This window comes from Pieris brassicae (genome assembly GCF_905147105.1).
Source record: "Pieris brassicae chromosome W unlocalized genomic scaffold, ilPieBrab1.1 SUPER_W_unloc_4, whole genome shotgun sequence".
Lineage (NCBI taxonomy): Eukaryota > Metazoa > Arthropoda > Insecta > Lepidoptera > Pieridae > Pieris > Pieris brassicae.
Window position 1 is genome coordinate 30,301 of NW_025575869.1, and position 72,089 is coordinate 102,389.

General features: G+C 39.8%; 3 long non-coding RNA genes across 6 annotated transcripts; 2 read left to right on the forward strand and 1 right to left on the reverse strand.

The window, feature by feature from the left end:
• Positions 1-25,071: 25,071 nt before the first annotated feature.
• Positions 25,072-26,385, forward strand: LOC123719073. Its single transcript, XR_006755133.1, has 3 exons — positions 25,072-25,643; positions 25,955-26,098; positions 26,326-26,385. It is a non-coding gene; the product is annotated as an uncharacterized LOC123719073 (long non-coding RNA).
• Positions 26,386-26,772: 387 nt separating this feature from the next.
• Positions 26,773-29,034, reverse strand: LOC123719072. 2 transcript variants are annotated; one of them, XR_006755132.1, is made up of 2 exons: positions 28,774-29,034; positions 26,773-26,877 (listed from the first exon to the last, which is right to left on the reverse strand). It is a non-coding gene; the product is annotated as an uncharacterized LOC123719072 (long non-coding RNA). The 2 variants fall into 2 exon arrangements; XR_006755131.1 differs by having other exon boundaries at positions 28,748-29,034.
• A 634-nt stretch (positions 29,035-29,668) lies between these two features.
• Positions 29,669-32,561, forward strand: LOC123719071. Of its 3 annotated transcripts, none has more exons than XR_006755129.1 (6): positions 29,669-29,751; positions 29,904-30,138; positions 30,347-30,485; positions 31,080-31,123; positions 31,551-31,733; positions 32,216-32,561. It is a non-coding gene; the product is annotated as an uncharacterized LOC123719071 (long non-coding RNA). The 3 variants fall into 3 exon arrangements; XR_006755128.1 differs by having other exon boundaries at positions 29,671-29,794; XR_006755130.1 differs by lacking the exon at positions 31,080-31,123 and having other exon boundaries at positions 29,671-29,794.
• The last annotated feature ends 39,528 nt before the right edge of the window (positions 32,562-72,089 follow it).

Sequence of the window (72,089 nt, forward strand, 5' to 3'; positions counted from 1 at the left end):
TGATTAACTTAATTACATACTATTGATTTGGTAATGACCTATAGGTAATGTATCGATTTTGTTTCGTAAAATGTACCGCTTAGTGTCATTAAAAGATAAACACACCTTATTTATTTCATGTGTAAAAATTGTATGTTTTAATGATCTAAACCGATACATTTTACAATGCTGTACGTTTTTATTACACAAACACGACTTATAATTATCCAACGTTAATTTTTTAGTGACACATTTGTTAACACCCTTCGCCTTAGTAATAATTTTATCATCTACCTGTAATGCATACATTTTTGATCGCAAACCCACAAATTCTGTAAAGATATTACCACAATTTTCATCTTTAAAATAACCTAATTTTTTCTTATTTACTTGAGGAAAATTAAAAACATTGTTTGGATCATAATCTGATGTATCGAAATGTGTACAAATGTCTGGCTTTATATCATTATAAAAGTTACTAGTAAATATTTGATAAATGAGACTGTCAGTATCTGTATACAGTAGTTTCAGATTTGAAGTAAATTTCTCTTTCATGTAACTATAGTAGAAATCATACATCAGCGTTTTAGATATATCTAATATACAAAATCCGAGATAAATATGGGGATATATTCAATCAAGATAAATTCCTCATTAACGGGGTCGAATTATCTATAAAATTAGTTAGATCGAGAGAAACATTTAACCTCATGTCACAGAATGCAGATAATAAGTACAAAGTATGTATAACAGATGCAACTTTAATAATACGCAGAGCAAAAATTAATCCATCAATACTAATAGCTCATCAAAAGGTTCTTGCCACTACTACGGCTAAATATCCTATAACAAGAGGTGAAGTGAAAGTCCTGACCATACCATCTGGTGTGCAGGGTAAAACACTGGGCAATATATTTTTAGGACAGGTTCCTAAGAGATGTATTATAGGTTTTGTGAATAATACAGCATTCAACGGTAGTTATGGTAAAAATCCTTTCAACTTTGAAAATTTTGGTATTTGCTCATTTAGCCTATATATAGATGGTCAACAGATACCTTCAAAAGCGTTACAACCATCATTTCCAAACGATGTATTTACTAGCGCATACCACACCCTGTACTCAGGCACCGGTATACATTTTCTTAACGAAGGTAATGGAATATCGAAGGAGCAATATTCAAATGGGTACTGTTTACTAGCTTTTGATTTAACACCTGACTTGTTGGCTAACTCTAATGTGCATTGGAATCTTGTACGCCATGGTAGTGTTAGAATGGAAGTAAGATTCGAGAGCGCATTGCCTGAAACAATTAACTGTGTAGTTTACGCAGAGTTTTCAAATATTATAGAAATAGATAAGAACAGAAATGTATGTGTGGATTATAGTAGTTAAGCAATCACTTATGTAATTATTATGATATTAAGAATAATAAAATATAATGTAATCGAATATGACATGGTTTTTATTTACCTTCATTACTTTTTTTACAAAGAGACTCATTACATATGTTGAGATCATATTATGTGTGTTTAAATACATTGGTACAAATATGAATTGATAGTAATAAATGTAGTCAGTAAAAGAGTGAAAGAGTAGGGGAGTAAACGCATATTAAAGTATGAACACACTAGAAGTGCAAATGAGTCTTCGTAGAATACATCCCAGCCTCCAGAGCAACGTATATCCTTCAAATCGATTGCCGATGTATGCTCAGGTGCCAGCACTTATCATATGCAATCTTGACCCTGATTCACAGCCGGGGTCTCATTGGGTGGCTATTCATATAAACGTTGAAAGAGTTGGGGAATACTTTGATTCGTTTGGACGTAAACCTATTGAAGCAATAGAAGGATTTTTAAGAAGGAATTGTTGCATGTGGAGATACAATAGCCTTACGGTTCAGGATTACCTATCGGCGGTGTGCAGAGAGTACTGTTTGGTATACATATATTACAAGTTCAGGGGGATGAGATTAGAAGACTTCCTTAGAAATTTTACGTGTGACTCAGAGATCAATGATACTGTTGAATGCCAACCTCCACGACACCTCAGAGACTCGAGCATGCACGGGATAATACGTTTATGTGTTCGTTTGAAAACACCCGTGCAGTAACCAAAGTTCCTCGGCGCGGCTTTGTATACCGGTGGGGATTGACTTCGTACGTACCGCTATTGTTGCCAATCCCTACGACACCTCAGGTACTCGGGCCTGCATGGGATATTACGTTTAAGTCGTCGTTACGTTTATGTCGTTTGAATACGCCCGTGCAGTAACCAAAGTTCCTCGGCGCGGTTTTGTATACCGGTGGGGATTGACTTCGTACGTTTTGTCAAGACGGTTTGACGTAGTGCTGGCACCGCCTTAACCCACGCACCCCTGCTAGTGCGTAATTGTTTGACGTTGTCTTGAAATGAAACTGCGCCTTCTTGCTTGTTTGCTCTTTGTTGATCTTGTTTCTTGCTTCGCCGATTATTCGTGGGTCCCAGTTCGTAGTCAGAGGAAAGAGGAAAGAGAATTTTGCGTAGATCTCGCCGAGCTTAAGTACTCGAACAGTATACCGCGACGAGAGCTATGCGACCCTTTTGTTCGGCGAAGCATTTATTCGTTTATTTATTAACCATTTTTCATTCTTAAATTATTTACATATTTTAATTAACTTATAACTCATACTTAATTTTTACTTATGAGCTATCAACAATATTCTCATCAAACATAACTCATAGTTAATTTCTACTTATGAGCTGCCAAAAATATTCTTATTTATCTTATAATTATAGAGTCGCTAAAACTAACGTATAATCTATCTCTATTTATATTTACGAGTCGCCAACATTCTCCCCCTCGTGCGTAGCACCGTCGTTCCTGCACGGCAACTTCGCAGGCACCAAGATCACTATCCTCGACGATGGTCTTCGTAGCACTCCACCTTTGGTTGTGACGTCCACGATCCTGGTTCTTCCGTCGGGCCCGGGGTACGTAATTTTGATAATGCCCCTCGGCCACGTGCATCGTGGTAGCGTGCGGTCCACGATAAGAACCACGTCGCCTGGTTGTAGCTGCTCACCTTCCCGTCGTCCTGTCATTTTCCTGGGCAGTAGCGTGGGCAAGTACTCTCGCAGCCATCTCCTCCAAAAGTGATCAGAGAGTCGTTGGACGGTCTTCCAATCTTCTCTGCCCACTAGCTTCGCATCAGGAAAATGCCCTACGCGCGCAGCTCCACTGGATTGTTCAATGAGGAAGTGATTTGGGGTTAGCGCCTCCTCTTCTAAATTGTCAGCGAGGTTAGTTATAGGAATAAATTTCCACTTTATGCCAACCTTCTCCGCTTCCGTGACGATTTCCTCTCTTTTAAGCCCTTCAATGGCGGTTTGGAGTTATTTATTAGCCTTAACGAAATTAGTTCCATTATCGGAATAAATTACTTTTGGCATTCCTCTTCGTGAGGCGAATCTCCTTAACGCCATTGTTGTAGAGTCCGTCGTCAGGCTGGGCGCTATTTCGATGTGTACTGCCCTCGTGGTCAGGCAGGTAAACAAGGCTCCCCATCTCTTCTCTCTTCGTCTGCCAATCGCCACGAGCATTGGACCGAAGTAGTCTACACCTGTTCACGTGAAGGGGGGCTCACCATGTCGGAGTCTTTCTTGAGGTAAGTCGCCCGCCGGATATTCCGCTGGTTTACCTTTTTTTAGCTTACAATGTTGGCAGTTTTGCTATATACTGCGCAGTACTGATCTCAAACCCAACATCCAGTATTTTTGGCGGATTTCGTTCATTACCGTGGCTTGATTACCATGGTTGAACTTTTCATGATAGTGTTTGATAATCAATCGCCTGATAGCGCTCCTGCCATCCAGTACTATGGGCGTTAAATAGTTGTTGTCAACGCCCGCTACGTTCCTTACTCTGCCTTGAAGTCTTATGAATTGGTCTTTCATAGTGACATCTAGCCTGTTCAATTGGCTTCTATTATCTGTCTTGCGCCCTTGTTTAAGGTTTTTGATATCTTGGTCGAAACTGCGTTTCTGACACTGGGCGATTAGAACCTCCTCCGCTCTCAGTAGATGCGTTTCATCTAATGGAAGGAAGTGTCGCCTCATTTTTGCAGTTTTATTGCAGCGTTCGTGGTTCGACGGCCTCTTTTCTTTAGACAGATTGATGAATTGTAGTACCCTGGCAGTGGATCTCCACAATTTCGTCCACGATGAACAGTTTTCAGGAACCGGTGTTACTTCGCTGTGGTGAATTGTATTGACCTGTTCCGTCGTTCTGTCTTCCTCGCATTTTTCCTTTTTAAAGCTTCGTGGAGCTGGCCATTCTGTTTCGCCTTTCGACAGGAAATCTGGACCCTTGAACCATCGATGTTCCGCATTAAACTCTTCGGGTGGACTTCTGGTTGCATCGTCGGCAGGATTCTCCGCTGTTGGCACCCACCTCCAGTCCTGTGCATTCGTCAGATCCTCTATCTCCGCAATTCGATGCGCTACGAATGTCTTAAATGTTCTGGTATCTGCCTTTATCCAGGACAGGACCACACTTGAATCCGACCAAAAGGTTTTCTTTGTAACTTGTAGGTCGAGCTCTCTTGCCACTGAATCTGCTAGTCTACTACCTAACAGAGCTGCCTGTAGTTCAAGTCTCGGCATAGAGACTGGTTTTAAAGGCGTTACTCGCGACTTGGCTGCGACGAGGTTTATTAAGTATTTTCCTTTATCTCCGGTTCGCCAGTATACTGCGGCTGCATACGCTGTCTCGCTCGCGTCAGTGAAAGTATGCAGCTCCCCCTCAGTGCAGAATAGTGACATGCATCGCGGCAGCCGGATGTCTTGTATTCTACTGATATGCTCTAGGTAGCTTTTCCAAGCCTCGGTATCATCTTCAGTTATTTGGTCATCCCATCCAACACCACTGCGCCATATCTTTTGGATGAGCTTCTTCCCTTGGATGAGAATGGGTGACAGCAGTCCGAGTGGGTCGAAGGTAGACATCACAGCTCCCGTGACTTCTCGTTTTGTTGGAGTCTGCATGCCTCGTGCCACCTCGTCAGGGATTCTTCTAAACTGGCTTCTAAATCCAAGACAATCCTCTGACGTCAGCCATCTCAGTCCCAGGGTCTTTTCTTCGTTTTCCCCTAGGTGCACTTCCTGTTTGCCGCCGGCATCTACGATTTATTTTTTATTCGACGCCCATCCTCGTAGCTCGAAGTGCGCCTTCTTGTGAATGAAGTCAACTTGCTGCATTACTCGTTTGCAATCGTCAATACTATGGAAACTTTCCAAATAGTCATCCATATAGTGATATAGTGATATAGTGATAGCAAATAGTGATTCCGCTCTATTGCTTGCGCCGCTTCCGGATATTTATGTATGAAGGCCTTTGCATTCTTGTTTTTTATATAAATCGCGGTGCAAGGCGACGACGCAGCTCCAAAAATCACCGATGACATTCTATATTCCTTCACTGGCGCTTCCTTGTCTTTCCGCCATAGGAACCTGAGACTGTCTCTATCTTCTGCAGATATTTTCACCTGCAGAAACATTTCTTTTATATCGGCCGCTACCGCTACGGGACCTTGACGGAAGCGAAGTAGCACTCCAAATATTGACTGCAGTAAGTCCGGACCAGTCAGCAGAACGTCGTTGAGGCTGACTCCATTGTATTTAGCCGCGGCGTCGAAGACAATTCTCAGCTTCTTTTTAAGGGGGTGAACCACTGGAAAATGAGGCAGGTACCACTTTTTGTTGGATGTGCAGTCATCTGGTGCTTCTTCAGCGTAGTTACTTTTCAACAGATTCTCTATCTGCGCGCTATATTCATTTTTTAATTTAGCGTCCTTACGCAGTTTTTTTTCTATTCCTTGAAATCTGTTGAAAGCTGCTGCGTAATTGTTTGGAAGTTGTATGTCGTCCGTTTTCCACAATAGTCCGACCTCGTATCTGCCATCTTCCAATTGTCGACTGGTTCTATCCAATATTTCAAGCGCTCGCTGTTCTATATCCGTTGAAGGCCTCTTCGGCTGAACCCCCAAGGACTCAATACTAAAATGTTCCCTCACCAGCTGATCTGTTTTATCGACGACGCTTGCGTGTGCACATGTGTTCACATAATTGATCGGTGACACGCCGCTGCTGTCGGAACCGTGAAGAACCCATCCTAACTTTGTTCGTGACGCCACCGGCTGCCCTGGCTTCCCACGTCGTATTTGTAACGAGACAATGTATTCCCAATTGTCTTGGCCAATGAGCAGCTTCGGCGCCTCAGCTTCATAGCACACCTCTTGTAGTAAACCCCGCAAGTGATGATACTTCTTTAGCCGGGATTTATCTATGAGTTGTGGGGTTAATTTGAGCTCCTTGATAGTTCTTGCCCGTTTGAGTATGCACTTCTCGCTTTGCTTGATCCCTTTCACTTCGATATCTAAAATCATGGAATTATGGTTTTGCATTTGCCCTCCGCCGATAGTTTCTATGTTAAGGATTTCGCGAGGGCCTTGGATGCCGATGCTCGAAGCCACGTTTTCGTCAAGCAGTGTAACCGTTGAGCCTTCATCTAGCAGCGCCAGTACTTGTTTGCTCCCAGCCGGTCAATATATCTCTACCTTAAGCATCTTTAGAATAGCTTTCGGTGTGCTTATTGTGTTGACCGTCGCTGTCTCGGGCGCTACCTCATCGTGACATCGTTCGCTTTCCGACGTCACGTGTAATAGGCTATGGTGCCATCTTCGACAAATCTTGCACGGTGGTCTTCGACATGTTTCCTTTCGGTGCTTCCCAGTGAGGCACTTGAAGCAGACCTTAAGCCTCTTAACTGTTTCCCATCTCTCGTTGACTGCCGCCTTCAGGAATCTTTCACAGTCTTTGAGTTTATGGGTGCCTTCACAGTCTGGGCACTTGATTTCTTCTGGTGTACTCCTTTCAGCGACATTATAAGTAGCTTGCTTCACTGGCCTTCTTATCACTGCGCTCGGTCGTACACTTTTGTTGTCTTCGAGTACCGCGAAGGCGCCGCATTTATCCGCTTCTGAATTGAGGAAGTTGCTTATTGTTTGGATATCAGAGAATGATTCCTCTTCCCTCGCAGCCGTGAAATCGTACCACCTGAATCTAAGTATTGGAGGCATCTTCTCTATTATAAGTTTCACGATTTCGGGTGAGTAGAGGTATTGCGGTCTCTTCAATCCCTTTATGGCGGCCACGCTATTGTTGATTTGGCTAGCGAATACGCATATGTCCCTCGGATTTTCCGTCGTTCTAGGAAGCGCCATTAATTTCTCCAGTTCAGCTAACACCAGCGCGTCCGGTCTACCAAATCTTCGGCGTAAAGCGTTAATTACTTCTTCTGGCATTGCCTCTGAGTACAAGAGGCTCTCTGCATGCTTTCTCTCGCCGTGCCTTTAATCGCTTTACGTAGCCGCGCCATATTCTGAATGCCAGTGAACATCGGAGAAGTGTCTTCGTATACGACCCGGAACGCCGTCCATTCGGAGCTGTCCCCTTCAAATATTGGCAGCTCTTGAATGTACTTCGGTTGCGGCGCTACATGTGTCGTCATGGCTTCCTTTATTGCGTCAGCTATTGCTTGAATGTCGCTTTTTGTTTCTAATTCTTCTGGCCTTTGTGCCGATGTGCGCATCCAGTTTTTAACCTTTTCATTATGGTTATCACTGACATCTTCTATAACGGAGTCTTTCTCTTCCGTTGCTGCTTCTAACCGTATTCTGGCCAGGCGTGCTGCTGCCTGCGCTTCCCGGAGCTCGCAGCGAGCCAGCTCTTCTCTGGCCTCGGCTTGTCTTCTTGAGCTGGCTTTGGATACGACTCTCGATGCGGCCCGCCGGGTGGAACCCGCTAGTGCCAGAGTCAATGCTTGATCTGGCTGGCTGGCTGCGCTCGTCGACGTGGACTGCTCTATCGTTATCTCTCCGCTTGTAATCCGAGTGGCTTCGGACGTAGTAGCGGAGGTAGCAGTTAACGTCGATTCCCCTCGCTGCATCCCGTTCTGTGACCTTGTGACTGGCATTTTCTTTTCGCAATATTCACTTCTTGATGACAATCGGTGCAGAATCCGGCTCGAAGGACCACTTGTTGAATGCCAACCTCCACGACGCCTCAGAGACTCAAGCCTGCACGGGATAATACGTTTATGTGTTCGTTTGAAAACACCCGTGCAGTAACCAAAGTTCCTCGGCGCGGCTTTGAATACCGGTGGGGATTGACTTCGTACGTACCGCTATTGTTGCCAATCCCTACGACACCTCAGGTACTCGGGCCTGCACGGGATATTACGTTTAAGTCGTCGTTACGTTTATGTCGTTTGAATACGCCCGTGCAGTAACCAAAGTTCCTCGGCGCGGTTTTGTATACCGGTGGGGATTGACTTCGTACGTTTTGTCAAGACGGTTTGACGTAGTGCTGGCACCGCCTTAACCCACGCACCCCTGCTTCACACTTCGCTTCCGACCGTGTTGCGCGTAGCCATGACCGGCCATCAGCCGATTATTATCGCGTCGGTGTACCTCCCTCCCGCCAAGGACATACTAGAGAGCGATCTCAGAACCCTGTTTGCGATGGGCCCCTCGGTCTTATTAGTCGGGGATCTCAATAGCAAACACGGGGACTGGAATAGCTCAAAACAGAACCCTAATGGGTTAGCCCTCAATAGGCTTATAGACGTGCTCAATTTCAACGTCATTGCCCCCATACAACCGACTCGCCGTGGCATAACAGGCAACGGCCTTCTCTCAACGGACGTCATAGACGTAGCGGTTTTACGTAACGTGGCACTACAGCCGCGAAGCGTAGAGACGTTACACGAGTTAGACTCGGATCACTTCCCGGTTCACTTTGAATTCGGCCCTAACACTCGAGAGAAGAGGTTCAAGTCCATTGTCGACTGGCAGAAGTTAGACGAGGCCCTCAAGCCCGCCGACACCTCTGCCCTCCCAAATGTCCCCGACAATTTAGTCTCGTCCGCTTACGCGTTAGACGCGATCTCCTCGGTCACTAATCACATTCAGACCAAGGTCGCCGAGTCGTAGAACGCGGCGACTCGCGCCTTCGCCAGAGCCCCGACCGACGAAAACCGCAGAGCACTCCGCGCCTCGCAGCGCCGAGTCAAAGAGCGCATGTGGGAAATTAGAAACGAACGCTGGGACCGTCTTACCAGCGCATTGTCACCTTCGCACACGGCCTATTGGTCTCTCGCGCGTTCCCTTAAAACCGACAAGGTGGCGTCCATGCCCCCTCTCAAGCGTCCAAATCTGCCTGACGCATTCGACGACGACGAAAAAGCCGAGTGCTTAGCCGTCAACCTAGTGGAGCAGTGCACTCTTCTTCGACATAGCGAAAGCTTTCGACAAGGTCTGGCACAACGGCTTGGTTTACAAGCTCTACCACCTTAATGTGCCACTAAGACTCGTGCGTATCGTACACGACTTCTTGTCCGACCGCTCAATGCGCTATCGCGTAGAAGGAACGCTATCGTCTCCTCGCCCCATCATGGCCGGAGTCCCTCAGGGCTCGGTCCTCTCGCCCCTTCTGTTCACGCTGTATACCGGCGACATCCCTAGGGCTCCCAATGTGGAGCTAGCCCTCTATGCCGATGACACCGCTCTCTATACCACCCACAAAGATAGAGGTGTCATTGTGGACAGACTCCAGACCGCTACCACGTCGTTAGGCGAATGGTTTCGGAAATGGGGTTTCCAAATAAATCCCGAGAAAAGCGTAGCACTTCTCTTTGCCAGGGGCAACCCCGGTGCTATCGCTAGGGATAAATTTCACCTCAAGACAGAGGTAACCCTATACGGGCAAGCCATCCCTTGGCAAAAGTCCGTCAAATATCTAGGAGTCACGCTCGATAGCGGCATGTCTTTCCGTAAGCACATAGCCGCCGTTCGCAAGAAGGCCTATTTTGTCCTCTCTCGCCTCCATTTCCTCCTAAATAAAAGGAGTCAAATGTCTCTCAGACACAAGGTGATCCTGTACAAGGCATGCATCCGACCGTGCATGACATACGCTAGCGTAGTCTTTGCGCATTGTGCCCCCTCCTATATTCACCGGCTACAGGTGCTTCAGTCGCGATTCATGAGAATCGCGACCGGTGCGCCCTTCTATGTGAGAAACGTCGATCTCCACCACGACCTGGAGCTCCCTACCATAGCCCAATGGATGAAGTTGGCGTCCACACGCCACTTTGACAAGGCTAAACACCATCCCAATCCGCTGGTGCGTAATAGCATCAACTATTACCCCTTCCCGACAAAAAAGGCTCGTAGGAGGCCTCGACACATACTAACGGATCCGGATGATCCAATTACCGTAGCAAACGATAAATTAAAAGCCGCCCGCGCGGCCAAAAATAATAAAAATTGCCAATCACAGATTAGGGTATAAAACCGCCTTCACCGGAAGGCGAGGACCTTTACTTCGCACTTCGCTCACTCCAGTGAGCTTCCGTCCTGCCCTTCAGGCGATTGACCGCCCCGCGACGGCCCAAGCCGAGGTTCGAGTCTCACAGGAGACGCCCTTGCGCTAGTCGCGGGACAAAACGCCATTCTGGCCGAGCTACGCTCGCCAAAACAGCCCGAGCTGAGCTGTAAAGGCCCTTAAGGCCAACAGCGAGATTCCTTCTTCAAAAAAAATAATAATAATAATTGTGCGTAATTGTTTGACGTTGTCTTGAAATGAAACTGCGCCTTGATCTTGTTTCTTGCTTCGCCGATTATTCGTGGGTCCCAGTTCGTAGTCAGAGGAAAGATTAAAGAGAATTTTGCGTAGACCTCGCCGAGCTTAAGTACTCGAACAGTATACCGCGACGAGAGCTGCGCTTACAAACATCTGCGCCGGTATACCGCGACGAGAGCTATGCGACCCTTTTGTTCGGCGAAGCATTTTATTCGTTTATTTATTAACCATTTTTCATTCTTAAATTATTTACATATTTTAATTAACTTATAACTCATACTAAATTTTTACTTATGAGCTATCAACAATATTCTCATCAAACATAACTCATAGTTAATTTCTACTTATTAGCTGCCAAAAATATTCTTATTTATCTTATAATTATAGAGTCGCTAAAATTAACGTATAATCTATCTCTATTTATATTTACGAGTCGCCAACAGATACGGTGCTAGTAAATTTGTATAGAAATATAATGGACATATAAATAAAAGAATAATACCTGGAATAAAAATATTTTATTTAAATATGTAACCCTTACATCTAATTTTATTATAGATAATGGTGTTAATGTAGGTTAGGTATGTTTATTGTTGTTTGCTTAGACCCGTAGATTAGGTTAGGTTAGACATAGTTTATTCTATTTTTCTTTTAGAGCCATAGATCGGGTTAGTGAATGTAGGAAAGTAGATAACGACGCATTCGTAGCTGATAAGGTGGTGATTAGTAAGTAATTAGCAAGGGTTTTGGGAAAGCTATGTCTGGAACGGTTAGAGCTATCACTTCAGGAGTGAGTGCATTCGACTCCACACGGCCTGTTTAGTGTGGGTAGAGTACAACCTTTTTTTTTTAGGTTTGGCCAACCATGATTTTTACGTTTTTGGGGAACTTTGACGTGAGGCAGTCGCCGGGAATCCCTACTACTACCGTTCTTTGTGGTACACAAGTATATTAAGGAAGGAAATTATTTTCGTATTTTAGGTTTTCTCTATACATTTGTTATGCTATTAAAAAGTAGCTTACGGGTATAAAGTTCTGTTCCTTTATTAACGGAAGACTGTGCTATTGCGTAGGAAGCGTGGAACTGTGCTATGTTTTAGGATTTCTAAACCTTTTCCTATTATAACCTCTCGGCCCTGTCTTGTCGTATTAGTTATATCGATAAAAATCAAAGCTTCCCAACTGCAGGCCTTGATGCCTACCTAACAAATATGAAAGAAAAGAAGTCATATACTAGTACAATTTCTTGTTTAATTGTAGATATGATCTTGAATTGTCCGATTTCCTTTTAACGCTAAGAACATTTTACGTTATTTTTTATTTTTAACAGCTGTTAGATATTTTTATACATTATATATTTTTACAATACTTACCATTTGTATGAAGTTGAAATAAATTTAATAAGTATATAGGAAAGTTTATAATCTTTATTTATAAGAGGTTACTAGGGTAGTGAAGCGTTTATTTAGCTAGATATATAGGCTTTATGTGAACTAATATATAGTATTTTTCACGCCTTGGGTGTGAACTGAATGCCATAGTAATTTGGAAAAATATTATTTAGCCCATGTTCATCCGAGATAACGTAGGGTTCTAATTCTAATTGATCCTGTCAATCCATCCAGTTTCGGGGCCTATTCAAAAAGCAAACAATCAAATCTTGTTTTATAGTATTCGTATCTTTTTATAATTTTCACAATTTTTAGAGATTCTAAGGGTGAATTCATTTTTATAAAGTTTTTTTTATTTTTCAGAAATAATGGATTTTAATTTATTATTAATTTTAACCATTATTTTAAAATTTAGCTTAATTAAATCTATAATATTTTTATTATTTTAGAAGTCCTAAGTCAGTTTAATATTATAAAAAGGTTCTTACAGGACTTATTTCTTCTAATTTTTTTTTATAATAATAATTTTTAGAACTTCTTAAGTGAGTTGAATATTTTTATAAAGTTTTTTTTTCTACAGAAATAATTGATTTTAATTTATTAATGTTTTTAACGATTCTTTTAAACTGACTTTAATTAAATGTATAATAATTTTATTATTTTTAGAAGTCCTAAGTCAGTTTAATATTATAATAAGGTTCTTACAGGACTTATTTTTTTAAATAATAATTTTACCATTTTAGAGCCTTTTAGGTGAGTTAAATAAATAAATATATATATATATATATTTAATTTTATAAAGTTTATTTTTTTTACAGAATTAATTTATTATTAATTTTAACCATTATTGTATACTCCACAAAAGCCGCAGTAGATCGAATAATTACGCAGGCGTTGCCTCACGGCACTACCATCACAGGACTACGCAGTCCCAGCATTTAGCCACAAAAGTAAGGCACGCGAACGACGATTGCATGAATAATGCAAGCCGTGAAAATACAGCAAACGGCTGATTCATTTTTTTTTAAATATTACAATTACTTTATTAGACAAAAAAAAACATTACACTTTGTACTTACATTTTAAAGGTTGTAAACATACAATATGCGACGAAACGTTGAGCTACAATATTCATTTTGGTTAACCTTACACATAATATACTTCTATGAGCACTATCGTTTAAACTAGGCCTAGCCTGTATCTTAAACGCTAGTTCCTTCCAGTGTCAAAACAAAATTGGTTAAGTAGTTTGTCATTAGATATTTATTAATTTTATTGTTTATTAAACAAAATGAAGGTAGAATCTATTTAAGTTGTTGCAATGTAGAAAGTGTGAACTTCGATTAAGATTTTTAAGTCTTGTGGATGAGAAATTGTTATTTCGGCAAGTATAGATGGAAACTAATATTTATTGTTAAGATTTTCTATTTAAATTAAATTTTAAACAATATAACAGATTGAAGTTAGAAGTTTTAAAATATGATCTTGGTCCCAGAATTCAATCCGGACAAAATTATGACAATTTGTCAAAGAATGTGAAAGAATTACGACTCTACGACATTATACGACATACGCATATCACGATTATTTTCATACACGCAAAATAGCATCGGTGTACGGTCTAAATTATTGTTTACGTATATCTCACGAAGAGGCTACAAATTTAAATCCGTGGCGAGACAACTAGCAGATCGTTAGTCAAAACGTAAAACATATTTCTTAAAATCGATTGGTCAAATGTAACGTTCCTTTGAAGAAAGATTCCGATCAAAGTTGATGTCTAGAACCTCGAAAGGAAAATGAAAATATTTTAAGTGTCTCAAAGATTTTTCTGGTTTTGAAAGTTAAGAGGAGTTATTTTCATTATTGGCAACCGTTAATAGAACTTGTTATTACACGTCCAATTAAAGATTAACATTAATAAGGAAATGGAATGAAAATATAGATACTTATTTGTAGCTGGGTTCTTCAAATAAGTTTAGCGATTGGTTTTAAAACATGTACAGAAATTAAGATAGAGCTAAGCGACAGGTTTTTACCCGTAATACGGCCTGAAAGAAGATCAAACTGGGAACGGTAAAACAAAAACCAAAAAAAAAATCCAGAACTGATGGCCTGGTAATTTGTGCACTGTCCTACTGTCTTAGGCTGTGCACTTTGCCCTCTACCGCGAATTAATAAGTGGACAATACTTCAGTCAAGGGTGTTGCATTACACTGGACCTTGCAAGAGGGTACTATTAGAAAGCTGATGCTATTTGTGGTTTTAAGTGAGCAAGGGTTGCAAAGGTGATGAATGGGAAATTAGTAAACGAAGTCTAATTTTACATACATATTGCTCCCAGCACTTAAAGTTGGCACTGCTGATAAACAAACTTGATTTACTTCAGATGAATTGGACTCTGCAGTATGTTAACATTCAGCAGAGCCTAGTCGTTCATGGCTTGTTTTTTGTGGGGGTCGTATTTGACTGTAATTCACTTTGGGTTTATTATATTACAAATGACAACAAAATTGCGTTTTGGCACAGCATATACCGGAATCGGAACGGAAAAAAGTCTCAATTTAAGTAACAAATCTAAAACTTTGATGTTATTTCATGTCGACAATTTAGCTTGCTTGTTAAGACTGTTATAATTTTTATATTAAAACTAGTATGTTTATAGTAAAATTACATATGACTTTTCTACATATATATATTCCCTGTGCATAATCAATACTTGACTTACACTAACAATAGTTTTCTTTTTATTATTTGTCTTAGTAGTGGATATGAAATACTTTTATTTGTGTCTGATGATAAAAATATCGTTCAACAGAATTGATAAGATATTGAATGTAAGGAAATTATTGTATCAATTTGATCGGTTACCAATGAGTTTGTATTTGACAAATTATTTGATAAAGTAATGTCAAATTTACGTCATCTCCAGAAGTAATAGTATCCTAATAAAAGCGATGGCTGAATATAATAAGTAAGTTTTGAGTGAATTCAAATATGTTGTTGAAACATAATACTGAGAACAAGTAGGGTTGTAGTAGTAGTTGGTGTTATTCATATAATTAGGTATTTTGTGAGAAATGAAAGTGCTTCAAGTAATTGTTGTGCTTACGATAAGATTTTTTTTATGATTTTGATATATATTTTTGTTAAATTTATGTTTTGAACACGAGACTAGAATATCAATTTTACATGATAAAATCACTTTTGTATAAAGGATCATAAAGGGATCACAATAGATTTAGTTATGTAAACTTTATTGTGAATCTGCTGTGAATATGAAGAGGTTACAGCAGATTTTGTTATTTAAAACTATTGTGAATGTGAAGAGGTCACAATAGATTTGATTATGTAACACTATTGTGACTATGAAGAGGTCACAATAGATTTGGTTATGTAAGACTATTGTGAATGTGAAGAGGTCACAATAGATTTGGTTATGTAAGATTATTGTGAATGTGAAGAGGTCACAATAGATTTGGTTATGTAAGACTATTGTGAATGTGAAGAGGTCACAATAGATTTGGTTATGTAAGACTATTGTGAATGTAAAGAGGTCACAATAGATTTGGTTATGTAAGACTATTGTGAATGTAAAGAGGTCACAATAGATTTGGTTATGTAAAACTATTGTGAATATTAAGAGGTCACAAGAGATTTGGTTATGTAAGACTATTGTGAATGTAAAGAGGTCACAAGAGATTTGGTTATGTAACACTATTGTGAATGTGAAGAGGTCACAATAGATTTGGTTATGTAAAACTATTGTGAATATTAAGAGGTCACAATAGATTTGGTTATGTAAGACTATTGTGAATGTAAAGAGGTCACAAGAGATTTGGTTATGTAACACTATTGTGAATGTGAAGAGGTCACAATAGATTTGGTTATGTAAAACTATTGTGAATATTAAGAGGTCACAAGAGATTTGGTTATGTAACACTATTGTGAATGTGAAGAGGTCACAATAGATTTGGTTATGTAAAACTATTGTGAATATTAAGAGGTCACAATAGATTTAGTTAGTAAGACTATTGTAAATTATTGATAAGATTGATGACTTGATATTTTAAAAGAGTACCGAGAGTTTTTTACGCCGGCTTTTTCTCTCGGCCTACACCCTGTGTCTTCTTTGCCGATGAGTAGGGATGTCTACCGAGACAAATTCATATATTCCTTAATAAATGAACATAAATAATTAGTAACGTCACAATGGATTAAATTTAACTCTCTGTAGTTATAGATGTAATTCAAAAGTTAAAGTTAAAATTTCGTTTCTAATTTGAGTTGTATGTTACAAAGCATTCTTTTTTTTGCGAGACGCAAACATTGTCAGGAAAGGCCGACTGTTAGCTTCTAATATTAATTTAATTAAATTCTAAACATTTTTATAAAACATATTCTTAAGAATCTTGCTACAAGTGCGCATGTGCAATAGTTACTCATTTCATTCGTTCGGTTGTTTACGAGTTGTTACGAATTGACTCGACCATTTTCGCGAAGTGGGATGGTCGCGTCGGAGGAGGGAGTTGTGATGATAAAAGAGGTTGTGACACATGCGCACGGGCCTTTTCTTCGTACAAGTTTGAAGTTATACAGTTCACGTAAAATCAGTGAAGTAAATTATAGTGAATTAGGTCATCATTGAAGTGTTTAATTTCCTACCCTAAGAACTAAATCAACTACCGCTAACACTTGTTAATATTTCAGTTTTCTATAAATTAAATTTTAATTTCAAAAATTCTTAAAAGGCCGGCAACACACTCGCGAACATTGAGTTCTATAAAAAATACTTATAAATAATATTCTTGTTTGTATTTAACTTCAACAAAGTCATAAAAATTCTTAATAGGCCGGCAACGCACTCGCAAAGCTGACATTGAGATTGTCCATGGACAATCTGTTCGTTTACCACCTATTCCATAAAAAACAGTAATTGGTAATAATCTTGTTTGTATTTAAATTTTCTTAAAATTTCAATACATAAGTCATAAAAATTCTTAAAAGGCCGGCAACACACTCGCGAACACTTCGACATTAAGCGTGTACGTTAACGGGGGTATCAGTTAACATCAGATAAGGCTCCTGCCCGTTAACACCTGTTCTATAAGAAATACTAATAAATAATATTCTTGTTTGTATTTAACTTCAAATAAGTCATACAAATTCTTAATAGGCCGGCAACGCACTCGCGAACTTGACATTGAGATTGTCCACGGAAAATCCGTTCGTTAACCACCTGTTCCATGAAAAACAGTAATAATCTTGTCAATATTTCAGTTTTCTATAAATTACAATTTTTAATTTCAAAAATTCTTAAAAGGCCTGCAACACACTCGCGAACATTGAGAGTGTGCATTAACGGCGGTATCAGTTAAAAACATATAAGGCTCGTGTCCGTTACCCCTGTTCCAAAAAAAACAGTAATTGGTATCTTGTTTGTATTTAAATTTTCTTAAAATTTCAATACATAAGTCATAAAAATTCTTAAAAGGCCGGCAACACACTCACGAATACTTCGACATTAAGCGTGTACGTTAACGGGGGTATCAGTTAACATCAGATAAGGCTCCTGCCCGTTAACACCTGTTCTATAAGAAATACTAATAAATAATATTCTTATTTGTATTTATTGTAATAAAACAACGTGACTGAGCGAGTACCGGAAAAGAACTGAACTTTATTTTCTAAAGACAAAAGTAAAGAATCTCATAGACAACATTTGATGACACTCTGGTACAAGATGTCGCTAGTAGTAGGTACATCTATATTTTGCTATTTATAATACTCCCACTCAAAATATAGATACTATATAAACAAAAGAAACAATTACACTTTAACAATACCTAAAGTATTCAAATGTTTATAATGTTTTACAGCAGCGAGACTTTTTGTAAACAAATCTGCAGGCATATTTGATGTACATAGATAATTAACACTTATAATGTTTTCATTAATTAATTCTCTACAATAATGATATCTGACATCAATATGCTTCGTTTTATTATGGAATACAGGGTTTAACAACAATTTCTGTGCGCTCATACTATCATTATATAAAATGATCTTATACATCCTTTTAGTAAGTTCAAATTGTAAATTTCTCAAATAAACTGCCTCTTTGCAGGCTTCTGATATGGATACATATTCAGATTCGGTACTAGAAAGTGTAATACATTTTTGCTTACTACAACTCCAAGATATAACAGACCCAGACAAAGTATAACAAAATCCTGAATATGATTTCCTATCATTAACATCACTGCACCAGTCTGCATCAACATAACCTTCAATGTTTGCATTTTTGCCCTTACTATATTTTAAACCTAAATCTTTTGTCCCTTTCAAATACCTTAAAATTCTTTTGGCATAAACCCATTGTTGTTCAGTATTACAATTATTGAATTGACTTAAATATGACACTGCATAAGCTATATCAGGTCGTGTGAGCACAACCAAATACATTAGGCTCCCGATAAGCTGCTGATAGGGATTTTGATTACTACAATCATTTTCCTTCTTACATTTTAAGTTGACCTCCATTGGAGTATTCACAGTGTTACAATCAACCATATTGAACTTAGTCAACAATCTATCAATATATTTTTCTTGACTTAAAGTCACAGTACAATTATTATTTTGTTTATCAAATACAACTGACATGCCAAGACATTCCTTTACAATTCCCAAGTCTTTTAATACAAAAATCTTATTCAACATATCCTTAAGATTACTAGTTTCATTTCTATCATTTGAGAATACAAAGAAATCATCGACATATAATGTCACGATGGTTTTACTGCTGCCAGCAAATTTTGTATATAAACATGACTCTATTTGGGACTTAATATAACCATTAGCTAACATGCAACCATCCACTTTCTTATGCCATGCACGAGATGCCTGTTTGAGACCATATATAGATTTGGTCAATTTTAAAACTTTATTATTTGGACAGACATAACCTAAAGGCTTTTGCATATATATTGTCTCAGACAGATCTCCATTTAAGAAAGCAGTTTTCACATCAAGATGTGTTACTTCTAGGTTGAACTGCACTGATAATGCGAATAATAACCTAAGTGTTGTATGCCGTACTACTGGAGAAAATGTTTCACTATAGTCCACACCATATTTTTGACTACACCCTTTAGCCACAAGTCTGGCTCGATAGCGGACATTATTTTCACTATGACACTTTTTTTTTAGAACCCACTTGCACTTAACTATATTGCCACTTGCAGGAATATCAACAACTTCCCATGCTTTGTTGTCTTCAAAGCTTTTCAGCTCTTCTTTCACTGCCTGTTCCCATTGCTCCTTCTCTGGTCCCCTTTGTGCTTCTTCTAATGTCAGTTCATCACTAAAATATTCATTACACTGTTCTGTGCACATATATCCAAACCTTTCTGGTTTTTGTCTCACCCGTTGTGACTTTGATGTGGTTTCTGGTTGCTGTTCTTCCTCAGATGTCATGGACTCCTCCTCTGGTACATAGGTTTCATCCATGTCATTCGTTAAAATGAATGAATCCTCTCCATCATGGTCTGACACCTCTCCCACTGAAGATGTATGTGGACTATTTTCTGCTGGTTTGTCTTCTACCACTTCCATTTCAATCATATTTTCTTGATGAGATAACTTTTCATTTATGAAGACAACATCTCGACTGGTTATAATAGCCTTTGTTGAAGGATTGTATAACCTATACCCTTTGACATCCTCAGGGTAACCAACCAGTATGCATTGTTCTGATTTCTTGTCCCACTTACGTCTTCTCTCCTTGGGTATATGTCTCATGACAGTACTACCAAAAATCCTTAAATGACTGAGGTTGGGTTTGCCTCCTGTCCACAACTCGTACGGTGTACAGTGGTTCAATCCACCTTTTACAATTCTATTTTGTAAATAGACTGCTGTGTTAATGGCTTCAGCCCAAAATTCCTTGCCTAATCTTGCATCAAATAAAAGGCATCTTGCTTTCTCGATCAGAGTCCTATTCATACATTCACAAAGCCCGTTTTGCTCAGGAGTATAGGGATTGGTTCTTTGATGAATTATACCCAGTTTCTTCAAATAATTATCAAAATCTCTGTTACAGAACTCTGTGCCATTATCACTTTTTATTTTACAAGTATTTTTATTTTATTTGACGTTGAATTCTCAACTCTTGCTTTATATTCTTTAAAATATTGTAAAGTCTCATTTTTACCTTTTAAAAAATAAACATATGTCATGCTGCTGTGATCATCAACAAAAATGAGAAAGTACCTTGATCCTCCTAGCAATACATTCTCCATTGGGCCACATATATCACTGTGTACTATTTCCAATAGCTTAGTACTCCTGTTCCCTTTATTATCGAAGGGCAACCGACTTTGCTTTCCTTCACAGCACACTATACAGTTGGACTTGTTGATGTCGGCCTTCTCAGTTAATTTGACCCCCTCCACAGCATCCTGCATTTTATTCATGTTATCACTGTTGACATGTCCCAATCTACGATGCCAAACTTCTGGAGACTGCTGTTGCTGCCACCAAACAAGATGAAGTATTTAGTTTATAAACTCCATTTATAAGTGATACAGTCGCTACTAGAGTGTCCTGTTTATTAAATATCTCGCATCCATCGCTTGTAAAATACACCTTGTTACCCTGCCTTATCAGTTGGCTTACTGACAATAAGTTGGTAGATAATTTGGGCACACACAACACTTTTTCAACAGTTATGTTAAAGTCACATCCTTCAGTTGATGTTGTTATGTTTACTTTTCCACAACACAACACTGGGATTTTATTCTGGTTAGCAACCATGATTTCCTTGGTGAACCCAGAATAACATTCGTCGACCATCCAATCTTTATTGCTTGTCAAATGCGAACTTGACCCAGAGTCGACATACCAGTCACTCTTGTCAAATATTCTGCTAAAAAACACGGCACTGAATGCATTACTTGTTTTTGACGATTTATTTTCAGAATTCTTATAAGATTTATCTTTTTTTTTTTTTTTTTTCCCCTTTCTTGGCCTGCACGGTTTGTGCGTCAGCCATGCAAAAAAGTTAGGAAGTGTGTTATTAGATTTATTTTATTGGTTTGGAAATTGGATCGGAATTTTGAAAAGGATCAGATAAATTAGGTATATAATAAGTACATAAATGATTATAATTTTATATTGTTATGAAAAATGAAACTGGCTAAAATTCTATATACATCAATATTTATATTAGATAGAAGGATAGAGATTGAAGTAGGAAAAGGAATTTTAATGGACAAAAGCGAGGAAATAAAAGCGGAACGGTCATGTTGAGGACAGGCAAAAGATTTATCTTTATAAGTGCATTGATTACGGTAGTGGCCATGTTGTTTACAATTATAACATTTGACGTGTTGTTTTTCTTTGACAGATGTCGACATTCGTTCATTCTCACCATCTTTCTTGTACATAGACTGTGTACTCTTTACACTCTTTGATTTTTGATTCTTGCGGAAACAAGCAAACGCATTGTTGGCATCACTGTCTTCCGGTTCAATGTCCATCAATTTCCCTTTAATGGCGTCGGTTGTGATTATCAAGCCCGAATGCTCGATTGCCATTATCATGGGCATATATTTTTCAGATAATCCAGCCAACATGATAGATCCGATCCACTCATCACTTATGCCAAAACCCGTACCTTGTAATTTCTGACCAGCTTCAACAATTTGTGTTACATATGACGTCATCGAAGTGCAATTTTCTAATCGAATAGAAATTAAATTCCTCAGAAGACTTATTTTTCTTGTAAATCCCGAGTCATCGAATAACATCTTCAATTTATCCCACAATTCTTTCGATGTTGCTACATTCTTTATATGAACATAAAGAGCCGGGTCAATTGTTAGAATCAACTTCGCTTTTGTTCTCGCATCGTCTGCAGCTGCTGGAGCAACGTTGGGCTCAGGTTTGATACACCCAACCATTCCCTCTAAGACAAGGAAATTTTCTGCTGCGAAACACCATTCACTGTAATTTTCACGCCCTTTCAGTTTCGGCACACTAATGTGATAGTTCGAACTGGACGCCATTACTGATGCCTGACGCGACACAATAAATCTGCACAACTCAACACACTTAGTCCTATTCTGCCACGAATTATTATTATCGATAATGTCCTGATAATCAATAATTATACTGTCGCGAGAACTAAGTACTTTTTATGAGCCAGGAGCGGCCTGGGCCCATAACCTGTAATAAAACAATGTGACTGAGCGAGTACCGGAAAAGAACTGAACTTTATTTTCTAAATACAAAAGTAAAGAATCTCATAGACAACATTTGATGACACTCTGGTACAAGATGTCGCTAGTAGTAGGTACATCTATATTTTGCTATTTATAATATTTATCTTCAAATAAGTCATACAAATTCTTAATAGGCCGGCAACGCACTCGCGAACTTGACATTAAGATTGTCCACGGACAATCTGTTCGTTTACCACCTGTTCCTAGAAAAACAGTAATAAGTAATAATCTTTTTAATATTTCAGTTTACTATAAATTACAATTTTTAAGTTTAAAAATTCTTAAAAGGCCTGCAACATACTCGCGAACATTGCGAGTGTGCAGTAACGGCGGTATCAGTTAAGATCATATAAGGCTCGTGTCCGTTACCCCTGTTCCATAAAAAATGTAATTGGTTATAATCTTGTTTGTATTTAAATTTTCTTAAAATTTCAATACATAAGTCATAAAAATTCTTAAAAGGCCGGCAACACACTCGCGAACCCTTCGACATTAAGCGTGTACGTTAACGGGGGGTATCGGTTAACATCAGATAAGGCTCCTGCCCGTTAACCCCTGTTCTATAAGAAATACTAATAAATAATATTCTTGTTTGTATTTAACTTCAAATAAGTCATACAAATTCTTAATAGGCCGGCAACGCACTCGCGAACTTGACATTGAGATTGTCCACGGAAAATCCGTTCGTTAACCACCTGTTCCATGAAAAACAGTAATAATCTTGTTAATATTTCAGTTTTCTATAAATTACAATTTTCAATTTCAAAAAATCTTAAAAGGCCTGCAACACACTCGCAAACATTGAGAGTGTGCATTAACGGCGGTATCAGTTAAGAACTGTTGTAATTCTTGTTAGGGCACGATAATTATACACACAGTATCCGTAATAAAGAAATATATTTACTGTTTAACTTGGAAGTGATATGTCTGCTTCCTACCACGATACACATTGGAATGAAACAGAAATGACCTGGAGCAGAGTGAGGTAAAGACAATTTGGCGCCTCGACAAGATGGCGGCTCGATCGCTCATTCAAATGACAGGAAAAAGTCAATACAATGATTAATTTTTGCAATATTACTCAAATAAATCAACATGCCCCCTCAAAAATTAATTCTTGTACAAATCAAATGCCTAAACAGAACTATATAACTTCCAAGCGAGTCTGGGAAAATACAAAAATAATGATCCAACATTTGTTGCTCGGATAAGGGAAAACCCAGAAAAACCTTATCAGATCATTTCATCATCTTAAATTCGATACATTATATACATTACATATAATTATCAGAACACAATGAATATAACAGAATAATTAAATTAATAACAAATAATAGCCAACTCATTAAATATTATAATTGTAAACCCATGTTTCTCCTCATTTCATGAAACGTAACCGCTGGTAATGGTTTTGTTAACGCATCTGCAAGTTGTTGACCTGTGTGAATGTTTTTTAGCTTTATTACATTTTTCTCTATTTGTTCCCTAGAAAAATGATATTTAATATCTATATGTTTTGTCCGCTTATGATTAGTCGGATTATTTGCTATGCTTATACAGCTGTTATTGTCTTCATATATTACAATAGGAGTGGATACATCAATATGAATACTCCTTACCAAAGATTTAAGCCATAAAGGCTTCATATAAGGCCATATACTCAGCCGCTGTGGAGGAGGCTGCTACTGACTATTGTTTCTTTGTTGTCCAGGTTATTGAACAATGTTGAAACAATTTAAATATATACCCGGTTGTACTCTTTCTATCATTTACATCATTACCTCCCCAATCGGAGTCCACATACCCAGTTAAGATGTTATTATATTCACACCTTTTATAACATAATTTAAAATCAGTTGTGCCTTTTAAATATCTAAGCACTTTTTTGAGGCATTGCCACAATTCTTTATTATTTTAATTTGTGTACCTACTTAATATATTAACGCTAGTGCTTAAGTCAGGTCGAGTACATAACATTATATACATTAGACAACCAATTAAATTGCGACATGGAGCAGTGTAATTTTTTTCTGAGTTTAGTGCTTCATAATTGAGTTTACTATCCATAGGAGTAGTTGCAGGTTTTTGTTGCAATCCTGCATGCAAAATTTATTTAAAACTGTTTTAATATAAGCACTTTGATCTAACATTATCATATCATCGCAACGAGTTATTTTAATTCCAAGAAATAATTTAATTTCATGTAAATCTGTCATTTTAAATTTACTCATTAAATATATTTTAAAACTGTTTATTGTATTTACATTAGCACTCACTATTACCAAATCATCAACATAAAGTACCACATATATATTTTTCTGTATATCTCCTTTATTTAGTATATAAATACATCTATCTACTGATGAATTCTGAAAACCCTCCCGCCTAAGAGACTGTTCAAAAATTTCAAACCAGTATCTAGCGGCTTGCTTTAGCCCATATAATGCTTTATTTAATTTACACACATAACCATTTTTGCAAGACACCCCTTCTGGAACTTTCATATATATTTCTTCCTGTAGTACCCCCTTTAGAAATGCAGTTTTTACGTCCATGTGATGTACAAGTAAATTATATTGATTAGCAAAAGCAATAATAAATCTAAAACTAGCTATTCTTGCAACAGGTGCAAAAGTCTCATTATAGTCTATGAGATATTCCTGGCTAAAAGCCCTAGCAACGAGTCGAGCTTTATAGCGTAAAGGCTTTCCGAATTCATCATTTTTTATATTAAACATCCATTTGCAATCTATAATATTTTTGTTATCTGGCCGTGGTACTAAAGTCCAATTTTTTATTTAAAAATAGAGAATTTAATTGCACCTTCCCAATGAACTCTATCGTCTCGTGTTTTAAACTGAAAGATCATCAGAATGTGCATTTGGTTGTTCAAATTCGACGATGTCATGGTTAGTTTTGCGAATTTTCTGAGGAACTTCATAATCATCAGATTTACAGGTATCTGATTTATATCTGTCAGTTTTTTGAGACTTTATTGACTTTGAAATGTTGTCAATGTTAACATTATCATGAGAATTTACTATATTCTCTTCAGGTCGCAACGCAGGCCTGGATTGAAGTAATTTGTCTCATCTACTATGACATCTCTGACACTAATAAATATTTCGCATTTAGGATTCCAAACTTTATAACCGTTTGGTTCGTATCCCACAAGAATACCTTTCCATGACTTAACATCGAATTTTGTCTTATATAACTTATCATGCACATAAACTGTTGAACCAAAAAAATTAAAATATTTTATTTGTGGTTTTTTGTTATGCCACATTTACGAATTCAATCATCATGTAAGTAATTTATATATTATTTAACATTGTACATTATAGTATGAAGTTGTAATAATTTTAAGCAGCATTATTTTCTTTAGGTGACGTAATTGGTGAATAATATCGTAATTGAAAAGGATATTTCTCTTTAAATGTACAAGCTGTGTGTGATGCAGAAATAAAATATATTAATGTTGTTCCCTATGGCCTGGTGCCGCTCATGATGCAACAACTTTTGTAAACTCAGTTCTACAAGTTAATTCAAATTTATTGATAAGAAGGTAGAACTTGATAAATGTGCCAACTAAATTAACAGGTATATTTGTTTATAGCTTAATATCGTACAGGTCTACTGAGAAATCACTGGATGGTTGTTAATAGTGCTTACTCAAATATACCTTATTCATTAACACCATTTCTCTGACTGACCAGAGATATGATGAAGTACACATTAAGAATAGGAATACTATAGAGAGGTAAATATATAGTATAATTTAGAGTATTAATAATTATACTATGTCAAAAAGTTGCAAGATATGTGACCCAAATGAAACATGATGTAAGGTTAAAATATTTGTCTTTTTCGGAAAATTTGGAGTATGGAAATGTCGCTTTAACATTGTATTTATTACTAGCTTAAGTTCAAGCTATTGTTATTGCCACAGCTGTTATGCAAAATATTTGTAAGGATTATAATTTGTAGATATACCGGCAGAAGTTTTAGTTCCAACACTTGATACAGTTTCAAGTCAAGAAGTTAATGAAGGAAATCAAGACATAACTGAAAGAACAAGCTTTATTTATTATTTTGGAAAATTAATATATTCTTCTTAATTCTAGCAGAAACAAACATGTTGTATTTAAATGTCCTTTTGTACATATAAAATACTAGTACTTATTTTTCTTAGAAGAAAGTTAGTTAAAATTTTAATAAGTTATGTCGTTAATCTACCTATAAAATTAAATTATTATTTATCATAACCATGTAATGTAATGAAATATTAGGAAAAATAAATAAAACATAACATAATATAAAATTTATTTCATTATACTCTTATATATTACTAATATGTAATCCAATGTTATAAATGTAAACCAATGAAAATGTTAAAACCATCAACTTCAACTTCAACGAACATCAACGAACTGGTACAATTGGTTCAGGCTTTGTATAGTTATGCGCTTACCTACACATTCTGCGATTCATTTTTTATATTATAGATGACACTGATGACAAAGGCACTCTTCTCGGTTGCTGGAATGAGAGATAAGTTTCATTAGGTTAGAAAATTATGGTTCCCGAAACTAAGAGCCTTCTGAAAAGCGGTCACCACGTTCGAGTAGTCCACAAGAAAACAAATATGATGCCAAACTCATTGCCGTTAATAATTTTTCCTAACGTTTTAAATATGATAGCAAACGATGGAAAGCCATTAAATAAATTGACCAGGAAACCGTGTAAGCCTTCGCCCCATCGCCAAAGTTCTTTAGTAATTTTAGTAAGATGAGGAAATTGAATTGAATCACTATACATTTCTTAACAAAAGTCAACCGATTTAATTTAATAAATAATTTATAGGTTGGTCTGACGCACGATACCATTGTAAGTCCGGTAAAACTATCGATGGTTAAAATATTTACGCTCTAGACCCTTCGTGTAAAACCAGCCATATTCTGCTGCTGGACAGGCAGAGGTAGGCACGTAAGCCATCTAATTGTGCGAGATTTTGAAAAATTTGTTTATTATTATCATATTAACAGATTTAAGTTCTACATTTTATTATATACCCAAGAATTTACAAGAATTTCATTACTCTTTTCAGTATTTACAATAAATCCTTTAGCTTCAAGAAGTGTTCTAGCGTCCTGAATATTTTGTAAACATTCAGTGTAGCTGGAGGACATAAACTTAATATTTCTTGTGTTAGCTTCTAATATTAATTTAATTATTCTAAATTCTAAACATTTTTATGAAACATATTCTTAAGAATCTTGCTACAAGTGCGCATGTGCAATAGTTACTCATTTGACTCGTTCGGTTGTTTACGAGTTGTTACGAATGGACTCGACCATTTTCCCGAAGTGGGATGGTCGAGTCGGAGGAGGGAGTTGTGATTATAAAAGAGGTTGTGACACATGCGCAGGGGCCACTTTCGCTTCCGACCGCCGACCCGTGCGGATGTCTGCTCCAGTGCTCTCTCCGTGTGAGTCATCAGTGCTGTAGTGCCATCTCGCTCGCTCCGTGTGAGTCATCGCCGCTTGCCAGTGCGCACGCGCTGTCCGACCGCTGCCTTGCTGCCCTCTCATTGGTCAGTCCGATCGCTGCCTTGCTGCCTGCCGCCCTCTCATTGGTCGCTTCGCTTCAATTTATGAACGCGGGTTTACCTGCGGCCCTCAGATAGCCACCTAACGGTGCCAAACGGTTATCTGTCGGTTAACGCCTTGTGCGGGAGTGTTTTTGTTGTAATTTATAGATTGTTCGAATTTGCTTTGTTCAGTCTCTGAATATAGTTTACTTTTAGGAACATCGCTGACCAAGAAAAAGGTATTTTATAACCTTTTATCCACGATAATAGAGTTGTATCACAAGTAATAAGTGAATAACATTCTTTGATAAACTACCAGTGAGCGCGAGGTGGCGCGCGCGGCGCTGGACGCGACTGCCTATAGTAGGCTGTGAGCAAGCTCCTTCATCCTGGATTCCCCTTTTGCCTATGATTAAATTCTTTTTTACCTTCTTTGTCCTTTTCTGATTTTGATGCGAGCTTGTAGTCAACTAATCGCTTACTGAATAGGTACTTGTATACCTATGTTCCTTGAAGTTGTTCTTTTAGATCTTTTAAGGCTATATAGAATAAAGTTGTGTCGTGTGACTGAGTCTTGGTATTGTGTGTCACATTGGAATCCGCATCCATAAGTAATTTTAATAGGTACATATTTCTTGTTTCCGCAGACAAGAACACTGTGAGTGGCCTCTGCTAAACAAGAAGTAGCTGTAGCATTTGGTTTCATTTGAAACCTGCGTCCTATATTAATCCTGTTTGAGATTGCGGTCTTTTCCTCTGGGTTCAAATTGGGTGCATTGATTAGAATACTTAGATAAAAGTTGTAAAGTGTAAGCTTACTGCAAGATCAAACTGTATGTCTTCACCTGGAGTATTAGACTTTGATGGATCTTCTCCCGATACCTGCAGCAGTTCATTGTCTCATCCAGCGACAAGTGGTCGTTAGGGCGGCGGCCGTGCGTTACCTGTTACGCGACGCTTTTGGTTATGTACGCCTTCGTTCGAGGATACTGGCTTGGATGGGTACTTTTTTGATATTAAAAAAGTACAGGATAATACAGAATTAGATAATACAGAAAGTTACAAACAATGAAAAAAAAATTTTCAGCTATAAATTTCATTTTAAAATCCACAACAGACCTTATGCAATCCAACTTTTTCAAAATTCCAGTAAGCAAATTTTTTTTTTTTTACTAATGATTTATTATTTTATAACCTGACCTGAAATAACATAAATCAAAACTTACTTTAACTCATCCGAGTAAGGATTAAGCCTTCTGCCAGATGACCTAGTAAGTCTGGGCATCGCAGCAAATTCCTCGCCAGGACTAGTCAGCCCACTAGGACCAGCAACCGGTTCGTCAAGGATCGGCGCAGAAGAGGAGGCCGTGACAAGCGGCTAATTTGAGTCCAACACTTGCACTTCACTTAACTCTTCAAACAATGGGCTTCGGAGACGCCATGGTAGTCAAACGTTGTAAGTTTATAGGAGTACGTAAAACGATTTCTACTGCAAGGGTGACAAACGATGACTGGACGCCATTAAACAAAATGAATGGCTTAAAAACAAATTTAGTGATCACCAAAAAGTATCGATACCCGAGTAGTATCGATATTTTCAATAACTTTTGTACTATCTACAAAACAAATATGGGCATTTAAACCGATGATCCATATTAGAAAGTTTAATGTCGATACCAGAGTAGTATCGATACTTTGAAAATTTTCGGAACCCTACACTAAGTGATTGACGTTTGACATCAATTATTTGTCAAATATATTTTGTAATTGCGTGTTACTTACCAATTTGTGTGAAAAGTTTTAATAAATGTATCTCATGAACCGTAAGTTTGCGCAACCTAAATCTTTGCAAAACTCTTTCTTTTAGTGAGTACTATCTACAAAAAAATGGGCATTTAAATCGACGGTCCATATTGGAAAGATTATCCAAAACAGCTTCACTATTAACTATGTCTAATGAATACTTTATTTTTAGTGTTAAAGTTTGGGCTAAATTTTGTTTTCCTAATGGTGATGGGACATCCATTGAATCATTAAAAACAGTGAATGCCCAGCATAGGATACTATGTGAAAATCATTTGAATGAATCTTCATTTACCAGCAGCGATAGGAAAAGACTTAACAAGTTAGATTAAGAGTGAATAGAGGAGGATATAGACCAATTAAAAAACAAACATTGTAGTCCATATAGAGCAAGTTATGACATCCAAGTGAGTATTTACATTCATATTCTACCTAAGTCAAATAGACAAATTTTTATAGTCATGCTTTTTTACATAGAGGTAGGTAGGCAGTACATTTCTGACACACATCTAGGTGATATATGGATGATTAAAAGTTTTCTATTTTCTCCATCCACTTATTGGATTTGTTATCTTTTTCGAATTTTTTATTCAATTATTTTTGTATATTTTCCAGGAACCATCAACTAGCAAAGGTATTTTGTAGGACTTGGACGTGAAAAAGTTCAGTGAACTTACACCTCAAAAGCAAACACTGTCTAAGAGATGCAGAAAAAATCTATCTGAAATAGTGAGGCTCTGAAAAAAGTTTCAAGGTGATAAAAACTCCAAAAGATCTATATTAAGTGTACTAACATCAAACGAACCTAGCAATGAAATATTAAAAAGCACATTAAATAATTCATTTTCTTTACTATTACAAAGCCAACTGAAAAACTTTATAAGAAAATTAACTGGAATGAGATGGACACTGGATGATAAAGTGAACGTCTTGAGCATCTATAAGAAATCAAACTTTTGTTTTATATTATTGATTAGGTTATTTTGAAAGAAAATATTTTTTTAACTGGATTATTATACATAATTATAAGTTTATAATAATACAAATAGTTTTAATCCGGTATAAAAAATTGGTTTCTTTCAATGTGTAAAAGCTATGTTAACCAAAGACAATACTAGGTTATTTTGTCAGCTCTCACAAAAGCTCTCACGAAATCACAAAAGACCAAGATGTCAATGATAATTTATGTAAAATGGCTTTTGATGAAATGTCAATAAGAAAAAATCTGACATATAACGTAAAACTCAATGCTAAGGCCGTACTAGTGTGATAGCAAACCATAGTCGAACTTTCATGGTTATCGGTGTTCGAAAATGCTGGAAACAGCCAATAGCATTTTACTTCTCAGGAGATTGTGACACAGCAGACAAGTCAGCAGCTCTTGTCGAGGAGGTAACCACTTCTTTAGAATATTATACAAAATGTGGTTGAATATTAATTTTTACAAATTTACATTGGCTTGTTTGCTTCTGTGCATGTTTAAAGATTTAATTTTTTTTAAACGGTATTTCCAATTTACACTAGATATACAAATAAACAGAAAACTAAACATAGGTTGGTGTAATAATTTAATTAATTGAACAGCGGAAAGATATTAAAACTTTTTTATGACTTATTTATCCATTGAACCATGACCATCCATTGACTTATTTCCCTGCATCGAGTAGTTGTTAGTATTGCCTTATTGCCTAATTAAAATAACTAATAATTGATGTACCTCTGCTGTACCATATTTATTTTCTTATTGCCGCTTGACCTGTGATTGGTTAAAATAATGCATTAATTGTTTTGAGAATAAGATCATAACCTTCCATTGCAGGTACAGTAAAGTGGAGCCACATAGAGGAGTTTTATAATAAAGATCGCGAGAATCCCAACCGTGTTTGCTCCAGCTTTAACCCAGCACCACTTACAACCAGTACAGAATGGCAAAAAGAAAATCAAAGAGCGCCTAGCAGATCAAATTTTAAGCCATTCGGTTGCAGTTGGAATATTTGCCAAAGTAAGTTTCAAAATTTTATTGAAAAGTACTTCAGTCCGCGATGGCCTCCTAAACTACTTAACCGATTTTAAATTAAATTGGCACACCGTGAGCGGTCTGGTCCAACTTAAGAGATAGGGTAGCTTAGATCTTTAATTATAGTCGCAATTTTATTTTATTGCAAATTATTTGTCTATAATTAATTGACAGTCACAATTATTCGACTGAATTGAGTAAGTGATCAATAGATGGCACTGCTATGGTAAACCGACAAACGTGTCATATAAGCTACAATTCAATATCATGATTACCACGTGTTATTGAGGCTAAAGTATGAACTTTTTTAATTTTTGGTGTTAGCCAACCACGTGTTACTTAGACCGAAGTGTAAATCAAATTCAAATTATAATACAGTGAAATTATTCTTTCGTGTCACGGTATTAAGGCTAACTAAAACCACATTCTATGGCAGCTAGTAATTATATAATTTATTTTACCTTCAGATGAATGATGACAAGACGCCCCTGGAACAACTGTCGCTGGACAAGCTTTTCGACTGAACGGAGATTCGACCGACAGGAAAGAGGTATAAACACTTATTATAATAATACTTGACATCTGTAATTGTGGATGTGATCCAAACCCCACGTCGGTCCAATTAAAAACTAGCTTAGGCAATTAGTAGCAGCGTTTTTAATACGCTGAAATTATTATTCTTCGAAGACACTAAACCTAGCTGCGCAACTGAATATCCCTGTAACAGCCAGGTGGAACCTCCAACCTCCCAGGGAAATTAAGTGGCATCGCCGACTCAGCTACGCCTACGTCTGGCTATGCTCTCGGGGTGTAACTCCCATGATTTAGTTAATCGTTATGAAACGAATAACTGTATGAAGAAGAGAGTGCCTGCGTCTGGCTATGCTCTCGGAGTGTAACTCCCATGATTTAGTTAATCGTTATGAAACGAATAACTGTATGAAGAAGAGAGTGCCTGCGTCTGGCTATGCTCTCGGGGTGTAACTCCCATGATTTAGTTAATCGTTATGAAACGAATAACTGTATGAAGAAGAGAGTGCCTGCGTCTGGCTATGCTCTCGGAGTGTAACTCCCATGATTTAGTTAATCGTTATGAAACGAATAACTGTATGAAGAAGAGAGTGCCTGCGTCTGGCTATGCTCTCGGGGTGTAACTCCCATGATTTAGTTAATCGTTATGAAACGAATAACTGTATGAAGAAGAAAGTGCCTGCGTCTGGCTATGCTCTCGGAGTGTAACTCCCATGATTTAGTTAATCGTTATGAAACGAATAACTGTATGTAGAAGAGAGTGCCTGCGTCTGGCTATGCTCTCGGAGTGTAACTCCCATGATTTAGTTAATCGTTATGAAACGAATAACTGTATGTAGAAGAGAGTGCCTGCGTCTGGCTATGCTCTCGGAGTGTAACTCCCATGATTTAGTTAATCGTTATGAAACGAATAACTGTATGTAGAAGAGAGTGCCTACGTCTGGCTATGTATGCTCTCGGAGTGTAACTCCCATGATTTAGTTAATCGTTATGAAACGAATAACTGTATGTTGAAGAGAGTGCCTGCGTCTGGCTATGCTCTCGGAGTGTAACTCCCATGATTTAGTTAATCGTTATGAAACGAATAACTGTATGTAGAAGAGAGTGCCTGCGTCTGGCTATGCTCTCGGAGTGTAACTCCCATGATTTAGTTAATCGTTATGAAACGAATAACTGTATGTAGAAGAGAGTGCCTGCGTCTGGCTATGCTCTCGGAGTGTAACTCCCATGATTTAGTTAATCGTTATGAAACGAATAACTGTATGTTGAAGAGAGTGCCTGCGTCTGGCTATGCTCTCGGAGTGTAACTCCCATGATTAAGTTAATCGTTATGAAACGAATAACTGTATGTTGAAGAGAGTGACTGCGTCTGGCTATGCTCTCGGAGTGTAACTCCCATGATTTAGTTAATCGTTATGAAACGAATAACTGTATGTAGAAGAGAGTGCCTGCGTCTGGCTATGCTCTCGGAGTGTAACTCCCATGATTTAGTTAATCGTTATGAAACGAATAACTGTATGTAGAAGAGAGTGCCTACGTCTGGCTATGTATGCTCTCGGAGTGTAACTCCCATGATTTAGTTAATCGTTATGAAACGAATAACTGTATGTTGAAGAGAGTGCCTGCGTCTGGCTATGCTCTCGGAGTGTAACTCCCATGATTTAGTTAATCGTTATGAAACGAATAACTGTATGTAGAAGAGAGTGCCTACGTCTGGCTATGTATGCTCTCGGAGTGTAACTCCCATGATTTAGTTAATCGTTATGAAACGAATAACTGTATGTTGAAGAGAGTGCCTGCGTCTGGCTATGCTCTCGGAGTGTAACTCCCATGATTTAGTTAATCGTTATGAAACGAATAACTGTATGTAGAAGAGAGTGCCTACGTCTGGCTATGTATGCTCTCGGAGTGTAACTCCCATGATTTAGTTAATCGTTATGAAACGAATAACTGTATGTTGAAGAGAGTGCCTGCGTCTGGCTATGCTCTCGGAGTGTAACTCCCATGATTTAGTTAATCGTTATGAAACGAATAACTGTATGTTGTAGAGAGTGCCTGCGTCTGGCTATGCTCTCGGAGTGTAACTCCCATGATTTAGTTAATCGTTATGAAACGAATAACTGTATGTAGAAGAGAGTGCCTGCGTCTGGCTATGCTCTCGGAGTGTAACTCCCATGATTTAGTTAATCGTTATGAAACGAATAACTGTATGTAGAAGAGAGTGTCTGCGTCTGGCTATGCTCTCGGAGTGTAACTCCCATGATTTAGTTAATCGTTATGAAACGAATAACTGTATGTTGAAGAGAGTGCCTGCGTCTGGCTATGCTCTCGGAGTGTAACTCCCATGATTTAGTTAATCGTTATGAAACGAATAACTGTATGTTGAAGAGAGTGCCTGCGTCTGGCTATGCTCTCGGAGTGTAACTCCCATGATTTAGTTAATCGTTATGAAACGAATAACTGTATGTAGAAGAGAGTGCCTGCGTCTGGCTAAACTCTCGGAGTGTAACTCCCATGATTTAGTTAATCGTTATGAAACGAATAACTGTATGTAGAAGAGAGTGCCTGCGTCTGGCTATGCTCTCGGAGTGTAACTCCCATGATTTAGTTAATCGTTATGAAACGAATAACTGTATGTAGAAGAGAGTGCCTACGTCTGGCTATGTATGCTCTCGGAGTGTAACTACCATGATTTAGTTAATCGTTACGAAACGAATAACTGTATGTAGAAGAGAGTGCCTGCGTCTGGCTATGCTCTCGGAGTGTAACTCCCATGATTTAGTTAATCGTTATGAAACGAATAACTGTATGTAGAAGAGAGTGCCTGCGTCTGGCTATGCTCTCGGAGTGTAACTCCCATGATTTAGTTAATCGTTATGAAACGAATAACTGTATGTTGAAGAGAGTGCCTGCGTCTGGCTATGCTCTCGGAGTATAACTCCCATGATTTAGTTAATCGTTATGAAACGAATAACTGTATGTTGAAGAGAGTGCCTGCGTCTGGCTATGCTCTCGGAGTGTAACTCCCATGATTTAGTTAATCGTTATGAAACGAATAACTGTATGTAGAAGAGAGTGCCTACGTCTGGCTATGTATGCTCTCGGGGTGTAATTCCCATGATTTAGTTAATCGTTATGAAACGAATAACTGTATGTTGAAGAGAGTGCCTGCGTCTGGCTATGCTCTCGGAGTGTAACTCCCATGATTTAGTTAATCGTTATGAAACGAATAACTGTATGTAGAAGAGAGTGCCTACGTCTGGCTATGTATGCTCTCGGAGTGTAACTCCCATGATTTAGTTAATCGTTATGAAACGAATAACTGTATGTTGAAGAGAGTGCCTGCGTCTGGCTATGCTCTCGGAGTGTAACTCCCATGATTTAGTTAATCGTTATGAAACGAATAACTGTATGTTGAAGAGAGTGCCTGCGTCTGGCTATGCTCTCGGAGTGTAACTCCCATGATTTAGTTAATCGTTATGAAACGAATAACTGTATGTAGAAGAGAGTGCCTGCGTCTGGCTATGCTCTCGGAGTGTAACTCCCATGATTTAGTTAATCGTTATGAAACGAATAACTGTATGTTGAAGAGAGTGCCTGCGTCTGGCTATGCTCTCGGAGTGTAACTCCCATGATTTAGTTAATCGTTATGAAACGAATAACTGTATGTAGAAGAGAGTGCCTACGTCTGGCTATGTATGCTCTCGGAGTGTAACTCCCATGATTTAGTTAATCGTTATGAAACGAATAACTGTATGTTGAAGAGAGTGCCTGCGTTTGGCTATGCTCTCGGAGTGTAACTCCCATGATTTAGTTAATCGTTATGAAACGAATAACTGTATGTAGAAGAGAGTGCCTACGTCTGGCTATGTATGCTCTCGGGGTGTAACTCCCATGATTTAGTTAATCGTTATGAAACGAATAACTGTATGTTGAAGAGAGTGCCTGCGTCTGGCTATGCTCTCGGAGTGTAACTCCCATGATTTAGTTAATCGTTATGAAACGAATAACTGTATGTAGAAGAGAGTGCCTACGTCTGGCTATGTATGCTCTCGGGGTGTAACTCCCATGATTTAGTTAATCGTTATGAAACGAATAACTGTATGTTGAAGAGAGTGCCTGCGTCTGGCTATGCTCTCGGAGTGTAACTCCCATGATTTAGTTAATCGTTATGAAACGAATAACTGTATGTTGAAGAGAGTGCCTGCGTCTGGCTATGCTCTCGGAGTGTAACTCCCATGATTTAGTTAATCGTTATGAAACGAATAACTGTATGTTGAAGAGAGTGCCTGCGTCTGGCTATGCTCTCGGAGTGTAACTCCCATGATTTAGTTAATCGTTATGAAACGAATAACTGTATGTAGAAGAGAGTGCCTACGTCTGGCTATGTATGCTCTCGGGGTGTAACTCCCATGATTTAGTTAATCGTTATGAAACGAATAACTGTATGTTGAAGAGAGTGCCTGCGTCTGGCTATGCTCTCGGAGTGTAACTCCCATGATTTAGTTAATCGTTATGAAACGAATAACTGTATGTAGAAGAGAGTGCCTACGTCTGGCTATGTATGCTCTCGGAGTGTAACTCCCATGATTTAGTTAATCGTTATGAAACGAATAACTGTATGTTGAAGAGAGTGCCTGCGTCTGGCTATGCTCTCGGAGTGTAACTCCCATGATTTAGTTAATCGTTATGAAACGAATAACTGTATGTTGAAGAGAGTGCCTGCGTCTGGCTATGCTCTCGGAGTGTAACTCCCATGATTTAGTTAATCGTTATGAAACGAATAACTGTATGAAGAAGAGAGTGCCTGCGTCTGGCTATGCTCTCGGAGTGTAACTTCCATGATTTAGTTAATCGTTATGAAACGAATAACTGTATGTTGAAGAGAGTGCCTGCGTCTGGATATGCTCTCGGAGTGTAACTCCCATGATTTAGTTAATCGTTATGAAACGAATAACTGTATGTAGAAGAGAGTGCCTACGTCTGGCTATGTATGCTCTCGGAGTGTAACTCCCATGATTTAGTTAATCGTTATGAAACGAATAACTGTATGTTGAAGAGAGTGCCTGCGTTTGGCTATGCTCTCGGAGTGTAACTCCCATGATTTAGTTAATCGTTATGAAACGAATAACTGTATGTAGAAGAGAGTGCCTACGTCTGGCTATGTATGCTCTCGGGGTGTAACTCCCATGATTTAGTTAATCGTTATGAAACGAATAACTGTATGTAGAAGAGAGTGCCTACGTCTGGCTATGTATGCTCTCGGAGTGTAACTCCCATGATTTAGTTAATCGTTATGAAACGAATAACTGTATGTAGAAGAGAGTGCCTGCGTCTGGCTATGCTCTCGGAGTGTAACTCCCATGATTTAGTTAATCGTTATGAAACGAATAACTGTATGTAGAAGAGAGTGCCTACGTCTGGCTATGTATGCTCTCGGAGTGTAAATCCCATGATTTAGTTAATCGTTATGAAACGAATAACTGTATGTTGAAGAGAGTGCCTGCGTCTGGCTATGCTCTCGGAGTGTAACTCCCATGATTTAGTTAATCGTTATGAAACGAATAACTGTATGTAGAAGAGAGTGCCTACGTCTGGCTATGTATGCTCTCGGAGTGTAACTCCCATGATTTAGTTAATCGTTATGAAACGAATAACTGTATGTTGAAGAGAGTGCCTGCGTCTGGCTATGCTCTCGGAGTGTAACTCCCATGATTTAGTTAATCGTTATGAAACGAATAACTGTATGTTGAAGAGAGTGCCTGCGTCTGGCTATGCTCTCGGAGTGTAACTCCCATGATTTAGTTAATCGTTATGAAACGAATAACTGTATGTAGAAGAGAGTGCCTACGTCTGGCTATGTATGCTCTCGGGGTGTAACTCCCATGATTTAGTTAATCGTTATGAAACGAATAACTGTATGTAGAAGAGAGTGCCTGCGTCTGGCTAAACTCTCGGAGTGTAACTCCCATGATTTAGTTAATCGTTATGAAACGAATAACTGTATGTAGAAGAGAGTGCCTGCGTCTGGCTATGCTCTCGGAGTGTAACTCCCATGATTTAGTTAATCGTTATGAAACGAATAACTGTATGTAGAAGAGAGTGCCTGCGTCTGGCTATGCTCTCGGAGTGTAACTCCCATGATTTAGTTAATCGTTATGAAACGAATAACTGTATGTTGAAGAGAGTGCCTGCGTCTGGCTATGCTCTCGGAGTGTAACTCCCATGATTTAGTTAATCGTTATGAAACGAATAACTGTATGTAGAAGAGAGTGCCTACGTCTGGCTATGTATGCTCTCGGAGTGTAACTCCCATGATTTAGTTAATCGTTATGAAACGAATAACTGTATGTTGAAGAGAGTGCCTGCGTCTGGCTATGCTCTCGGAGTGTAACTCCCATGATTTAGTTAATCGTTATGAAACGAATAACTGTATGTAGAAGAGAGTGCCTGCGTCTGGCTATGCTCTCGGAGTGTAACTCCCATGATTTAGTTAATCGTTATGAAACGAATAACTGTATGTAGAAGAGAGTGCCTGCGTCTGGCTATGCTCTCGGAGTGTAACTCCCATGATTTAGTTAATCGTTATGAAACGAATAACTGTATGTAGAAGAGAGTGCCTGCGTCTGGCTATGCTCTCGGAGTGTAACTCCCATGATTTAGTTAATCGTTATGAAACGAATAACTGTATGTTGAAGAGAGTGCCTGCGTCTGGCTATGCTCTCGGAGTGTAACTCCCATGATTTAGTTAATCGTTATGAAACGAATAACTGTATGTTGAAGAGAGTGTCTGCGTCTGGCTATGCTCTCGGAGTGTAACTCCCATGATTTAGTTAATCGTTATGAAACGAATAACTGTATGTAGAAGAGAGTGCCTACGTCTGGCTATGTATGCTCTCGGGGTGTAACTCCCATGATTTAGTTAATCGTTATGAAACGAATAACTGTATGTTGAAGAGAGTGCCTGCGTCTGGCTATGCTCTCGGAGTGTAACTCCCATGATTTAGTTAATCGTTATGAAACGAATAACTGTATGTAGAAGAGAGTGCCTACGTCTGGCTATGTATGCTCTCGGAGTGTAACTCCCATGATTTAGTTAATCGTTATGAAACGAATAACTGTATGTTGAAGAGAGTGCCTGCGTCTGGCTATGCTCTCGGAGTGTAACTCCCATGATTTAGTTAATCGTTATGAAACGAATAACTGTATGTTGAAGAGAGTGCCTGCGTCTGGCTATGCTCTCGGAGTGTAACTCCCATGATTTAGTTAATCGTTATGAAACGAATAACTGTATGTAGAAGAGAGTGCCTGCGTCTGGCTATGCTCTCGGAGTGTAACTCCCATGATTTAGTTAATCGTTATGAAACGAATAACTGTATGTTGAAGAGAGTGCCTGCGTCTGGCTATGCTCTCGGAGTGTAACTCCCATGATTTAGTTAATCGTTATGAAACGAATAACTGTATGTAGAAGAGAGTGCCTACGTCTGGCTATGTATGCTCTCGGAGTGTAACTCCCATGATTTAGTTAATCGTTATGAAACGAATAACTGTATGTTGAAGAGAGTGCCTGCGTTTGGCTATGCTCTCGGAGTGTAACTCCCATGATTTAGTTAATCGTTATGAAACGAATAACTGTATGTAGAAGAGAGTGCCTACGTCTGGCTATGTATGCTCTCGGGGTGTAACTCCCATGATTTAGTTAATCGTTATGAAACGAATAACTGTATGTTGAAGAGAGTGCCTGCGTCTGGCTATGCTCTCGGAGTGTAACTCCCATGATTTAGTTAATCGTTATGAAACGAATAACTGTATGTAGAAGAGAGTGCCTACGTCTGGCTATGTATGCTCTCGGGGTGTAACTCCCATGATTTAGTTAATCGTTATGAAACGAATAACTGTATGTTGAAGAGAGTGCCTGCGTCTGGCTATGCTCTCGGAGTGTAACTCCCATGATTTAGTTAATCGTTATGAAACGAATAACTGTATGTTGAAGAGAGTGCCTGCGTCTGGCTATGCTCTCGGAGTGTAACTCCCATGATTTAGTTAATCGTTATGAAACGAATAACTGTATGTTGAAGAGAGTGCCTGCGTCTGGCTATGCTCTCGGAGTGTAACTCCCATGATTTAGTTAATCGTTATGAAACGAATAACTGTATGTAGAAGAGAGTGCCTACGTCTGGCTATGTATGCTCTCGGGGTGTAACTCCCATGATTTAGTTAATCGTTATGAAACGAATAACTGTATGTTGAAGAGAGTGCCTGCGTCTGGCTATGCTCTCGGAGTGTAACTCCCATGATTTAGTTAATCGTTATGAAACGAATAACTGTATGTAGAAGAGAGTGCCTACGTCTGGCTATGTATGCTCTCGGAGTGTAACTCCCATGATTTAGTTAATCGTTATGAAACGAATAACTGTATGTTGAAGAGAGTGCCTGCGTCTGGCTATGCTCTCGGAGTGTAACTCCCATGATTTAGTTAATCGTTATGAAACGAATAACTGTATGTTGAAGAGAGTGCCTGCGTCTGGCTATGCTCTCGGAGTGTAACTCCCATGATTTAGTTAATCGTTATGAAACGAATAACTGTATGTAGAAGAGAGTGCCTACGTCTGGCTATGTATGCTCTCGGAGTGTAACTCCCATGATTTAGTTAATCGTTATGAAACGAATAACTGTATGTTGAAGAGAGTGCCTGCATTTGGCTATGCTCTCGGAGTGTAACTCCCATGATTTAGTTAATCGTTATGAAACGAATAACTGTATGTAGAAGAGAGTGCCTACGTCTGGCTATGTATGCTCTCGGGGTGTAACTCCCATGATTTAGTTAATCGTTATGAAACGAATAACTGTATGTTGAAGAGAGTGCCTGCGTCTGGCTATGCTCTCGGAGTGTAACTCCCATGATTTAGTTAATCGTTATGAAACGAATAACTGTATGTTGAAGAGAGTGCCTGCGTCTGGCTATGCTCTCGGAGTGTAACTCCCATGATTTAGTTAATCGTTATGAAACGAATAACTGTATGTAGAAGAGAGTGCCTACGTCTGGCTATGTATGCTCTCGGGGTGTAACTGCCATGATTTAGTTAATCGTTATGAAACGAATAACTGTATGTAGAAGAGAGTGCCTACGTCTGGCTATGTATGCTCTCGGGGTGTAACTCCCATGATTTAGTTAATCGTTATGAAACGAATAACTGTATGTTGAAGAGAGTGCCTGCGTCTGGCTATGCTCTCGGAGTGTAACTCCCATGATTTAGTTAATCGTTATGAAACGAATAACTGTATGTAGAAGAGAGTGCCTACGTCTGGCTATGTATGCTCTCGGAGTGTAACTCCCATGATTTAGTTAATCGTTATGAAACGAATAACTGTATGTTGAAGAGAGTGCCTGCGTTTGGCTATGCTCTCGGAGTGTAACTCCCATGATTTAGTTAATCGTTATGAAACGAATAACTGTATGTAGAAGAGAGTGCCTACGTCTGGCTATGTATGCTCTCGGGGTGTAACTCCCATGATTTAGTTAATCGTTATGAAACGAATAACTGTATGTTGAAGAGAGTGCCTGCGTCTGGCTATGCTCTCGGAGTGTAACTCCCATGATTTAGTTAATCGTTATGAAACGAATAACTGTATGTAGAAGAGAGTGCCTACGTCTGGCTATGTATGCTCTCGGAGTGTAACTCCCATGATTTAGTTAATCGTTATGAAACGAATAACTGTATGTTGAAGAGAGTGCCTGCGTCTGGCTATGCTCTCGGAGTGTAACTCCCATGATTTAGTTAATCGTTATGAAACGAATAACTGTATGTTGAAGAGAGTGCCTGCGTCTGGCTATGCTCTCGGAGTGTAACTCCCATGATTTAGTTAATCGTTATGAAACGAATAACTGTGTGTAGAAGAGAGTGCCTGCGTCTGGCTATGCTCTCGGAGTGTAACTCCCATGATTTAGTTAATCGTTATGAAACGAATAACTATGTTGAAGAGAGTGCCTGCGTCTGGCTATGCTCTCGGAGTGTAACTCCCATGATTTAGTTAATCGTTATGAAACGAATAACTGTATGTTGAAGAGAGTGCCTGCGTCTGGCTATGCTCTCGGAGTGTAACTCCCATGATTTAGTTAATCGTTATGAAACGAATAACTGTATGTTGAAGAGAGTGCCTGCGTCTGGCTATGCTCTCGGAGTGTAACTCCCATGATTTAGTTAATCGTTATGAAACGAATAACTGTATGTAGAAGAGAGTGCCTACGTCTGGCTATGTATGCTCTCGGAGTGTAACTCCCATGATTTAGTTAATCGTTATGAAACGAATAACTGTATGTTGAAGAGAGTGCCTGCGTCTGGCTATGCTCTCGGAGTGTAACTCCCATGATTTAGTTAATCGTTATGAAACGAATAACTGTATGTAGAAGAGAGTGCCTACGTCTGGCTATGTATGCTCTCGGGGTGTAACTCCCATGATTTAGTTAATCGTTATGAAACGAATAACTGTATGTTGAAGAGAGTGCCTGCGTCTGGCTATGCTCTCGGAGTGTAACTCCCATGATTTAGTTAATCGTTATGAAACGAATAACTGTATGTAGAAGAGAGTGCCTACGTCTGGCTATGTATGCTCTCGGAGTGTAACTCCCATGATTTAGTTAATCGTTATGAAACGAATAACTGTATGTTGAAGAGAGTGCCTGCGTCTGGCTATGCTCTCGGAGTGTAACTCCCATGATTTAGTTAATAGTTATGAAACGAATAACTGTATGTTGAAGAGAGTGCCTGCGTCTGGCTATGCTCTCGGAGTGTAACTCCCATGATTTAGTTAATCGTTATGAAACGAATAACTGTATGTTGAAGAGAGTGCCTGCGTCTGGCTATGCTCTCGGAGTGTAACTCCCATGATTTAGTTAATCGTTATGAAACGAATAACTGTATGTAGAAGAGAGTGCCTGCGTCTGGCTATGCTCTCGGAGTGTAACTCCCATGATTTAGTTAATCGTTATGAAACGAATAACTGTATGTTGAAGAGAGTGCCTGCGTCTGGCTATGCTCTCGGAGTGTAACTCCCATGATTTAGTTAATCGTTATGAAACGAATAACTGTATGTAGAAGAGAGTGCCTACGTCTGGCTATGTATGCTCTCGGAGTGTAACTCCCATGATTTAGTTAATCGTTATGAAACGAATAACTGTATGTTGAAGAGAGTGCCTGCGTTTGGCTATGCTCTCGGAGTGTAACTCCCATGATTTAGTTAATCGTTATGAAACGAATAACTGTATGTAGAAGAGAGTGCCTACGTCTGGCTATGTATGCTCTCGGGGTGTAACTCCCATGATTTAGTTAATCGTTATGAAACGAATAACTGTATGTTGAAGAGAGTGCCTGCGTCTGGCTATGCTCTCGGAGTGTAACTCCCATGATTTAGTTAATCGTTATGAAACGAATAACTGTATGTAGAAGAGAGTGCCTACGTCTGGCTATGTATGCTCTCGGGGTGTAACTCCCATGATTTAGTTAATCGTTATGAAACGAATAACTGTATGTTGAAGAGAGTGCCTGCGTCTGGCTATGCTCTCGGAGTGTAACTCCCATGATTTAGTTAATCGTTATGAAACGAATAACTGTATGTTGTAGAGAGTGCCTGCGTCTGGCTATGCTCTCGGAGTGTAACTCCCATGATTTAGTTAATCGTTATGAAACGAATAACTGTATGTAGAAGAGAGTGCCTGCGTCTGGCTATGCTCTCGGAGTGTAACTCCCATGATTTAGTTAATCGTTATGAAACGAATAACTGTATGTAGAAGAGAGTGTCTGCGTCTGGCTATGCTCTCGGAGTGTAACTCCCATGATTTAGTTAATCGTTATGAAACGAATAACTGTATGTTGAAGAGAGTGCCTGCGTCTGGCTATGCTCTCGGAGTGTAACTCCCATGATTTAGTTAATCGTTATGAAACGAATAACTGTATGTTGAAGAGAGTGCCTGCGTCTGGCTATGCTCTCGGAGTGTAACTCCCATGATTTAGTTAATCGTTATGAAACGAATAACTGTATGTAGAAGAGAGTGCCTGCGTCTGGCTATGCTCTCGGAGTGTAACTCCCATGATTTAGTTAATCGTTATGAAACGAATAACTGTATGAAGAAGAGAGTGCCTGCGTCTGGCTATGCTCTCGGAGTGTAACTCCCATGATTTAGTTAATCGTTATGAAACGAATAACTGTATGTAGAAGAGAGTGCCTGCGTCTGGCTATGCTCTCGGAGTGTAACTCCCATGATTTAGTTAATCGTTATGAAACGAATAACTGTATGTTGAAGAGAGTGCCTGCGTCTGGCTATGCTCTCGGAGTGTAACTCCCATGATTTAGTTAATCGTTATGAAACGAATAACTGTATGTAGAAGAGAGTGCCTACGTCTGGCTATGTATGCTCTCGGAGTGTAACTCCCATGATTTAGTTAATCGTTATGAAACGAATAACTGTATGTTGAAGAGAGTGCCTGCGTTTGGCTATGCTCTCGGAGTGTAACTCCCATGATTTAGTTAATCGTTATGAAACGAATAACTGTATGTAGAAGAGAGTGCCTACGTCTGGCTATGTATGCTCTCGGGGTGTAACTCCCATGATTTAGTTAATCGTTATGAAACGAATAACTGTATGTTGAAGAGAGTGCCTGCGTCTGGCTATGCTCTCGGAGTGTAACTCCCATGATTTAGTTAATCGTTATGAAACGAATAACTGTATGTAGAAGAGAGTGCCTACGTCTGGCTATGTATGCTCTCGGGGTGTAACTCCCATGATTTAGTTAATCGTTATGAAACGAATAACTGTATGTTGAAGAGAGTGCCTGCGTCTGGCTATGCTCTCGGAGTGTAACTCCCATGATTTAGTTAATCGTTATGAAACGAATAACTGTATGTTGAAGAGAGTGCCTGCGTCTGGCTATGCTCTCGGAGTGTAACTCCCATGATTTAGTTAATCGTTATGAAACGAATAACTGTATGTTGAAGAGAGTGCCTGCGTCTGGCTATGCTCTCGGAGTGTAACTCCCATGATTTAGTTAATCGTTATGAAACGAATAACTGTATGTAGAAGAGAGTGCCTACGTCTGGCTATGTATGCTCTCGGGGTGTAACTCCCATGATTTAGTTAATCGTTATGAAACGAATAACTGTATGTTGAAGAGAGTGCCTGCGTCTGGCTATGCTCTCGGAGTGTAACTCCCATGATTTAGTTAATCGTTATGAAACGAATAACTGTATGTAGAAGAGAGTGCCTACGTCTGGCTATGTATGCTCTCGGAGTGTAACTCCCATGATTTAGTTAATCGTTATGAAACGAATAACTGTATGTTGAAGAGAGTGCCTGCGTCTGGCTATGCTCTCGGAGTGTAACTCCCATGATTTAGTTAATCGTTATGAAACGAATAACTGTATGTTGAAGAGAGTGCCTGCGTCTGGCTATGCTCTCGGAGTGTAACTCCCATGATTTAGTTAATCGTTATGAAACGAATAACTGTATGTAGAAGAGAGTGCCTACGTCTGGCTATGTATGCTCTCGGGGTGTAACTCCCATGATTTAGTTAATCGTTATGAAACGAATAACTGTATGTTGAAGAGAGTGCCTGCGTCTGGCTATGCTCTCGGAGTGTAACTCCCATGATTTAGTTAATCGTTATGAAACGAATAACTGTATGTTGAAGAGAGTGCCTGCGTCTGGCTATGCTCTCGGAGTGTAACTCCCATGATTTAGTTAATCGTTATGAAACGAATAACTGTATGTTGAAGAGAGTGCCTGCGTCTGGCTATGCTCTCGGAGTGTAACTCCCATGATTTAGTTAATCGTTATGAAACGAATAACTGTATGTAGAAGAGAGTGCCTACGTCTGGCTATGTATGCTCTCGGGGTGTAACTCCCATGATTTAGTTAATCGTTATGAAACGAATAACTGTATGTTGAAGAGAGTGCCTGCGTCTGGCTATGCTCTCGGAGTGTAACTCCCATGATTTAGTTAATCGTTATGAAACGAATAACTGTATGTAGAAGAGAGTGCCTACGTCTGGCTATGTATGCTCTCGGAGTGTAACTCCCATGATTTAGTTAATCGTTATGAAACGAATAACTGTATGTTGAAGAGAGTGCCTGCGTCTGGCTATGCTCTCGGAGTGTAACTCCCATGATTTAGTTAATCGTTATGAAACGAATAACTGTATGTTGAAGAGAGTGCCTGCGTCTGGCTATGCTCTCGGAGTGTAACTCCCATGATTTAGTTAATCGTTATGAAACGAATAACTGTATGTAGAAGAGAGTGCCTGCGTCTGGCTATGCTCTCGGAGTGTAACTCCCATGATTTAGTTAATCGTTATGAAACGAATAACTGTATGTTGAAGAGAGTGCCTGCGTCTGGCTATGCTCTCGGAGTGTAACTCCCATGATTTAGTTAATCGTTATGAAACGAATAACTGTATGTAGAAGAGAGTGCCTACGTCTGGCTATGTATGCTCTCGGAGTGTAACTCCCATGATTTAGTTAATCGTTATGAAACGAATAACTGTATGTTGAAGAGAGTGCCTGCGTTTGGCTATGCTCTCGGAGTGTAACTCCCATGATTTAGTTAATCGTTATGAAACGAATAACTGTATGTAGAAGAGAGTGCCTACGTCTGGCTATGTATGCTCTCGGGGTGTAACTCCCATGATTTAGTTAATCGTTATGAAACGAATAACTGTATGTTGAAGAGAGTGCCTGCGTCTGGCTATGCTCTCGGAGTGTAACTCCCATGATTTAGTTAATCGTTATGAAACGAATAACTGTATGTAGAAGAGAGTGCCTACGTCTGGCTATGTATGCTCTCGGGGTGTAACTCCCATGATTTAGTTAATCGTTATGAAACGAATAACTGTATGTTGAAGAGAGTGCCTGCGTCTGGCTATGCTCTCGGAGTGTAACTCCCATGATTTAGTTAATCGTTATGAAACGAATAACTGTATGTTGAAGAGAGTGCCTGCGTCTGGCTATGCTCTCGGAGTGTAACTCCCATGATTTAGTTAATCGTTATGAAACGAATAACTGTATGTTGAAGAGAGTGCCTGCGTCTGGCTATGCTCTCGGAGTGTAACTCCCATGATTTAGTTAATCGTTATGAAACGAATAACTGTATGTAGAAGAGAGTGCCTACGTCTGGCTATGTATGCTCTCGGGGTGTAACTCCCATGATTTAGTTAATCGTTATGAAACGAATAACTGTATGTTGAAGAGAGTGCCTGCGTCTGGCTATGCTCTCGGAGTGTAACTCCCATGATTTAGTTAATCGTTATGAAACGAATAACTGTATGTAGAAGAGAGTGCCTACGTCTGGCTATGTATGCTCTCGGAGTGTAACTCCCATGATTTAGTTAATCGTTATGAAACGAATAACTGTATGTTGAAGAGAGTGCCTGCGTCTGGCTATGCTCTCGGAGTGTAACTCCCATGATTTAGTTAATCGTTATGAAACGAATAACTGTATGTTGAAGAGAGTGCCTGCGTCTGGCTATGCTCTCGGAGTGTAACTCCCATGATTTAGTTAATCGTTATGAAACGAATAACTGTATGAAGAAGAGAGTGCCTGCGTCTGGCTATGCTCTCGGAGTGTAACTTCCATGATTTAGTTAATCGTTATGAAACGAATAACTGTATGTTGAAGAGAGTGCCTGCGTCTGGCTATGCTCTCGGAGTGTAACTCCCATGATTTAGTTAATCGTTATGAAACGAATAACTGTATGTAGAAGAGAGTGCCTACGTCTGGCTATGTATGCTCTCGGAGTGTAACTCCCATGATTTAGTTAATCGTTATGAAACGAATAACTGTATGTTGAAGAGAGTGCCTGCGTTTGGCTATGCTCTCGGAGTGTAACTCCCATGATTTAGTTAATCGTTATGAAACGAATAACTGTATGTAGAAGAGAGTGCCTACGTCTGGCTATGTATGCTCTCGGAGTGTAACTCCCATGATTTAGTTAATCGTTATGAAACGAATAACTGTATGTTGAAGAGAGTGCCTGCGTCTGGCTATGCTCTCGGAGTGTAACTCCCATGATTTAGTTAATCGTTATGAAACGAATAACTGTATGTTGAAGAGAGTGCCTGCGTCTGGCTATGCTCTCGGAGTGTAACTCCCATGATTTAGTTAATCGTTATGAAACGAATAACTGTATGTAGAAGAGAGTGCCTGCGTCTGGCTATGCTCTCGGAGTGTAACTCCCATGATTTAGTTAATCGTTATGAAACGAATAACTGTATGTTGAAGAGAGTGCCTGCGTCTGGCTATGCTCTCGGAGTGTAACTCCCATGATTTAGTTAATCGTTATGAAACGAATAACTGTATGTAGAAGAGAGTGCCTACGTCTGGCTATGTATGCTCTCGGAGTGTAACTCCCATGATTTAGTTAATCGTTATGAAACGAATAACTGTATGTTGAAGAGAGTGCCTGCGTTTGGCTATGCTCTCGGAGTGTAACTCCCATGATTTAGTTAATCGTTATGAAACGAATAACTGTATGTAGAAGAGAGTGCCTACGTCTGGCTATGTATGCTCTCGGGGTGTAACTCCCATGATTTAGTTAATCGTTATGAAACGAATAACTGTATGTTGAAGAGAGTGCCTGCGTCTGGCTATGCTCTCGGAGTGTAACTCCCATGATTTAGTTAATCGTTATGAAACGAATAACTGTATGTAGAAGAGAGTGCCTACGTCTGGCTATGTATGCTCCCGGGGTGTAACTCCCATGATTTAGTTAATCGTTATGAAACGAATAACTGTATGTTGAAGAGAGTGCCTGCGTCTGGCTATGCTCTCGGAGTGTAACTCCCATGATTTAGTTAATCGTTATGAAACGAATAACTGTATGTTGAAGAGAGTGCCTGCGTCTGGCTATGCTCTCGGAGTGTAACTCCCATGATTTAGTTAATCGTTATGAAACGAATAACTGTATGTTGAAGAGAGTGCCTGCGTCTGGCTATGCTCTCGGAGTGTAACTCCCATGATTTAGTTAATCGTTATGAAACGAATAACTGTATGTAGAAGAGAGTGCCTACGTCTGGCTATGTATGCTCTCGGGGTGTAACTCCCATGATTTAGTTAATCGTTATGAAACGAATAACTGTATGTTGAAAAGAGTGCCTGCGTCTGGCTATGCTCTCGGAGTGTAACTCCCATGATTTAGTTAATCGTTATGAAACGAATAACTGTATGTAGAAGAGAGTGCCTACGTCTGGCTATGTATGCTCTCGGAGTGTAACTCCCATGATTTAGTTAATCGTTATGAAACGAATAACTGTATGTTGAAGAGAGTGCCTGCGTCTGGCTATGCTCTCGGAGTGTAACTCCCATGATTTAGTTAATCGTTATGAAACGAATAACTGTATGTTGAAGAGAGTGCCTGCGTCTGGCTATGCTCTCGGAGTGTAACTCCCATGATTTAGTTAATCGTTATGAAACGAATAACTGTATGAAGAAGAGAGTGCCTGCGTCTGGCTATGCTCTCGGAGTGTAACTTCCATGATTTAGTTAATCGTTATGAAACGAATAACTGTATGTTGAAGAGAGTGCCTGCGTCTGGCTATGCTCTCGGAGTGTAACTCCCATGATTTAGTTAATCGTTATGAAACGAATAACTGTATGTAGAAGAGAGTGCCTACGTCTGGCTATGTATGCTCTCGGAGTGTAACTCCCATGATTTAGTTAATCGTTATGAAACGAATAACTGTATGTTGAAGAGAGTGCCTGCGTTTGGCTATGCTCTCGGAGTGTAACTCCCATGATTTAGTTAATCGTTATGAAACGAATAACTGTATGTAGAAGAGAGTGCCTACGTCTGGCTATGTATGCTCTCGGGGTGTAACTCCCATGATTTAGTTAATCGTTATGAAACGAATAACTGTATGTAGAAGAGAGTGCCTACGTCTGGCTATGTATGCTCTCGGAGTGTAACTCCCATGATTTAGTTAATCGTTATGAAACGAATAACTGTATGTAGAAGAGAGTGCCTGCGTCTGGCTATGCTCTCGGAGTGTAACTCCCATGATTTAGTTAATCGTTATGAAACGAATAACTGTATGTAGAAGAGAGTGCCTACGTCTGGCTATGTATGCTCTCGGAGTGTAACTCCCATGATTTAGTTAATCGTTATGAAACGAATAACTGTATGTTGAAGAGAGTGCCTGCGTCTGGCTATGCTCTCGGAGTGTAACTCCCATGATTTAGTTAATCGTTATGAAACGAATAACTGTATGTAGAAGAGAGTGCCTACGTCTGGCTATGTATGCTCTCGGAGTGTAACTCCCATGATTTAGTTAATCGTTATGAAACGAATAACTGTATGTTGAAGAGAGTGCCTGCGTCTGGCTATGCTCTCGGAGTGTAACTCCCATGATTTAGTTAATCGTTATGAAACGAATAACTGTATGTTGAAGAGAGTGCCTGCGTCTGGCTATGCTCTCGGAGTGTAACTCCCATGATTTAGTTAATCGTTATGAAACGAATAACTGTATGTAGAAGAGAGTGCCTACGTCTGGCTATGTATGCTCTCGGGGTGTAACTCCCATGATTTAGTTAATCGTTATGAAACGAATAACTGTATGTAGAAGAGAGTGCCTGCGTCTGGCTAAACTCTCGGAGTGTAACTCCCATGATTTAGTTAATCGTTATGAAACGAATAACTGTATGTAGAAGAGAGTGCCTGCGTCTGGCTATGCTCTCGGAGTGTAACTCCCATGATTTAGTTAATCGTTATGAAACGAATAACTGTATGTAGAAGAGAGTGCCTGCGTCTGGCTATGCTCTCGGAGTGTAACTCCCATGATTTAGTTAATCGTTATGAAACGAATAACTGTATGTTGAAGAGAGTGCCTGCGTCTGGCTATGCTCTCGGAGTGTAACTCCCATGATTTAGTTAATCGTTATGAAACGAATAACTGTATGTAGAAGAGAGTGCCTACGTCTGGCTATGTATGCTCTCGGAGTGTAACTCCCATGATTTAGTTAATCGTTATGAAACGAATAACTGTATGTTGAAGAGAGTGCCTGCGTCTGGCTATGCTCTCGGAGTGTAACTCCCATGATTTAGTTAATCGTTATGAAACGAATAACTGTATGTAGAAGAGAGTGCCTGCGTCTGGCTATGCTCTCGGAGTGTAACTCCCATGATTTAGTTAATCGTTATGAAACGAATAACTGTATGTAGAAGAGAGTGCCTGCGTCTGGCTATGCTCTCGGAGTGTAACTCCCATGATTTAGTTAATCGTTATGAAACGAATAACTGTATGTAGAAGAGAGTGCCTGCGTCTGGCTATGCTCTCGGAGTGTAACTCCCATGATTTAGTTAATCGTTATGAAACGAATAACTGTATGTTGAAGAGAGTGCCTGCGTCTGGCTATGCTCTCGGAGTGTAACTCCCATGATTTAGTTAATCGTTATGAAACGAATAACTGTATGTTGAAGAGAGTGCCTGCGTCTGGCTATGCTCTCGGAGTGTAACTCCCATGATTTAGTTAATCGTTATGAAACGAATAACTGTATGTTGAAGAGAGTGCCTGCGTCTGGCTATGCTCTCGGAGTGTAACTCCCATGATTTAGTTAATCGTTATGAAACGAATAACTGTATGTAGAAGAGAGTGCCTACGTCTGGCTATGTATGCTCTCGGGGTGTAACTCCCATGATTTAGTTAATCGTTATGAAACGAATAACTGTATGTTGAAGAGAGTGCCTGCGTCTGGCTATGCTCTCGGAGTGTAACTCCCATGATTTAGTTAATCGTTATGAAACGAATAACTGTATGTAGAAGAGAGTGCCTACGTCTGGCTATGTATGCTCTCGGAGTGTAACTCCCATGATTTAGTTAATCGTTATGAAACGAATAACTGTATGTTGAAGAGAGTGCCTGCGTCTGGCTATGCTCTCGGAGTGTAACTCCCATGATTTAGTTAATCGTTATGAAACGAATAACTGTATGTTGAAGAGAGTGCCTGCGTCTGGCTATGCTCTCGGAGTGTAACTCCCATGATTTAGTTAATCGTTATGAAACGAATAACTGTATGTAGAAGAGAGTGCCTGCGTCTGGCTATGCTCTCGGAGTGTAACTCCCATGATTTAGTTAATCGTTATGAAACGAATAACTGTATGTAGAAGAGAGTGCCTACGTCTGGCTATGTATGCTCTCGGGGTGTAACTCCCATGATTTAGTTAATCGTTATGAAACGAATAACTGTATGTAGAAGAGAGTGCCTACGTCTGGCTATGTATGCTCTCGGAGTGTAACTCCCATGATTTAGTTAATCGTTATGAAACGAATAACTGTATGTTGAAGAGAGTGCCTGCGTCTGGCTATGCTCTCGGAGTGTAACTCCCATGATTTAGTTAATCGTTATGAAACGAATAACTGTATGTTGAAGAGAGTGCCTGCGTCTGGCTATGCTCTCGGAGTGTAACTCCCATGATTTAGTTAATCGTTATGAAACGAATAACTGTATGTAGAAGAGAGTGCCTGCGTCTGGCTATGCTCTCGGAGTGTAACTCCCATGATTTAGTTAATCGTTATGAAACGAATAACTGTATGTAGAAGAGAGTGCCTACGTCTGGCTATGTATGCTCTCGGGGTGTAACTCCCATGATTTAGTTAATCGTTATGAAACGAATAACTGTATGTTGAAGAGAGTGCCTGCGTCTGGCTATGCTCTCGGAGTGTAACTCCCATGATTTAGTTAATCGTTATGAAACGAATAACTGTATGTAGAAGAGAGTGCCTACGTCTGGCTATGTATGCTCTCGGAGTGTAACTCCCATGATTTAGTTAATCGTTATGAAACGAATAACTGTATGTTGAAGAGAGTGCCTGCGTTTGGCTATGCTCTCGGAGTGTAACTCCCATGATTTAGTTAATCGTTATGAAACGAATAACTGTATGTAGAAGAGAGTGCCTACGTCTGGCTATGTATGCTCTCGGGGTGTAACTCCCATGATTTAGTTAATCGTTATGAAACGAATAACTGTATGTTGAAGAGAGTGCCTGCGTCTGGCTATGCTCTCGGAGTGTAACTCCCATGATTTAGTTAATCGTTATGAAACGAATAACTGTATGTAGAAGAGAGTGCCTACGTCTGGCTATGTATGCTCTCGGAGTGTAACTCCCATGATTTAGTTAATCGTTATGAAACGAATAACTGTATGTTGAAGAGAGTGCCTGCGTCTGGCTATGCTCTCGGAGTGTAACTCCCATGATTTAGTTAATCGTTATGAAACGAATAACTGTATGTTGAAGAGAGTGCCTGCGTCTGGCTATGCTCTCGGAGTGTAACTCCCATGATTTAGTTAATCGTTATGAAACGAATAACTGTATGAGGAAGAGAGTGCCTGCGTCTGGCTATGCTCTCGGAGTGTAACTTCCATGATTTAGTTAATCGTTATGAAACGAATAACTGTATGTTGAAGAGAGTGCCTGCGTCTGGCTATGCTCTCGGAGTGTAACTCCCATGATTTAGTTAATCGTTATGAAACGAATAACTGTATGTAGAAGAGAGTGCCTACGTCTGGCTATGTATGCTCTCGGAGTGTAACTCCCATGATTTAGTTAATCGTTATGAAACGAATAACTGTATGTTGAAGAGAGTGCCTGCGTTTGGCTATGCTCTCGGAGTGTAACTCCCATGATTTAGTTAATCGTTATGAAACGAATAACTGTATGTAGAAGAGAGTGCCTACGTCTGGCTATGTATGCTCTCGGGGTGTAACTCCCATGATTTAGTTAATCGTTATGAAACGAATAACTGTATGTAGAAGAGAGTGCCTACGTCTGGCTATGTATGCTCTCGGAGTGTAACTCCCATGATTTAGTTAATCGTTATGAAACGAATAACTGTATGTAGAAGAGAGTGCCTGCGTCTGGCTATGCTCTCGGAGTGTAACTCCCATGATTTAGTTAATCGTTATGAAACGAATAACTGTATGTAGAAGAGAGTGCCTACGTCTGGCTATGTATGCTCTCGGAGTGTAACTCCCATGATTTAGTTAATCGTTATGAAACGAATAACTGTATGTTGAAGAGAGTGCCTGCGTCTGGCTATGCTCTCGGAGTGTAACTCCCATGATTTAGTTAATCGTTATGAAACGAATAACTGTATGTAGAAGAGAGTGCCTACGTCTGGCTATGTATGCTCTCGGAGTGTAACTCCCATGATTTAGTTAATCGTTATGAAACGAATAACTGTATGTTGAAGAGAGTGCCTGCGTCTGGCTATGCTCTCGGAGTGTAACTCCCATGATTTAGTTAATCGTTATGAAACGAATAACTGTATGTTGAAGAGAGTGCCTGCGTCTTTCTATGCTCTCGGAGTGTAACTCCCATGATTTAGTTAATCGTTATGAAACGAATAACTGTATGTAGAAGAGAGTGCCTACGTCTGGCTATGTATGCTCTCGGGGTGTAACTCCCATGATTTAGTTAATCGTTATGAAACGAATAACTGTATGTAGAAGAGAGTGCCTGCGTCTGGCTAAACTCTCGGAGTGTAACTCCCATGATTTAGTTAATCGTTATGAAACGAATAACTGTATGTAGAAGAGAGTGCCTGCGTCTGGCTATGCTCTCGGAGTGTAACTCCCATGATTTAGTTAATCGTTATGAAACGAATAACTGTATGTAGAAGAGAGTGCCTGCGTCTGGCTATGCTCTCGGAGTGTAACTCCCATGATTTAGTTAATCGTTATGAAACGAATAACTGTATGTTGAAGAGAGTGCCTGCGTCTGGCTATGCTCTCGGAGTGTAACTCCCATGATTTAGTTAATCGTTATGAAACGAATAACTGTATGTAGAAGAGAGTGCCTACGTCTGGCTATGTATGCTCTCGGAGTGTAACTCCCATGATTTAGTTAATCGTTATGAAACGAATAACTGTATGTTGAAGAGAGTGCCTGCGTCTGGCTATGCTCTCGGAGTGTAACTCCCATGATTTAGTTAATCGTTATGAAACGAATAACTGTATGTAGAAGAGAGTGCCTGCGTCTGGCTATGCTCTCGGAGTGTAACTCCCATGATTTAGTTAATCGTTATGAAACGAATAACTGTATGTAGAAGAGAGTGCCTGCGTCTGGCTATGCTCTCGGAGTGTAACTCCCATGATTTAGTTAATCGTTATGAAACGAATAACTGTATGTAGAAGAGAGTGCCTGCGTCTGGCTATGCTCTCGGAGTGTAACTCCCATGATTTAGTTAATCGTTATGAAACGAATAACTGTATGTTGAAGAGAGTGCCTGCGTCTGGCTATGCTCTCGGAGTGTAACTCCCATGATTTAGTTAATCGTTATGAAACGAATAACTGTATGTTGAAGAGAGTGTCTGCGTCTGGCTATGCTCTCGGAGTGTAACTCCCATGATTTAGTTAATCGTTATGAAACGAATAACTGTATGTAGAAGAGAGTGCCTACGTCTGGCTATGTATGCTCTCGGGGTGTAACTCCCATGATTTAGTTAATCGTTATGAAACGAATAACTGTATGTTGAAGAGAGTGCCTGCGTCTGGCTATGCTCTCGGAGTGTAACTCCCATGATTTAGTTAATCGTTATGAAACGAATAACTGTATGTAGAAGAGAGTGCCTACGTCTGGCTATGTATGCTCTCGGAGTGTAACTCCCATGATTTAGTTAATCGTTATGAAACGAATAACTGTATGTTGAAGAGAGTGCCTGCGTCTGGCTATGCTCTCGGAGTGTAACTCCCATGATTTAGTTAATCGTTATGAAACGAATAACTGTATGTTGAAGAGAGTGCCTGCGTCTGGCTATGCTCTCGGAGTGTAACTCCCATGATTTAGTTAATCGTTATGAAACGAATAACTGTATGTAGAAGAGAGTGCCTGCGTCTGGCTATGCTCTCGGAGTGTAACTCCCATGATTTAGTTAATCGTTATGAAACGAATAACTGTATGTTGAAGAGAGTGCCTGCGTCTGGCTATGCTCTCGGAGTGTAACTCCCATGATTTAGTTAATCGTTATGAAACGAATAACTGTATGTAGAAGAGAGTGCCTACGTCTGGCTATGTATGCTCTCGGAGTGTAACTCCCATGATTTAGTTAATCGTTATGAAACGAATAACTGTATGTTGAAGAGAGTGCCTGCGTTTGGCTATGCTCTCGGAGTGTAACTCCCATGATTTAGTTAATCGTTATGAAACGAATAACTGTATGTAGAAGAGAGTGCCTACGTCTGGCTATGTATGCTCTCGGGGTGTAACTCCCATGATTTAGTTAATCGTTATGAAACGAATAACTGTATGTTGAAGAGAGTGCCTGCGTCTGGCTATGCTCTCGGAGTGTAACTCCCATGATTTAGTTAATCGTTATGAAACGAATAACTGTATGTAGAAGAGAGTGCCTACGTCTGGCTATGTATGCTCTCGGGGTGTAACTCCCATGATTTAGTTAATCGTTATGAAACGAATAACTGTATGTTGAAGAGAGTGCCTGCGTCTGGCTATGCTCTCGGAGTGTAACTCCCATGATTTAGTTAATCGTTATGAAACGAATAACTGTATGTTGAAGAGAGTGCCTGCGTCTGGCTATGCTCTCGGAGTGTAACTCCCATGATTTAGTTAATCGTTATGAAACGAATAACTGTATGTTGAAGAGAGTGCCTGCGTCTGGCTATGCTCTCGGAGTGTAACTCCCATGATTTAGTTAATCGTTATGAAACGAATAACTGTATGTAGAAGAGAGTGCCTACGTCTGGCTATGTATGCTCTCGGGGTGTAACTCCCATGATTTAGTTAATCGTTATGAAACGAATAACTGTATGTTGAAGAGAGTGCCTGCGTCTGGCTATGCTCTCGGAGTGTAACTCCCATGATTTAGTTAATCGTTATGAAACGAATAACTGTATGTAGAAGAGAGTGCCTACGTCTGGCTATGTATGCTCTCGGAGTGTAACTCCCATGATTTAGTTAATCGTTATGAAACGAATAACTGTATGTTGAAGAGAGTGCCTGCGTCTGGCTATGCTCTCGGAGTGTAACTCCCATGATTTAGTTAATCGTTATGAAACGAATAACTGTATGTTGAAGAGAGTGCCTGCGTCTGGCTATGCTCTCGGAGTGTAACTCCCATGATTTAGTTAATCGTTATGAAACGAATAACTGTATGTAGAAGAGAGTGCCTGCGTCTGGCTATGCTCTCGGAGTGTAACTCCCATGATTTAGTTAATCGTTATGAAACGAATAACTGTATGTAGAAGAGAGTGCCTACGTCTGGCTATGTATGCTCTCGGGGTGTAACTCCCATGATTTAGTTAATCGTTATGAAACGAATAACTGTATGTAGAAGAGAGTGCCTACGTCTGGCTATGTATGCTCTCGGAGTGTAACTCCCATGATTTAGTTAATCGTTATGAAACGAATAACTGTATGTTGAAGAGAGTGCCTGCGTCTGGCTATGCTCTCGGAGTGTAACTCCCATGATTTAGTTAATCGTTATGAAACGAATAACTGTATGTTGAAGAGAGTGCCTGCGTCTGGCTATGCTCTCGGAGTGTAACTCCCATGATTTAGTTAATCGTTATGAAACGAATAACTGTATGTAGAAGAGAGTGCCTGCGTCTGGCTATGCTCTCGGAGTGTAACTCCCATGATTTAGTTAATCGTTATGAAACGAATAACTGTATGTAGAAGAGAGTGCCTACGTCTGGCTATGTATGCTCTCGGGGTGTAACTCCCATGATTTAGTTAATCGTTATGAAACGAATAACTGTATGTTGAAGAGAGTGCCTGCGTCTGGCTATGCTCTCGGAGTGTAACTCCCATGATTTAGTTAATCGTTATGAAACGAATAACTGTATGTAGAAGAGAGTGCCTACGTCTGGCTATGTATGCTCTCGGAGTGTAACTCCCATGATTTAGTTAATCGTTATGAAACGAATAACTGTATGTTGAAGAGAGTGCCTGCGTTTGGCTATGCTCTCGGAGTGTAACTCCCATGATTTAGTTAATCGTTATGAAACGAATAACTGTATGTAGAAGAGAGTGCCTACGTCTGGCTATGTATGCTCTCGGGGTGTAACTCCCATGATTTAGTTAATCGTTATGAAACGAATAACTGTATGTTGAAGAGAGTGCCTGCATCTGGCTATGCTCTCGGAGTGTAACTCCCATGATTTAGTTAATCGTTATGAAACGAATAACTGTATGTAGAAGAGAGTGCCTACGTCTGGCTATGTATGCTCTCGGAGTGTAACTCCCATGATTTAGTTAATCGTTATGAAACGAATAACTGTATGTTGAAGAGAGTGCCTGCGTCTGGCTATGCTCTCGGAGTGTAACTCCCATGATTTAGTTAATCGTTATGAAACGAATAACTGTATGTTGAAGAGAGTGCCTGCGTCTGGCTATGCTCTCGGAGTGTAACTCCCATGATTTAGTTAATCGTTATGAAACGAATAACTGTATGAAGAAGAGAGTGCCTGCGTCTGGCTATGCTCTCGGAGTGTAACTTCCATGATTTAGTTAATCGTTATGAAACGAATAACTGTATGTTGAAGAGAGTGCCTGCGTCTGGCTATGCTCTCGGAGTGTAACTCCCATGATTTAGTTAATCGTTATGAAACGAATAACTGTATGTAGAAGAGAGTGCCTACGTCTGGCTATGTATGCTCTCGGAGTGTAACTCCCATGATTTAGTTAATCGTTATGAAACGAATAACTGTATGTTGAAGAGAGTGCCTGCGTTTGGCTATGCTCTCGGAGTGTAACTCCCATGATTTAGTTAATCGTTATGAAACGAATAACTGTATGTTGAAGAGAGTGCCTGCGTCTGGCTATGCTCTCGGAGTGTAACTCCCATGATTTAGTTAATCGTTATGAAACGAATAACTGTATGTAGAAGAGAGTGCCTACGTCTGGCTATGTATGCTCTCGGAGTGTAACTCCCATGATTTAGTTAATCGTTATGAAACGAATAACTGTATGTTGAAGAGAGTGCCTGCGTCTGGCTATGCTCTCGGAGTGTAACTCCCATGATTTAGTTAATCGTTATGAAACGAATAACTGTATGTAGAAGAGAGTGCCTGCGTCTGGCTATGCTCTCGGAGTGTAACTCCCATGATTTAGTTAATCGTTATGAAACGAATAACTGTATGTAGAAGAGAGTGCCTGCGTCTGGCTATGCTCTCGGAGTGTAACTCCCATGATTTAGTTAATCGTTATGAAACGAATAACTGTATGTAGAAGAGAGTGCCTGCGTCTGGCTATGCTCTCGGAGTGTAACTCCCATGATTTAGTTAATCGTTATGAAACGAATAACTGTATGTTGAAGAGAGTGCCTGCGTCTGGCTATGCTCTCGGAGTGTAACTCCCATGATTTAGTTAATCGTTATGAAACGAATAACTGTATGTTGAAGAGAGTGTCTGCGTCTGGCTATGCTCTCGGAGTGTAACTCCCATGATTTAGTTAATCGTTATGAAACGAATAACTGTATGTAGAAGAGAGTGCCTACGTCTGGCTATGTATGCTCTCGGGGTGTAACTCCCATGATTTAGTTAATCGTTATGAAACGAATAACTGTATGTTGAAGAGAGTGCCTGCGTCTGGCTATGCTCTCGGAGTGTAACTCCCATGATTTAGTTAATCGTTATGAAACGAATAACTGTATGTAGAAGAGAGTGCCTACGTCTGGCTATGTATGCTCTCGGAGTGTAACTCCCATGATTTAGTTAATCGTTATGAAACGAATAACTGTATGTTGAAGAGAGTGCCTGCGTCTGGCTATGCTCTCGGAGTGTAACTCCCATGATTTAGTTAATCGTTATGAAACGAATAACTGTATGTTGAAGAGAGTGCCTGCGTCTGGCTATGCTCTCGGAGTGTAACTCCCATGATTTAGTTAATCGTTATGAAACGAATAACTGTATGTAGAAGAGAGTGCCTGCGTCTGGCTATGCTCTCGGAGTGTAACTCCCATGATTTAGTTAATCGTTATGAAACGAATAACTGTATGTTGAAGAGAGTGCCTGCGTCTGGCTATGCTCTCGGAGTGTAACTCCCATGATTTAGTTAATCGTTATGAAACGAATAACTGTATGTAGAAGAGAGTGCCTACGTCTGGCTATGTATGCTCTCGGAGTGTAACTCCCATGATTTAGTTAATCGTTATGAAACGAATAACTGTATGTTGAAGAGAGTGCCTGCGTTTGGCTATGCTCTCGGAGTGTAACTCCCATGATTTAGTTAATCGTTATGAAACGAATAACTGTATGTAGAAGAGAGTGCCTACGTCTGGCTATGTATGCTCTCGGGGTGTAACTCCCATGATTTAGTTAATCGTTATGAAACGAATAACTGTATGTTGAAGAGAGTGCCTGCGTCTGGCTATGCTCTCGGAGTGTAACTCCCATGATTTAGTTAATCGTTATGAAACGAATAACTGTATGTAGAAGAGAGTGCCTACGTCTGGCTATGTATGCTCTCGGGGTGTAACTCCCATGATTTAGTTAATCGTTATGAAACGAATAACTGTATGTTGAAGAGAGTGCCTGCGTCTGGCTATGCTCTCGGAGTGTAACTCCCATGATTTAGTTAATCGTTATGAAACGAATAACTGTATGTTGAAGAGAGTGCCTGCGTCTGGCTATGCTCTCGGAGTGTAACTCCCATGATTTAGTTAATCGTTATGAAACGAATAACTGTATGTTGAAGAGAGTGCCTGCGTCTGGCTATGCTCTCGGAGTGTAACTCCCATGATTTAGTTAATCGTTATGAAACGAATAACTGTATGTAGAAGAGAGTGCCTACGTCTGGCTATGTATGCTCTCGGGGTGTAACTCCCATGATTTAGTTAATCGTTATGAAACGAATAACTGTATGTTGAAGAGAGTGCCTGCGTCTGGCTATGCTCTCGGAGTGTAACTCCCATGATTTAGTTAATCGTTATGAAACGAATAACTGTATGTAGAAGAGAGTGCCTACGTCTGGCTATGTATGCTCTCGGAGTGTAACTCCCATGATTTAGTTAATCGTTATGAAACGAATAACTGTATGTTGAAGAGAGTGCCTGCGTCTGGCTATGCTCTCGGAGTGTAACTCCCATGATTTAGTTAATCGTTATGAAACGAATAACTGTATGTTGAAGAGAGTGCCTGCGTCTGGCTATGCTCTCGGAGTGTAACTCCCATGATTTAGTTAATCGTTATGAAACGAATAACTGTATGTAGAAGAGAGTGCCTGCGTCTGGCTATGCTCTCGGAGTGTAACTCCCATGATTTAGTTAATCGTTATGAAACGAATAACTGTATGTAGAAGAGAGTGCCTACGTCTGGCTATGTATGCTCTCGGGGTGTAACTCCCATGATTTAGTTAATCGTTATGAAACGAATAACTGTATGTAGAAGAGAGTGCCTACGTCTGGCTATGTATGCTCTCGGAGTGTAACTCCCATGATTTAGTTAATCGTTATGAAACGAATAACTGTATGTTGAAGAGAGTGCCTGCGTCTGGCTATGCTCTCGGAGTGTAACTCCCATGATTTAGTTAATCGTTATGAAACGAATAACTGTATGTTGAAGAGAGTGCCTGCGTCTGGCTATGCTCTCGGAGTGTAACTCCCATGATTTAGTTAATCGTTATGAAACGAATAACTGTATGTAGAAGAGAGTGCCTGCGTCTGGCTATGCTCTCGGAGTGTAACTCCCATGATTTAGTTAATCGTTATGAAACGAATAACTGTATGTAGAAGAGAGTGCCTACGTCTGGCTATGTATGCTCTCGGGGTGTAACTCCCATGATTTAGTTAATCGTTATGAAACGAATAACTGTATGTTGAAGAGAGTGCCTGCGTCTGGCTATGCTCTCGGAGTGTAACTCCCATGATTTAGTTAATCGTTATGAAACGAATAACTGTATGTAGAAGAGAGTGCCTACGTCTGGCTATGTATGCTCTCGGAGTGTAACTCCCATGATTTAGTTAATCGTTATGAAACGAATAACTGTATGTTGAAGAGAGTGCCTGCGTTTGGCTATGCTCTCGGAGTGTAACTCCCATGATTTAGTTAATCGTTATGAAACGAATAACTGTATGTAGAAGAGAGTGCCTACGTCTGGCTATGTATGCTCTCGGGGTGTAACTCCCATGATTTAGTTAATCGTTATGAAACGAATAACTGTATGTTGAAGAGAGTGCCTGCGTCTGGCTATGCTCTCGGAGTGTAACTCCCATGATTTAGTTAATCGTTATGAAACGAATAACTGTATGTAGAAGAGAGTGCCTACGTCTGGCTATGTATGCTCTCGGAGTGTAACTCCCATGATTTAGTTAATCGTTATGAAACGAATAACTGTATGTTGAAGAGAGTGCCTGCGTCTGGCTATGCTCTCGGAGTGTAACTCCCATGATTTAGTTAATCGTTATGAAACGAATAACTGTATGTTGAAGAGAGTGCCTGCGTCTGGCTATGCTCTCGGAGTGTAACTCCCATGATTTAGTTAATCGTTATGAAACGAATAACTGTATGAAGAAGAGAGTGCCTGCGTCTGGCTATGCTCTCGGAGTGTAACTTCCATGATTTAGTTAATCGTTATGAAACGAATAACTGTATGTTGAAGAGAGTGCCTGCGTCTGGCTATGCTCTCGGAGTGTAACTCCCATGATTTAGTTAATCGTTATGAAACGAATAACTGTATGTAGAAGAGAGTGCCTACGTCTGGCTATGTATGCTCTCGGAGTGTAACTCCCATGATTTAGTTAATCGTTATGAAACGAATAACTGTATGTTGAAGAGAGTGCCTGCGTTTGGCTATGCTCTCGGAGTGTAACTCCCATGATTTAGTTAATCGTTATGAAACGAATAACTGTATGTAGAAGAGAGTGCCTACGTCTGGCTATGTATGCTCTCGGGGTGTAACTCCCATGATTTAGTTAATCGTTATGAAACGAATAACTGTATGTAGAAGAGAGTGCCTACGTCTGGCTATGTATGCTCTCGGAGTGTAACTCCCATGATTTAGTTAATCGTTATGAAACGAATAACTGTATGTAGAAGAGAGTGCCTGCGTCTGGCTATGCTCTCGGAGTGTAACTCCCATGATTTAGTTAATCGTTATGAAACGAATAACTGTATGTAGAAGAGAGTGCCTACGTCTGGCTATGTATGCTCTCGGAGTGTAACTCCCATGATTTAGTTAATCGTTATGAAACGAATAACTGTATGTTGAAGAGAGTGCCTGCGTCTGGCTATGCTCTCGGAGTGTAACTCCCATGATTTAGTTAATCGTTATGAAACGAATAACTGTATGTAGAAGAGAGTGCCTACGTCTGGCTATGTATGCTCTCGGAGTGTAACTCCCATGATTTAGTTAATCGTTATGAAACGAATAACTGTATGTTGAAGAGAGTGCCTGCGTCTGGCTATGCTCTCGGAGTGTAACTCCCATGATTTAGTTAATCGTTATGAAACGAATAACTGTATGTTGAAGAGAGTGCCTGCGTCTTTCTATGCTCTCGGAGTGTAACTCCCATGATTTAGTTAATCGTTATGAAACGAATAACTGTATGTAGAAGAGAGTGCCTACGTCTGGCTATGTATGCTCTCGGGGTGTAACTCCCATGATTTAGTTAATCGTTATGAAACGAATAACTGTATGTAGAAGAGAGTGCCTGCGTCTGGCTAAACTCTCGGAGTGTAACTCCCATGATTTAGTTAATCGTTATGAAACGAATAACTGTATGTAGAAGAGAGTGCCTGCGTCTGGCTATGCTCTCGGAGTGTAACTCCCATGATTTAGTTAATCGTTATGAAACGAATAACTGTATGTAGAAGAGAGTGCCTGCGTCTGGCTATGCTCTCGGAGTGTAACTCCCATGATTTAGTTAATCGTTATGAAACGAATAACTGTATGTTGAAGAGAGTGCCTGCGTCTGGCTATGCTCTCGGAGTGTAACTCCCATGATTTAGTTAATCGTTATGAAACGAATAACTGTATGTAGAAGAGAGTGCCTACGTCTGGCTATGTATGCTCTCGGAGTGTAACTCCCATGATTTAGTTAATCGTTATGAAACGAATAACTGTATGTTGAAGAGAGTGCCTGCGTCTGGCTATGCTCTCGGAGTGTAACTCCCATGATTTAGTTAATCGTTATGAAACGAATAACTGTATGTAGAAGAGAGTGCCTGCGTCTGGCTATGCTCTCGGAGTGTAACTCCCATGATTTAGTTAATCGTTATGAAACGAATAACTGTATGTAGAAGAGAGTGCCTGCGTCTGGCTATGCTCTCGGAGTGTAACTCCCATGATTTAGTTAATCGTTATGAAACGAATAACTGTATGTAGAAGAGAGTGCCTGCGTCTGGCTATGCTCTCGGAGTGTAACTCCCATGATTTAGTTAATCGTTATGAAACGAATAACTGTATGTTGAAGAGAGTGCCTGCGTCTGGCTATGCTCTCGGAGTGTAACTCCCATGATTTAGTTAATCGTTATGAAACGAATAACTGTATGTTGAAGAGAGTGTCTGCGTCTGGCTATGCTCTCGGAGTGTAACTCCCATGATTTAGTTAATCGTTATGAAACGAATAACTGTATGTAGAAGAGAGTGCCTACGTCTGGCTATGTATGCTCTCGGGGTGTAACTCCCATGATTTAGTTAATCGTTATGAAACGAATAACTGTATGTTGAAGAGAGTGCCTGCGTCTGGCTATGCTCTCGGAGTGTAACTCCCATGATTTAGTTAATCGTTATGAAACGAATAACTGTATGTAGAAGAGAGTGCCTACGTCTGGCTATGTATGCTCTCGAAGTGTAACTCCCATGATTTAGTTAATCGTTATGAAACGAATAACTGTATGTTGAAGAGAGTGCCTGCGTCTGGCTATGCTCTCGGAGTGTAACTCCCATGATTTAGTTAATCGTTATGAAACGAATAACTGTATGTTGAAGAGAGTGCCTGCGTCTGGCTATGCTCTCGGAGTGTAACTCCCATGATTTAGTTAATCGTTATGAAACGAATAACTGTATGTAGAAGAGAGTGCCTGCGTCTGGCTATGCTCTCGGAGTGTAACTCCCATGATTTAGTTAATCGTTATGAAACGAATAACTGTATGTTGAAGAGAGTGCCTGCGTCTGGCTATGCTCTCGGAGTGTAACTCCCATGATTTAGTTAATCGTTATGAAACGAATAACTGTATGTAGAAGAGAGTGCCTACGTCTGGCTATGTATGCTCTCGGAGTGTAACTCCCATGAGTTAGTTAATCGTTATGAAACGAATAACTGTATGTTGAAGAGAGTGCCTGCGTTTGGCTATGCTCTCGGAGTGTAACTCCCATGATTTAGTTAATCGTTATGAAACGAATAACTGTATGTAGAAGAGAGTGCCTACGTCTGGCTATGTATGCTCTCGGGGTGTAACTCCCATGATTTAGTTAATCGTTATGAAACGAATAACTGTATGTTGAAGAGAGTGCCTGCGTCTGGCTATGCTCTCGGAGTGTAACTCCCATGATTTAGTTAATCGTTATGAAACGAATAACTGTATGTAGAAGAGAGTGCCTACGTCTGGCTATGTATGCTCTCGGGGTGTAACTCCCATGATTTAGTTAATCGTTATGAAACGAATAACTGTATGTTGAAGAGAGTGCCTGCGTCTGGCTATGCTCTCGGAGTGTAACTCCCATGATTTAGTTAATCGTTATGAAACGAATAACTGTATGTTGAAGAGAGTGCCTGCGTCTGGCTATGCTCTCGGAGTGTAACTCCCATGATTTAGTTAATCGTTATGAAACGAATAACTGTATGTTGAAGAGAGTGCCTGCGTCTGGCTATGCTCTCGGAGTGTAACTCCCATGATTTAGTTAATCGTTATGAAACGAATAACTGTATGTAGAAGAGAGTGCCTACGTCTGGCTATGTATGCTCTCGGGGTGTAACTCCCATGATTTAGTTAATCGTTATGAAACGAATAACTGTATGTTGAAGAGAGTGCCTGCGTCTGGCTATGCTCTCGGAGTGTAACTCCCATGATTTAGTTAATCGTTATGAAACGAATAACTGTATGTAGAAGAGAGTGCCTACGTCTGGCTATGTATGCTCTCGGAGTGTAACTCCCATGATTTAGTTAATCGTTATGAAACGAATAACTGTATGTTGAAGAGAGTGCCTGCGTCTGGCTATGCTCTCGGAGTGTAACTCCCATGATTTAGTTAATCGTTATGAAACGAATAACTGTATGTAGAAGAGAGTGCCTACGTCTGGCTATGTATGCTCTCGGAGTGTAACTCCCATGATTTAGTTAATCGTTATGAAACGAATAACTGTATGTTGAAGAGAGTGCCTGCATTTGGCTATGCTCTCGGAGTGTAACTCCCATGATTTAGTTAATCGTTATGAAACGAATAACTGTATGTAGAAGAGAGTGCCTACGTCTGGCTATGTATGCTCTCGGGGTGTAACTCCCATGATTTAGTTAATCGTTATGAAACGAATAACTGTATGTTGAAGAGAGTGCCTGCGTCTGGCTATGCTCTCGGAGTGTAACTCCCATGATTTAGTTAATCGTTATGAAACGAATAACTGTATGTTGAAGAGAGTGCCTGCGTCTGGCTATGCTCTCGGAGTGTAACTCCCATGATTTAGTTAATCGTTATGAAACGAATAACTGTATGTAGAAGAGAGTGCCTACGTCTGGCTATGTATGCTCTCGGGGTGTAACTGCCATGATTTAGTTAATCGTTATGAAACGAATAACTGTATGTAGAAGAGAGTGCCTACGTCTGGCTATGTATGCTCTCGGGGTGTAACTCCCATGATTTAGTTAATCGTTATGAAACGAATAACTGTATGTTGAAGAGAGTGCCTGCGTCTGGCTATGCTCTCGGAGTGTAACTCCCATGATTTAGTTAATCGTTATGAAACGAATAACTGTATGTAGAAGAGAGTGCCTACGTCTGGCTATGTATGCTCTCGGAGTGTAACTCCCATGATTTAGTTAATCGTTATGAAACGAATAACTGTATGTTGAAGAGAGTGCCTGCGTTTGGCTATGCTCTCGGAGTGTAACTCCCATGATTTAGTTAATCGTTATGAAACGAATAACTGTATGTAGAAGAGAGTGCCTGCGTCTGGCTATGTATGCTCTCGGGGTGTAACTCCCATGATTTAGTTAATCGTTATGAAACGAATAACTGTATGTTGAAGAGAGTGCCTGCGTCTGGCTATGCTCTCGGAGTGTAACTCCCATGATTTAGTTAATCGTTATGAAACGAATAACTGTATGTAGAAGAGAGTGCCTACGTCTGGCTATGTATGCTCTCGGAGTGTAACTCCCATGATTTAGTTAATCGTTATGAAACGAATAACTGTATGTTGAAGAGAGTGCCTACGTCTGGCTATGTATGCTCTCGGGGTGTAACTCCCATGATTTAGTTAATCGTTATGAAACGAATAACTGTATGTTGAAGAGAGTGCCTGCGTCTGGCTATGCTCTCGGAGTGTAACTCCCATGATTTAGTTAATCGTTATGAAACGAATAACTGTATGTTGAAGAGAGTGCCTGCGTCTGGCTATGCTCTCGGAGTGTAACTCCCATGATTTAGTTAATCGTTATGAAACGAATAACTGTATGTAGAAGAGAGTGCCTGCGTCTGGCTATGTATGCTCTCGGAGTGTAACTCCCATGATTTAGTTAATCGTTATGAAACGAATAACTGTATGTAGAAGAGAGTGCCTACGTCTGGCTATGTATGCTCTCGGAGTGTAACTCCCATGATTTAGTTAATCGTTATGAAACGAATAACTGTATGTTGAAGAGAGTGCCTGCGTCTGGCTATGCTCTCGGAGTGTAACTCCCATGATTTAGTTAATAGTTATGAAACGAATAACTGTATGTTGAAGAGAGTGCCTGCGTCTGGCTATGCTCTCGGAGTGTAACTCCCATGATTTAGTTAATCGTTATGAAACGAATAACTGTATGTTGAAGAGAGTGCCTGCGTCTGGCTATGCTCTCGGAGTGTAACTCCCATGATTTAGTTAATCGTTATGAAACGAATAACTGTATGTTGAAGAGAGTGCCTGCGTCTGGCTATGCTCTCGGAGTGTAACTCCCATGATTTAGTTAATCGTTATGAAACGAATAACTGTATGTAGAAGAGAGTGCCTGCGTCTGGCTATGCTCTCGGAGTGTAACTCCCATGATTTAGTTAATCGTTATGAAACGAATAACTATGTTGAAGAGAGTGCCTGCGTCTGGCTATGCTCTCGGAGTGTAACTCCCATGATTTAGTTAATCGTTATGAAACGAATAACTGTATGTTGAAGAGAGTGCCTGCGTCTGGCTATGCTCTCGGAGTGTAACTCCCATGATTTAGTTAATCGTTATGAAACGAATAACTGTATGTAGAAGAGAGTGCCTACGTCTGGCTATGTATGCTCTCGGAGTGTAACTCCCATGATTTAGTTAATCGTTATGAAACGAATAACTGTATGTTGAAGAGAGTGCCTGCGTCTGGCTATGCTCTCGGAGTGTAACTCCCATGATTTAGTTAATAGTTATGAAACGAATAACTGTATGTTGAAGAGAGTGCCTGCGTCTGGCTATGCTCTCGGAGTGTAACTCCCATGATTTAGTTAATCGTTATGAAACGAATAACTGTATGTTGAAGAGAGTGCCTGCGTCTGGCTATGCTCTCGGAGTGTAACTCCCATGATTTAGTTAATAGTTATGAAACGAATAACTGTATGTTGAAGAGAGTGCCTGCGTCTGGCTATGCTCTCGGAGTGTAACTCCCATGATTTAGTTTATCGTTATGAAACGAATAACTGTATGTAGAAGAGAGTGCCTTCGTCTGGCTATGTATGCTCTCGGAGTGTAACTCCCATGATTTAGTTAATCGTTATGAAACGAATAACTGTATGTTGAAGAGAGTGCCTGCGTCTGGCTATGCTCTCGGAGTGTAACTCCCATGATTTAGTTAATCGTTATGAAACGAATAACTGTATGTAGAAGAGAGTGCCTACGTCTGGCTATGTATGCTCTCGGAGTGTAACTCCCATGATTTAGTTAATCGTTATGAAACGAATAACTGTATGTTGAAGAGAGTGCCTGCGTCTGGCTATGCTCTCGGAGTGTAACTCCCATGATTTAGTTAATCGTTATGAAACGAATAACTGTATGTAGAAGAGAGTGCCTACGTCTGGCTATGTATGCTCTCGGGGTGTAACTCCCATGATTTAGTTAATCGTTATGAAACGAATAACTGTATGTAGAAGAGAGTGCCTACGTCTGGCTATGTATGCTCTCGGAGTGTAACTCCCATGATTTAGTTAATCGTTATGAAACGAATAACTGTATGTAGAAGAGAGTGCCTACGTCTGGCTATGTATGCTCTCGGAATTGTAACTCCCATGATTTAGTTAATCGTTATGAAACGAATAACTGTATGTTGAAGAGAGTGCCTGCGTCTGGCTATGCTCTCGGAGTGTAACTCCCATGATTTAGTTAATCGTTATGAAACGAATAACTGTATGTAGAAGAGAGTGCCTACGTCTGGCTATGTATGCTCTCGGAGTGTAACTCCCATGATTTAGTTAATCGTTATGAAACGAATAACTGTATGTTGAAGAGAGTGCCTGCGTCTGGCTATGCTCTCGGAGTGTAACTCCCATGATTTAGTTAATCGTTATGAAACGAATAACTGTATGTTGAAGAGAGTGCCTGCGTCTGGCTATGCTCTCGGAGTGTAACTCCCATGATTTAGTTAATCGTTATGAAACGAATAACTGTATGTAGAAGAGAGTGCCTACGTCTGGCTATGTATGCTCTCGGGGTGTAACTCCCATGATTTAGTTAATCGTTATGAAACGAATAACTGTATGTTGAAGAGAGTGCCTGCGTCTGGCTATGCTCTCGGAGTGTAACTCCCATGATTTAGTTAATCGTTATGAAACGAATAACTGTATGTAGAAGAGAGTGCCTACGTCTGGCTATGTATGCTCTCGGAGTGTAACTCCCATGATTTAGTTAATCGTTATGAAACGAATAACTGTATGTTGAAGAGAGTGCCTGCGTCTGGCTATGCTCTCGGAGTGTAACTCCCATGATTTAGTTAATCGTTATGAAACGAATAACTGTATGTAGAAGAGAGTGCCTACGTCTGGCTATGTATGCTCTCGGGGTGTAACTCCCATGATTTAGTTAATCGTTATGAAACGAATAACTGTATGTTGAAGAGAGTGCCTGCGTCTGGCTATGCTCTCGGAGTGTAACTCCCATGATTTAGTTAATCGTTATGAAACGAATAACTGTATGTAGAAGAGAGTGCCTACGTCTGGCTATGTATGCTCTCGGAGTGTAACTCCCATGATTTAGTTAATCGTTATGAAACGAATAACTGTATGTTGAAGAGAGTGCCTGCGTCTGGCTATGCTCTCGGAGTGTAACTCCCATGATTTAGTTAATCGTTATGAAACGAATAACTGTATGTTGAAGAGAGTGCCTGCGTCTGGCTATGCTCTCGGAGTGTAACTCCCATGATTTAGTTAATCGTTATGAAACGAATAACTGTATGTAGAAGAGAGTGCCTGCGTCTGGCTATGCTCTCGGAGTGTAACTCCCATGATTTAGTTAATCGTTGTGAAACGAATAACTGTATGTAGAAGAGAGTGCCTGCGTCTGGCTATGCTCTCGGAGTGTAACTGCCATGATTTAGTTAATCGTTATGAAACGAATAACTGTATGTAGAAGAGAGTGCCTACGTCTGGCTATGTATGCTCTCGGGGTGTAACTCCCATGATTTAGTTAATCGTTATGAAACGAATAACTGTATGTAGAAGAGAGTGCCTACGTCTGGCTATGTATGCTCTCGGGGTGTAACTCCCATGATTTAGTTAATCGTTATGAAACGAATAACTGTATGTTGAAGAGAGTGCCTGCGTCTGGCTATGCTCTCGGAGTGTAACGCCCATGATTTAGTTAATCGTTATGAAACGAATAACTGTATGTAGAAGAGAGTGCCTACGTCTGGCTATGTATGCTCTCGGGGTGTAACTCCCATGATTTAGTTAATCGTTATGAAACGAATAACTGTATGTTGAAGAGAGTGCCTGCGTCTGGCTATGCTCTCGGAGTGTAACTCCCATGATTTAGTTAATCGTTATGAAACGAATAACTGTATGTTGAAGAGAGTGCCTGCGTCTGGCTATGCTCTCGGAGTGTAACTCCCATGATTTAGTTAATCGTTATGAAACGAATAACTGTATGTAGAAGAGAGTGCCTGCGTCTGGCTATGTATGCTCTCGGAGTGTAACTCCCATGATTTAGTTAATCGTTATGAAACGAATAACTGTATGTTGAAGAGAGTGCCTGCGTCTGGCTATGCTCTCGGAGTGTAACTCCCATGATTTAGTTAATCGTTATGAAACGACAACTGTATGTAGAAGAGAGTGCCTACGTCTGGCTATGTATGCTCTCGGGGTGTAACTCCCATGATTTAGTTAATCGTTATGAAACGAATAACTGTATGTAGAAGAGAGTGCCTACGTCTGGCTATGTATGCTCTCGGAGTGTAACTCCCATGATTTAGTTAATCGTTATGAAACGAATAACTGTATGTTGAAGAGAGTGCCTGCGTCTGGCTATGCTCTCGGAGTGTAACTCCCATGATTTAGTTAATCGTTATGAAACGAATAACTGTATGTTGAAGAGAGTGCCTGCGTCTGGCTATGCTCTCGGAGTGTAACTCCCATGATTTAGTTAATCGTTATGAAACGAATAACTGTATGTAGAAGAGAGTGCCTGCGTCTGGCTATGCTCTCGGAGTGTAAC